Below are 72,089 nucleotides of genomic sequence, written 5' to 3'. Positions count from 1 at the left end.
TATTGCATTTATCATGACCTTGGAAATTTGACTAGATATAATATATATGGTTTCTATCTAGGAGTCTGAGAATTAGGTCAATAGACCGTTTTAAGATCTTGGGTCTCTAGAAATTCAAAATCGACAAGACTCATATTCTACATGGTATATAATGAAGGAATAGTTAGTGTTAAAGGTTCTATAGAGAGATTGATGGGTTCAAATTAGTAAAACTGGGACTAATTCTCAGACCCTTGTTTAGGTTGTGTCTCTGTGACTGGATATATTTATGAGCATGTGCATGATTACCATGAAAGTTACGAAAGTATTAAATCCTAGCATCATGATCATTGACGTGAATGTTTGTAATAAGTTATCGTCCGATTGTGGATGTACCTGTACTGGACACTGTACATGTATACATACTTGATCATGCGATAGGCACGTCGATAACAGTATTCCTCTGTAAGCATGCCTGGATACATGAACTCTAATGACATGCACGCATAGGCCTTATCGGTCACGTAAGTTTTCATACTGATAGATATTTGTCTCATCCCCTCGACATTGACGGTAGATAAAGTTTTGTTAATTTGAGCAAAGTTCAAGGCCATTCACCTCATCAGGACAACTGAATCTGTATGACAGTATTCTTGGAAATCGAAGACAATGTGAGCAGGATATTTTTTTTTCAAGCATATTTTTTACATAGTTAAACAAGAGGCCCAGAGGGCCTGTATCGCTCACCTGGTTTGTAATGTCAAGCCATACAGGTTCATTGTTTCTTTTCTGAAGGAATTTGAATTTCTACCTCTATTTCCCCTATTGGACCCCGCCCCTCCTGCCCCCGGGGGGTCAGAGCCAAAATTTATACAAGTTCTGTTCCCCTTCACCCAAGGATGTTTGTGGCCAAATTTGGTAACAATCCATGTAGAACTCTAGGACAAGTAGCGATTTATAGGATTTACCTCTATTTCCCCTATTGGGCACCGCCGCTCCTGCCCCTGGGGGGTCAGAGCCAAAATTTATACAAGCTCTGTTCCCCTTCACCCAAGGATGTTTATGGCCAAATTTGGTCACTGGCCAAATTTGGTCACAATCCATGCGGAACTCTATGACTAGTAGCGATCTAAGTTAAATGTTGACGGACGGACGGATGCCGCGCCATGACATAAGCTCACCGGCCCTTCGGGCCAGGTGAGCTAAAAACGTTTTGGAGTTGGAGTTAAGTGTAATAACATAAATGACGCAATGTTAAAATGTGAACTTTAAATGGGTCAAGGTCATTCATTTACCAAAATCAGTAACTCCAAAAACAGACTTTCATTTCCTTATATTATAATTATCATCCACGGATGTTCCAACATATTTAAACTTCAGTCATACACAAAGATCATATCGAAGTCTTTTGGTTATCCAAAATTTGCCATCATGTATTCCTTGTAGATTTCATCTTCTGTGACCTTGAAAGGTCAAGGTCACTTTCCATTTAAAAATGTTTTCACTCTAGTGTGCATGCTACCAATGAAATTACGCTTCACTGTTATTGATAAAATTATATTAAATAATAATTCTGGACCAACAAATTACATATATATACATCAATAAAAATACTCCAAACAAGTACCAATCTGGTGCATGTTTTATTTTCATTTTGTTAAAAAATAGCATCATTGATTGAATACCAGTACACAAAATTCACAGGAATTTTGCTTAAAACAAATAGGGTAATAAATTAAAATCAAAATTACAGGTCATGAATGATAATATATAAAAGCATTCTCTCATTAGGCTATGTTCTATAATGGATGGAGAAAAAGACAAATTGCAAACCCGTGGTTATAAACTATATTAGTTTAGAATGACCATATATACATTGGTGTATAGAGACCACTGGCTTTGAGTTCAATATTACTGTGATTTGAGTTAAAATGCAAGACAACAAATTAAAACAGTGCAATAGATAAAGAGACAGACCCTGGGCTACTATAAAATATATAGTAATCAAAGCTTTTCATTATTGTTTTGACTACCTGAAGTTTAAAGATGCTCCACCGCCGACAAATGGTATTTTTTCACTTTTAAAAACTGGAGCAGACGATTTAGTATTATTGTTCAGTTACAAAAGTTACTTACTTTACACCATTACCACCATTGGAAAGTTTGAGCTTCCAATTTTACCTTAAGTTAAAAATATGAAAAATAATTAAATGCATCCCGAAAAAATTCTGTACCACTATATCCTATATGGAATGAATTACTGAATGCACATGTACCAAAGGCAAAATAAATTATTTTATGTTATTTTTTGTGTTAATTAGACTATTATATACACGATTAAATACCAATTATTGTTCAAATGATGAATATCATTTTTGCTCTGTCGGCGGTGGAGCATCTTTAATGAAAATTTGAAACCTAACAAATAAAGATTGGGGCATTACTTTTGTCCAAAAGTCATAAATGAAGAATTTAAAAACATACAAATCCCTCATCAATAACATAGGTTACAGGTATAATTAATAAACACCAAATGAATTAACGAGACCCACAGTAGCTAGCTAGACTACTATATAGCTATTTTTTATGGTTCTAATTATTAATGGAAGTTTCAAAATCATTAATCTAACAATTACATTAATTACATAATTGTGACAATTTAGTACCAAAATATATGTTCAAAGCTGATCCCCAAAACTAATTGCCTGAAATCTTATATATGTAATTATGTATATAGCAAAATGGCAATGCTAAACAACACATTGATGAGAATTAATTAACTCATAGGATGATAAATCTTGACTCTGAAAATAATTTTCACAGTTTTAATACCCTCGAATGAGTGATTTGAACATCGTTTGATAGAATAAATATAATCAACGTATATTTTTGCATTATCCTGATTTTAGATCTTGCATATATTATTCATGCATATCACAAATATATGATGATTCAGTACTGAAAATTTGAAAGTAAATCATCAAAGAGTAGCTCAGCATGATAATTCCAATATGTTTCAGATTTTCTTTTCATTCTCGAGCAAAGACCAGTCTGAACATTCAGCTCTCATGATCAAATTAATAGTAATTCACTATACAGCACACTGGGACTATCAGTTCCAACCATGAGCAAAACAGTCATGGTATATAAATAACAGGTTATTCCAGTAAAATATCTATCCAACAAGAATATAGGTAAACTTAATGGGACACGCCCCAGAAGTACATGTATGTATATAACTTGGTGAACACACATTACACCTCCAAGTTTCTGTAATTTTCCTAAAGAATACATATTTTACTAGAATACTACAAACTAAAAACAAGCTACATATTCCAGAGAAATCATGTACTGGTACTAACCATTCAAAATAAACAGGCTATCATAGTTATCATCACAGCTTTATCCTTCTTTACTCTTCGTTTTAAAATATTTATCAAAAACTCTGTCTCTTGTCTCAATGGATAGCACAGGCTTTAATACTTCTTCCACATCAGCAATTCGTCTTTGAAATCTTTCCCGGTCTCGGACAAACTCTTCCCAATGGCCTTTACGATCCTCATCCTCAACTTCATATACCGTACACAACTTGTCTTCATCTGCAAAGGTTACCTGAAAGTAAAGATCAATATTATAAATTAAAATCATTGATATACAAAATGTACCTATTATATAATACAATTATATTACGGTAAGTTAAACTAATAAAGTAACAAGTCTTAATTTCTAAAATGGCTCAATCTCCTATATTGCAAAAATGAATAGATTGAATATTAATGCTATTTCCACTTTACAAAAATCAATTCAAGAGCAACCAATTGCAATATCTACATATATATATATATGTACTCACTGTTGTATATATAATTATCCAGTGTAAATATATACACATATACAGGTATACTGTTTGGCTATTCAATGATCCACAGATTACCAAGTTACAAGTTAAAACTTTTAAGGCCTTAATATTTAAATGAGGCAGATATAGGCAAATACAGAGAGGAAGTAAATTGGAAACAGAATTTCCAAGAGTGAACTGTGGAATTTGGCTAATATTTGAAATCACTTCTATTGAGATCAATATACTACACTATAGTATTGAATTTCCCCTTAAGATCTTGAGACAACTCTTGAATAATGTTTACCTTGGATGTGGATTTCTCCTGTGGAATTATAGAAAAGTTCATGCTCCATTTCAAATTAATATCCTTTAACTCGTTTTGGCTCTCTTCACTTTCACAACTCTTGGATGGACTAGGTTTCTGGGGGGAGCTTGTAGCATCAGACAGGCTAACAGGACAAATCACATTTAGTTGTAAGGGACAAGAGAAAAAGTCCAGTTCATCTACACCATCACTATCAGAAAACTCATCACCGCTGTCTTCTGAGGAGATATCCGAGTCGCTATCAAATGACACAAGGAAGGAATGCTGTTTTAGTGAATTGTCAGTGGAAGTGTTCGAGTCAATGCCGAGTACAAAGGCTACAGTATTGGTAGAACCCAACTTTTGAGGTACACTGGTCTTCCGAGAATTTGTAGCATTGCACTTTCTCTCCTGAAATTTAGAACTTTGAGCATTGTTTTTTTGGTGATCGTTGGGGATTTGAGTTGGATCTTCTTTTCTAGCCTTCGAACGTCGTCTCTTCTTTGCTGATGGACGGCATCCCTTTTTATTGTTGTTCCGAACTAAAAGCACTATTCTTCTAGCACAATCTTTATCAGAGTCTGGTTCAATTTTCTTTTCTGCATCACATTTTGTATTCTGTTGCGAGTCTGTATTTGTCCTTTCAGCAACATCCTCAGAACAATTTTCCTTTGGGGATGATGGACATTCATTCTGATGATTCTCTATTGAGTTTTCACTTCGCTTTTCATTAATCACTGAATCATTTTCCTTAAACATGCACGTCAAATGATACACTGTATCATCTGGCTGAAAAATGTCACTCAAAACTGATGCTTCTCTTTGCAAAGTTTTATTGTTGACAATAGATGGATCGCTAGATGAGTCAGAGTCTAAAGATAGAGTTCTGACTCTGAATCCGATTCTCTGAGGAATTTCTGAACCTACACCATTCCTCTCAGACTGACCACATTCAAACCAATCCACAATTTGTACAGATTTAGATTTCTCACCATTGCTGACTTTGTCATTTTCACTATCGGTTGTAGAAACACTAGGCTCCTCAGCTTGCTCTTCCATTTTGGCGCTGGAAACTTCTTGTAACTGTTCCTGAATTTGCATTGCACAACTCACATTTATCACAGGTTTTGGAATTTCTTTCATACAATCTGCATTTTCAACACTTTTGGAATGCGACATAGTTTGACTAGTATCATCACTTCTTAACACAGGTTTTTGTACTCTTTCTGGAGCATTGTGCTGATGGACTGGACAATCATGACAACTGTTCTCTTTAGCTGACTTTCGCCAGTTGGTACAATCACTAGGGCTTTCAGAGGGAAATGAACGTCTTGGTCTTCTATTAGACCTATATCCATTAGAAGATTGACATCGATGAGGAGGGGTTTTATTTGGATACTGTCCAATATGATGACCTGTCATTGCTGGATGGAATCCAGTTTTCTGATTTCGGAAATTAAAGTTCTTGACCTCCGGCTTACATGAATTGGGGGAGCTTCTAAAGTTTGAAAAGGCACAATAACCAGGTTGGGCTGCAATTCTTTTATTACAGCCCCAATGTGGGGCTGCATAGGGTGAAGTTTTACTGTGATCCATAGTCATGAATTGTTGTTGTTTTATTTGATTCAATAGGAAATCCCTATCCATACTAAGAGGCATGACATTTGATGTGCTGCTACAATCCATGAAAGTTCTTTTTGTCCTTGGATTCATTCTCTTATGCATTTCCTTAAACGCAGAGTCAATAATTGCCCCCATGTCTGGCAGGTATCGGCCAGTTGAAGAACTTTCTGATGTAATTTCACCAATACTGTCTAACCGTAATAGCGGCGTTGTTACGTGACCATTTTCAGGTGTGGGTAGGTTTTTGCCCTTACACCGCCATTTTGTCCCATATGGATTCATAACACAAATTATTAGTTAGTCATCCCATCTTCCTTCAACAACAAGACAAGGTTCAATAATATCAAACATACTGGCTTTAAGATAAGTAAGATTATCACGCATCACAACGCTAATACTCATAGGAGGTAAAAAGTTATGAAAATACCACTTATGTGTTTCAGAGAAGGCGGGATTCCACACGGCGTGTTGATTATCACACTCTGTCAAATTTAGAAAATCACACTCACAACTGTCTGACTTTGTTGAATATGTACTTGGTATTCTTCTGTTAAGTTCCGTATTCATCTTCACTGAGTTTAACTTCGTAATTCTTTGGTTACAACGGTGGACATGTCTTTCTCGTACTCATATTGTGATTAAGATTCATGTTTATCCTAAAAATAGAATTTTCCCGGAAGTTCGAGAAATGGAGTAAACAAATATCTACATACGCATGAAAAAGTAGATCATCTAAAAGAAACTTCTAATTTCTAAAAAGCTGAAACGCTGGACGTGATAACATATTTTAATTTTAAAGTAGTGCTAATAAAATAATAAACTAACAATGACTGTTACCGTAATTTATATCAAAATAAAGCGTATTAATTTCTTAACAACAGTACTTCTAATTTTAGATCTTATGATTGAAGGTCAAGGGCACCTGCTGAACATTGCATCAGATACAAGGGGGATAAATCGTAGCTACTTATATAATATTAACAGCAGGGTGCTACTCTTGGTACATGTCGCTTTCATATTGGCATCCTTTTCTGATGATTACTTATAGTAAATTGAAAATAAAAGTACATATTGTAGATAAGCATAGCAGAGTGTAAATGCAGTTATACACCGAAAATGAAAACAGGGAAGTCTATGAGCACTACAGTTGATTCCAAAGACAGAAATCATAATTTAGTAACATTCCTTTTGTTGACAACTAGCTAACGACTTTTGATACCTTTATATGGCATGTAAATGATCCAGACTATTACATATCAAAATATGTTACCATAGAACGGATCTATCTCGTGTAGTCACAACTTACAATCTATATGTAAACGGTCAGCTCTTGGGTGACAATTTAGAACGAACTTTCTGATGAAAAAATCTGATGAAATCTTTGGTTTCATAATTTCATAGGATAATGTTACTAAAGTAACTGCGCAATTTCCAGTAAAGTAATTCATGCGTGGATAATTTTGTATAATCAATCTGGGTCCGAATTAAATAGGTCTACGTGTTTATTTTGGACGGAAAAGACACGTACGTGTATAAGAATCATTTTCCATTGTGGAGTCATTATATAACTGATTTTATTATATAGTTAAAAATTACCGATAACTTAAAAATATACAGACATATATCAAAAATGTTTAAATCTACATATTAAAAACAATATATTTCCCCTTAATATTCATAATTAAAGATGCTCCACCACCGACCGAGCATTAAACGATACAATCATTTGAAAAATTATAATTGGTGTTTAATCATGTAGTCTATATAAAATAATTTAGTTGACTTTTGGTGCATGCACAATCAGTATTTCATTCCATATAGGACACAGTGTCACGATTTTTTTTTCGGGACGCAATATAATCACTTTTAATTTTTTTATGAAATTCTTTCTGGATATGTTTCTGATATTCGCCTGAAACACTATTTGTCAGCAATGATGAGTTCGAAAATGTTGCGTCTCTAGGTTCTTTTGAAAAAAAATACGGCCTGATGTTTTAGCACGTATAATTAATGCCCATGCTTAAAGTTATATATGCTGTAACTAGCTGGGCGAAAATTTTGACATACGTGTATTATTAACTGTAATCTTTAAAAAAACAAAAAACCCAGAACACTATGTACGTGCAAAAGCTAACACTTATGGCAAGCCAAGTTACTTTTTTCCGAATTTCGCATATCGGAAATTCTAATTTCGATATGGGAAATTCTATTTCCCGATATCGGAAATTCTATTGTCGATATCGGAAATAGAACACTATGTACGTGCAAAAGCTAACACTATGGCAAGCCAAGTTACTTTTTTCCGAATTTCGCATATCGGAAATTCTAATTTCGATATGGGAAATTCTATTTCCCGATATCGGAAATTCTATTGTCGATATCGGAAATTGAATTTCCCATATTCCCATATATTTTCCCATCGAAAATTTTAATTCCGATATCGGAAATAGAATTCCCGATATCGGAAAACAGAAATTTAATTCGATAATTCCGATATTGGAAGTGAAAATTTTAATTGCAGCAAGTTAGGTGAATGTTTATCGCCGATTCACAATCATATAAAGACTCGATTACCTATGCATGATGTGAGTGCCAAGAATATTATATAATATCATCACTGGATAAAACAATGTTGGTTACGGTAATTGTATAAAAGACAAATATGTAGTTATATAATTGATTAATTTCAGGAGAGGTGGTTATCATAACCGAGCCCTGTGAAGCCATTTCTTAACAACTCGAATTACATTTCATTCTGATTTTGAAAGGCGTGAATCAAAATTTTTGAAAATACATATACAAGCGATCGAATACATAAAGAAATTTAAAAAAAAATTGTTGATTTAAAGACATTCGGAAAATATGTTTTTCATGATCATATTCTTGTAAAAACAAGTATTAGTGCAATATTGATGATCATTTACAGATTACCAGAAAAAAAACCAACAACTTTTTAATAAGTGATTATGTACTGTGTCCATAGCAATCCACGTCTTATTCTACATATCTGGGCATATAATTTACGAGAGAAAAAAAACCCATCAACTATGTATTCTGACCATAACTTCAATTGTACAATATAAAAATGACCAAACTCTTAGATTTAGATACGAGTCTTAGTCAATATAAAATCTGCTTCTGAACAATTATATTAAAATAGGTTAAGTGTTTATTTTCATTACGCGGGTCGTATTATGTTCCCGCCATCGTCCTACATTTACCACGTGTTAGTTGACTATCCTTGCGCCAGACGGCAAAACAGCGAAACGAATCTTCGCTGTAAGCATACATTACGGAGGGGATTTTGCATTTTTTAGCTCACCTGGCCCGAAGGGCCGGTGAGCTTATGTCATGGCGAGGCGTCCGTCGTCCGTCCGTCCGTCAACATTTCCTTTAAATCGCTACTAGTCATAGAGTTCTGCATGGATTGTAACCAAATTTGGCCACAAACATCCTTGAGGGAAGGGGAACAGAACTTGTATAAATTTAAGCTCTGACCCCCCGGGGGCAGGAGGGGCGGGGCCCAATAGGGAAAATAAAGGTAAATCCTATAAAACGCTACTTGTCCTAGAGTTCTGCATAGATTGTAACCAAATTCGGCCACAAACATCCTTGAGGGAAGGGAAACAGAACTTGTATAAATTTAAGCTCTGACCCCCCCCCCCCCCCCCCCCCCGGGGCAGGAGGGGCGGGGCCCAATAGGGGAATTAGAGGTAAATCCTATAAATCGCTACTTGTCCTAGAGTTCTGCATGGATTGTAACCAAATTTGGCCACAAACATCCTTGGGGGAAGGGGGAGAACTTGTATAAATTTTGGCTCTGACCCCATGGGGGGCAGGAGGGGCGGGGCCCAATAGGGGAAATAGAGGTAAATCCTATAAAACGCTACTTGTCCTAGAGTTCTTCATGGATTGTAACCAAATATGGCCACAAACATCCTTGGTGGAAGGGGGAAAGAACTTGTATAAATTTTGGCTCTGACCCCATGGGGGGCAGGAGGGGCGGGGCCCAATAGGGGAAATAGAGGTAAATCATATAAATCGCTACTTGTCCTAGAGTTCTGCATGGATTGTAACAAATTTGGCCACAAATATCCTTGGGGAAGGGGAACAGAATTTGTATAAATTTTGGCTCTGACCCCCCGGGGGCAGGAGGGGCGGGGCCCAATAGAGAAATACGAGGTAAAATTCAAATTCCTTCAGAAAAGAAACAATGAACCTGTATTCAGAACATGACTTGACATTACAAACCAGGTGAGCGATACAGGCCCTCTGGGCCTCTTGTTTGTTTAATTTTGTAACCTCATTTTAATTCCTCAGGATTTACCTCTATTTCCCATATTGGGCATCGCCCTTCCTGCCCCTATGTGTGTGTGTGTGTGTGGGGGGGGGGGGAGTCTATTTTAAAATCTGTTCCGGGTGGGGGGGTTAGATCTTTTTACAATTGTTCTTCCCGGATGTTTCTGGGGGGGGGGGGGGCAGAGTCTAAATTTATACAAATCTGTTCCCTTCCCCGAAGGATGTTTCTGACCAAATTTGGTTACAATCCGCTATGATCAATAGCGATTTTAAGAGAAAATGTTGACGGTTGGGTGGACGACGGACGCCGCGCCATGACATTAAGCTCATCGGCCTTTGGGCAGGGTGAGCTAAAAAAAATTGTTTGCTTCGAAAAGGTAGTGGGCCTTGTAACTTTCCTAAGATCAAAATCAAAGAAGTTACTAGATTTTCAAATCCAATTTATCAATATCTGTATCTAGTTGCCAGTTGCAATTTTTTTCAAAATAAATACGATTCTATTTTTAGTAGATTTTTTATATGGGGATTTTAAGAAATGGCACATTTGGCGACCATTTTGAAAGTGTGTCTTTTTTCGCTTCACAGTTTTACCATTTTCATCACTGCGCCAGCATTTTTAGCTGTATCGAGCTATTTTTTTACTGTAAATCTTTACTAGGTTCGTGGCAATTAAAACATTAAGCATTAATGTGTGAAATGATACACTTTTGTCTTTTTATTTTTACATTTAATGGGAATTTGAGCAATTTTATTTTTCATTTTAAATACTGAAAAATAACAAATATTCAAATAGGACAAAAAAGAAAGCACACGGACCCACATTTTTCTGTCTGATTAAGAAAGAACAACCCTTTGCCGATTGATATACAAAATATTAACAAAAGTTTAATACCAGAACTTTTTCTATAAAGGGTTAAAAGACTATGATATGGTAATGGCTCTTTTTGGCCCCTAAATCTACCAAATTTAGTATTTAGAAATTAAGTTGCCGCGGTTGAAATATTGAATACGCCCCTGATAAAAACTTAAAAAAAAAAAAAATTAGTTGACAGGAAGTATGTTTTTGCTATATAGCCATGGAAACTTTGCATAAATTATGCAAATGTGTTGAAAATTTGGTCAATTTTAGCATATTTGTTGACAGAACAAACTTTTATTTTAGGGAATTAGCAGACACGAAGCACATACATCTTTGTTTGTTCTAGATTACGCTCTATGTTAACTAAATGAAAAACTGCATAAAAAAGGCCAACTTTGATGAAGTTTCACATTTAGCCTAATTTATGTATAATAAAAATGGTTGCTGCTATATTACCTAATAGCATTATCAAATATGTTAGGTACGTAATTACAGACTTTGAAGACCTTAACCATATCTAATCCTTTGGCAAAAAAAAGGCTAAAAATGGTGTATTTTGTAACTCATTTAGAAGATTAGTTAGAAGACAAGATCTACGACGGTTATGCAAGACAAATAACCGTGTATTCTGTGAACAGACAGTACGATTTTCTCGTGTTTTTGCACCGTCGCCATGTTGGATATGCGTAACTGCAGTTACCCTAATCTGGTTCCCTCTGTGATACATTTTCTTATGTCATGATTGCATTTTTAGAAAATTTATTTTCTTGTTTAGGAAAGGTAGTAGATCTTTAATCAAATTAAGTGGATAAAGGGTACTATCAAATTGGCTTTTTTTCTGCAAATGACTCCACTACACTTACATAGTTGTGCAGATTTGGAACGATCAGACAAGATGATTGACAGGTGGCCATCTTGGATTTTGACAATTGAAGTTTGATACCACTGTTCATCAGAAAGTAATCTTTCCCTCAAAGCCCCTCTATCCACTTTCTTTGGGTGTCCGTAGTACATTCTAAGGACCAATCTGACGAGGATGTCGACAGGTGACCTACGTCTTCCTTTGGGTGTCCGTAGTACATTCCAAGGACCTATCTGACGAGGATGTCGACAGGTGACTACGTCTCCTTGGTGTCAGTCTCTAGGACAATCGACAAGGATGTCGACAGTACCTACGTCTTCCTTGGGTGTCCGTAGTACATTCTAAGGACCAATCGACAAGGATGTCGACAGGTGACTACGTCTTCCTTGGGTGTCCGTAGTACATTCTAAGGACCAATCTGACGAGGATGTCGACAGGTGACCTACGTCTTCCTTTGGGTGTCCGTACCTACGTCTTCCTTTGGGTGTCCGTAGTACATTCTAAGGACCAATCCGACAAGGATGTCGACAGGTGACCTACGTCTTCCTTTGGGTGTCCGTAGTACATTCTAAGGACCAATCTGACAAGGATGTCGACAGGTGACCTACGTCTTCCTTTGGGTGTCCGTAGTACATTCTAAGGACCAATCTGACAAGGATGTCGACAGGTGACCTACGTCTTCCTTTGGGTGTCCGTAGTACATTCTAAGGACCAATCCGACAAGGATGTCGACAGGTGACCTACGTCTTCCTTTGGGTGTCCGTAGTACATTCTAAGGACCAATCCGACAAGGATGTCGACAGGTGACCTACGTCTTCCTTTGGGTGTCCGTAGTACATTCTAAGGACCAATCCGACAAGGATGTCGACAGGTGACCTACGTCTTCCTTTGGGTGTCCGTAGTACATTCTAAGGACCAATCCGACAAGGATGTCGACAGGTGACCTACGTCTTCCTTTGGGTGTCCGTAGTACATTCTAAGGACCAATCTGACGAGGATGTCGACAGGTGACCTACGTCTTCCTTTGGGTGTCCGTAGTACATTCTAAGGACCAATCTGACGAGGATGTCGACAGGTGACCTACGTCTTCCTTTGGGTGTCCGTAGTACATTCTAAGGACCAATCCGACAAGGATGTCGACAGGTGACCTACGTCTTCCTTTGGGTGTCCGTAGTACATTCTAAGGACCAATCTGACAAGGATGTCGACAGGTGACAAACGTCTTCCTTTGGGTGTCCGTAGTACATTCTAAGGACCAATCTGACAAGGATGTCGACAGGTGACCTACGTCTTCCTTTGGGTGTCCGTAGTACATTCAAAGGACCAATCCGACAAGGATGTCGACAGGTGACCTACGTCTTCCTTTGGGTGTCCGTAGTACATTCTAAGGACCAATCTGACAAGGATGTCGACAGGTGACCTACGTCTTCCTTTGGGTGTCCGTAGTACATTCTAAGGACCAATCTGACAAGGATGTCGACAGGTGACCTACGTCTTCCTTTGGGTGTCCGTAGTACATTCTAAGGACCAATCCGACGAGGATGTCGACAGGTGACCTACGTCTTCCTTTGGGTGTTCCGTAGTACATTCTAAGGACCAATCTGACGAGGATGTCGACAGGTGACCTACGTCTTCCTTTGGGTGTCCGTAGTACATTCTAAGGACCAATCTGACGAGGATGTCGACAGGTGACCTACGTCTTCCTTTGGGTGTCCGTAGTACATTCTAAGGACCAATCTGACAAGGATGTCGACAGGTGACCTACGTCTTCCTTTGGGTGTCCGTAGTACATTCTAAGGACCAATCCGACAAGGATGTCGACAGGTGACCTACGTCTTCCTTTGGGTGTCCGTAGTACATTCTAAGGACCAATCTGACAAGGATGTCGACAGGTGACCTACATCTTCAAGTATGACAATTTAGTAAGTTAGCTATACTGCTTTTTCTCAGACAATTCTTAAAGGACTTTTCTTGAAGGGATTGACGCATATCGACAAGGTTACTGCTATATAATTTAGCTATCTTTCAAAACTCAATATTGGTAACGTATCAAAATGATGGGTTTAAGGTTTTATATACATTTGTATTGAAAACTGAACAAAAGACTTCACATGTAGTTTTATCATAATGGTTTATAGGCAGAGGGTTAGAAGGAACAAGTGGCCCATGGGCCTTAAAGGTCATCTGACTAATAGCACAATACATACCGGTAGTTGTTTAATTTTTTTAGCCTATTTGACCCCTGTGACCTTGATTGAAGATCAAGGTTATTCATTTGAACAAACTTGGTAGCCCTTCCTCCCAGCATGTCACAGGCCCAATTACAGGTCTCTAGTCTTCTTAGTTATTCACAAGAATTCATTTTGTGATTTTAACCTATTTGACCCCTGTGACCTTGAATGAAGGTTAAGGTCATTCATTTGTAGAAATTTGGTAGCCCTTCATCTCAGCATGCTGCAGATCCAATATGAGTATCCGTGGCCTTAAGGTTCTTGAGGAGAGGTCGTTTGAATGAAAAGTTTACGTAGGCGCATGACGACGGACGGTGCATGATGACAATAGGTCATCCTAACCCTTTGGGACAGATGACTAGTTTGATAGATAATCATCCATTACTAGTTTGAATTAATATTTGCAACCAAGTTACCTCTGGCATCTCTGATTTTCAAAACTTCATTATGATATACAATAAGAAAACCGATTTACTTCATTAATACTTTTATTATCCTCATGTTAAGTTCATACCAATGTAGGCTGTAACTTGTCAATGGTACCATGCATAAAATGGTTAGCCTGTTCATTTTTGGCAAATAAAATCACCACTTTTCTTCAGTTTTGTATAATTCTTTAGAATGCTACATAACGTGGAGATGGCAGGCCAAAATTCTAACAATTTGCACAATGTTTAGGTTAAGCTATGGGTTTCCTTGTAATAATCATTATAACATACTTGTAAAGCTTAAAATCATGTGTGATATGGGAAATAACGCAGAGGGCTCAAATGCACAGCCTTTCATCTGAATTCCTCGTCCCTAGTCTCATCAAGTCACTTAAATTCAGGTGACAGAACTGTTCAATAATTTCAATAGTTGCACAACATATCTATTTCTGACAAACTGTCTGCATATATAATTTGTCTAATATAATTCAAGAAGGTAGCGTGCAAGCTACCGTTGTGTGTAGGATTTTAAGACATACCTTGGAATATTGGAAATAATAAATACAATGTTGTGGGGTCAAAAAGTCTTTAACTTGGTGAAAATTGACCAAGTTTAATGAAGAAATGAGATGAAGTCAAAAGTTCTATTCCTAAGAAAAACATGACACGATAGAAATTTGGCACATCAGACAGGACTTTGTACATAAAATTAATTAATTCTAACACTTAACATTTTTTTCCAATTTCAATTTTCCAAATTTCTTGTGTAAACCAATATATATTTTATGCAAGTAATTTCAATAATGAAGAAGATTGACATTTCAATGGATTACAACTTCTGATTTTTATATTGTGTAATTTTAAGATTATGCAAGTTGAATCTGATAAAAAACCCAACACACCCATAGTTAAGAAAAGATACATACTTAAAGTTTGGTTTTTAAGACATGGTCCTAAACTGGTGCCTTTGAACATGGTATCTGTTGAATCATAGTCAGTAAGTGACAGCTTGATTTTGATGGACAGCAGGAGCACACAACCATTGGTAATGTATAAAGACTGATATTGTATTATCAGGATAGCAATTCATCTGTAGATTTCCTTTTGTTGTATCGAGAAAATAATCACAAATCAATCAGAATTATGACATTGTTCACATACATGGCCACAGAACACACAAACTTGTTTTGCCGATGTTTATACAACTTAAAAACATTACATAAATACACATCTTTAAAGGATATCTGAAGTTGAGGCTGGTAAAAATGTAACGACTGTCATTCTTACTAAATAATCACTCTCATGTACATTAAATAAAGCACTAAATAAGGATGATATTTAAAATCCAGTAATAACTGTTTTGAATGCCCTAATGTACATTTTACAAGCCGTATAAAAATCTCTTATAATACCGACATTACTCCAAGTACTTAGCTATATATATAGCTTTTCTTTTGATACAATTCAATTTATTTTAGCCGAGGATGTGATTGATCCTATCAGCAAAAAGAGGAAATCTCTCGACTAATAAACCTTCAGATCACATCTGACATTGTTTGTCATAAATATTGTTCAATAAGAGAAAGACCTCTGCAAAGAGGAAAAATCACATTCTTTGTACACACAATTATTTTTTTGCATTTCCGCACTTTTATAAACACTTTATATGCTCCTATGACTGTGACTTCCTTGGAACCAATTATCTAAACCATTTGTATATAGTAAGAAAACATCACATTAAGTAATCAAAAGTGCACAAAACTAAGTTTCGAAGCTTCACAGTAATTTTCTTTTTGAATGACAAAAGATATCTACCATATAATTTGATTATGAAATATCGGGTAAAATGTTAATAGGAGCAAACCTCTTCAATTGTTATATGTAACTTCAACAACATTCAATAATGCTATATTCCATTGTTGATTTGCATCTTTTGTTGCTTCAAGGATCCAAAATATTTCCAATGTTCAATATCGAACCTTTGCCTATACACAAATAATTCAAACGTCACAAAAATAAATAAACACATAAAAGTAACCAGTGCTCTGGCTGAAGTTATGCCTAAAATTCCTGCGTGTCCATCAATAAATCAAGTTGCCACAGAGCTGAAGATAGCAATGAACGTTGATTTTGTAGAAATAAAAAAAAGAAACGTCTTTGTCTTCTGTCTGTCACTGGAGATTAAAGCTACTGTAAACCTGCAAATATAAACAAACAACACAAACTTAACATAAAACCTTCTGATGACTAGTTCAATAAAGATTATCAACAATGAAGTAAACCTTCCAAAATTCCCATTTCCATAATCTACTTTCAAAACAAAACACCTTTATCCCTTGGCCAGTAAAATCTTTACATTTATCTTTTCACATCATTTGGTATAACTTGAGAATCTGTAAAATGAATAAGAAATGCAATGGGACTTATTCACGTACCATGTGATTCATGATAATGTTGGTGCTGGACTAATATCTCCAGTGGTGATGGAACGTAACTCTTTGTAATGTTCCCGCTAAAAAGATGTTACAGCGGGTTATCATCTTTGACGTCATTCCATCACCAATTGAAACAATAGTCCCGTACAAACGTTAACAGGTTTATGAATTAGTCCCATTGACTCAAGAAAATTTGAATGAGTTACCTTCAGAAATTTTGTGTGGTTCTGTGGGGTGTGTGGGAGGTCTGATAGATGACTGAAAGCCCGGGGGAGGAGTCTGTGTCTGTGTGGGCCAGCCTGTGTCTGTAAAAGAAAACAGTATACATTCACAAACTCTATTTACATACATGGTTTTTGAACAAGTTAACATTGCTTACAATGGCACAAGCCCAACACTTTACAGAAAATTAAGATTTATTTTTGTTTCAAGAAAATTGATAAGCAATTCAACAATGTTTTTAGAAAGACACAAATAGCTATCAGTGACATATGCAACATCTAATTGATCCAAAGGCCAACTCGATCTTTGCTCATCAAAGAAACAGTTTTCTAAGATAATCTTCCACTTCATAGATGGAAGAGCTTGCAGAAACTAAAGAGCTACAAATCTAGTGATTGGAGATTGTATTCTAGAAGTAGAAGAATGGTCTCTGAGGTTTCAGAATTTTTGTAGTAAGGAACAAATAACTATTACATTATACCCTATTATTACAAGAACCACCGATTCTTTTCAATATATTAGGACAAAGTTAGGACATGTTAAGAAGTTGATATTTTTACCAAAACCTACTTCTGATTGGGAACTGTTGCACGAAAGGTAGTCTGTGGTTTTGGCTGTTTGTGTGACTTCCTTCTATATCTGTAAGCTGGTGGATAGACTTCAGCCAATGTGGCGGACTGTCTGACGATAACACTGAGCCTGTCAAATTCAAAATAACAATCAATGTGTTTACACAAACTCATTCAACTATTCAATCAATCAATAACGACACAACTTATGGTATAGAATAACATTTACCAAAATATGTAGCTAATGGCACGGATGATATCAAAGAAGGACTCTATGTAGATATTACAACAGCTAACACTAACAGGCTAAAAAACCGATTGTTTCCAGTTAGAAAAGTTAGCCCTCTTAAATCTAGTCATTCAGTCCATATGGTGTTAATCCACTCTGGTATAATAAATAATTGTCTCCTCCATTCAGGTTTTACTTAACTTGACCAGGGTGGTATAAAACCATTTGGATCTCAGCAAAGGTCCATGATCTATAGAAATATCACTCACCAATTATATGAAATAGTTTATTGTTCTCCATTTCAGAAGACATTCACAGATCACAATTTGATCATTTAACAAATCAATATTTTACTTACTTAAATACTTACTTTTTTGTTGCTGTTGACTATGTAAGGAAGTGTGTGTAGACATTGGGTTATTTGCTTGCTGTGCTGCACCAAAACTAATATTTATATTTGGCAATAATGCTCGCAGACCATCTTGCCAATCTTTTGTGTTGAACACATCTCGCTGAAAAGATGAAATCTATTGGTATTAAAACGCCCATTTTTAACAATTCTACACTTTACTAGCATATTGACATTACAGAATAGTTACTGATCAAAGGACTAAAGTTCATTGTTAAATAATCTACCTAATTTGCCACCTAATTTTCATGCCTAATGAATTTTAAAAGACAAGTTATTTCTGCAATATTAACTAACTTTATATATGTTTCTGCTGTGCCGTGTTGAAACATTTTCATGGCAATTTATAATTCTTTTTTCTTATTTTCCAAGTTGGTTTATAGAAACTAACAAGCGTAATGAAGTCAGATATATCCAAACCATCATTTGTTTGTAAAATTCTATAATTTTCATCAAAAGTACTTTGTATATGTCTAAATATCCTTAATACTACAATCTTGACAATGTCATAGCAATATTGAAGGCATTTCAGGAGACAACAACTGACCAATCACAGGCCTACACCTTTGGAGATTACAGTGTACACTTATTTGATTCTTTTGATGTGCCACGGTGGCCGAGTGGTTAAGATGTACCGACATATTACCACATGCCCTCCACCTCTGGGTCGCGAGTTCGAATCCCATGTGGGGCAGTTGCCAGGTACTGACCGCTGGTTGGTGGTTTTTCTCCAGGTACTCCGGCTTTCCTCCACCAACAAACCTGGCACGTCCTTAAATGACCCTGGCTGTTAATAGGACGTTAAGCTAATCAAAGCATTAAAGGACAAAATTATCTGTCTCGTCTGTTATATCAGAGCCTTCAGTTTTGCTGTGACATAGTCCACAGGTGGATATCAAAGTAGTGATAATAACCCCTTAAACATTAAGGATGATGTAACAGGACAGTTTGAACATACCATACCTGAGCATTAACATGATTTTGTTCTTTCCCTTCATCAAACATACTGTGGTAGGAGTTAGGCGGAGGCATATTTGGCTGTATAAAACCTAGCATTCCATTGTTTCCTATATCTAAACAAATAAACAACAGCATGTATTAACAAGCTAATTCGTGGAATTTCCTTCCCCCGCTTTCAGGATATATTGTAGGTAAACATTAGTGAGGTTAGGTTTAACCTTGGTTGAAACATGAAAAAATAAACTGAAGTCTTATTCGGAAGTAAAATGTGTAAAATAATGTCCGCTGAAAGTGACTATTAAACTTGGCTGAGCTCTTAAGGCGTTTAGCTTTGATACTAACTTTTAAGAAAATTGGTTTACATTTATTACAATTATTGCATAGGGAATGGCAGAAAATGACGTATTTAGTACATTATGTCGGCCAAAAGTGGCAATCGACATTGGCCTAGCCCTTAAGGCATTTGACCTTGTTACCAAGTTTGAAGAAAATCGGTTAATATTTATTAAAGTTTTTGTATGGAAGCGGCAGAAACTGACTTTTTTTTTTATTAATTTAAGCAAAGGGCCATAACTCCGCTAAATAAGGTCCATTGAAAGTCGTGATTGGACTTGGCTGAGTCCTTAAGGCATTTAACTTTGTTACTAAGTTTGAAGAAAATCGGTTTACATTTGTTGCAGTTATTGCACAGAAATGAAGTGTTACAGACAGACAGACAAACCCAAATTAATATCCCCCGTTTCCGAGAAAGCAGGGGATAATTAAAGCAATTAAAACACACAGAACCAACATTGATAAAATTAGTTGCAACAAGTTACAAACAGTCACCAAGAGTTTGAAAATTGAGGGACAGGACCAGTTACATTTAAAATTTTGACAAAGTGAAGTATAGTAAAACATGCTTTTAATGTCCACACTTACAACAAATGCGTGGCTGTAACATACTACTTTTCATTCCTGTTAAGGTTCCTAACAGATTATATACTTTGTGTATAACAAACTATGTTTATAGTATAGTGACTTTTATGGTCCCCATTGGTTGGTCATAAACATGTTTTACTGTACTCCTATTCTCAGCTACATTTGATAAAGATTATTTAAGGTTTCGTGGATGAGGGTGCTCAATGAGACAAATATGGTATGATTTAAATTCAACCTACCAGGTCTTAGAAATGCGGGATGGTGCATCTGTTGCTGTTGTTGTTGCTGTAGCTGACTTAATGAAAAGCCTGGTGGCAAACTTTGGGGTTGGTGGTTAGAGCGGTTATTTTGATCTGAATAGTTTGGTCTGTGAGTTTGGCTGATACCATTTTCCTTCTCTAATAAGTCTGCCAAACCTTTAGATGACTCATCCCAAGGATCAAAACCTGCACAAAAATAAAATTCACTGCTGTCATCTTCATGGTTTTTGAAATTATAGAAAACTTGATTATCCAATACACAGTGACACAATAAATAATTTTCTACCTATCAAAATGCATTTTGACAAACTTAGATTAACTCCTATGACTTTGTATATAGCATGTTGACATAGCATGTAGGCTGGGAACAGGATCGTGGAACTGCCACTGTTTAAAGTCAGAATTTTTACGGATTGGATACAACCAAAAAGATTGACCTGGTGCTTTTAGAAACTTTCACTGCACAGATAGGTTGTTTTGTGAATCAAATAACTGTTTACAGATAAAACATGTGAGGGTTCACAAAACATTTGAGAGAACCAGGGCAGCACACACTATAACTGCATCTCTGGACTCCTTGCAGACAAATAATTCCCTTTACATTAATTCTATGAATAGGTAGTTGAGTTTCTGCGTACAGATTTTATTCAAACAGCTAAAATTGTTGTCTACTAAACTACAATGCAAGGGAGATAATCCTACCTAAATCATCATCTGGCAAGTCTCTGGTTTTTGGCCCAAACCCAAACGCAGCTTGCCAATCGGTACAGCTTGTGACTTGGATTGACTCTGCAATTTCTGGGGTTGAAACTGGCTCTGGAACTTCTGTAAAATACATAGCATTTAAATCAATAAATTTTGCTATAACTATCTAGTAAATAACTAGTATATTTGTGCATATGCAAGAGATCTCTTGATTAATCACAATTTTCACAAGGTTTCTTTTATCAATCTCAATATCAAAATGACTTTCACTAATCTGCTATTTAATGCTTTATTATCAAAAAACTGCATACAATTTTGCTATCTTTTTTTTTATACCAACAGTATGTTATTGCCAAAGTACTAGCTAATCCCTATCACTTTCATGTTTTCAAATCAAACTCCTCAATTTTTGAAACGTAAATTGTTACTATGCTATTGTTTTGACATATTTTCAAATTGAAAAATCCCCATGTAGTTTTGACAGAGATAATAGGCAATTATAATAATATTTCAAATATATATCCTATTCCATCAGCCTTACAGATACTTCTAAACTGATGCCATCAGTCTCACAAATATTTCTGTACAGGTGACACTTATTTGAAACCAACCTGCTGGTGCTGTAGGCACAGGTAATTTTTGGAATCGTTTGCCATGAAAGCCATTGCCATTACTGAATAATGAAAGACTTTGGGCTGGGTTGTCAAATAGTATAGGCTTGAGGCCCGGGTTAGCCATCAGTCTGGCGGACAGTTGTGCCCCTAATGGAGCTTTACTGTGGGTTGATGTTGATAGCCCTGGGGGTAGAGACACGGGGGACCCTGTTCCCACGGACGGTGTACTCTGTGGGGAAGATACTGTTGGCATATCTGACTTCACTGAGGTGTCTGTTGGTTTGTCTATTGCATTGTGTAGGGCACTGCAAAAGAAGATACAAATTTATAGTAGAAGTGAATTTTAATTTTAAGCATCAAAATTAATAACCTTTGAAGAACCAATATATTCGTCAGGGTAATCAAATCCTTTCGGATATCAACAAACCAGCAAGAAATACAAGAGGTCCCAGAGGGATCTTGGCATCCACCAAAGAATGATCTATATCTAACAATGGAAAGAGGGATCTTTTCCCTGCTTTTCAAACTTTTTGAAACATGTCCTACATATAAAATTTGAGAAGGATCATTTCAGTACTTTCTAAGAAATAGCAGTAAAAAACTTCAATGATAAAATCCAAGATTGCGACTGGAAGGCCATCTTGTTGACCAATCAGTCCCAAAAGACATTATGCACAATTATGACCCAAGGGGAACCTACTAATTGAATTTGAGAGAGATCCCTTCTGTAATTTCTGAGAAATAGTGGTAACTATCAAAATCCAAGATGGCGGCTGGTTGGCCATTTTGTTGACTGAGCAGTCCCAAAATGCAATATGCACAACTAGGGCCCTAGGGGAAACTACATGTGAAATTTGAGAATGATCCCTTCAGTACTTTCTGAGAAATAGTGATAACAAGAATTATTAATGGACGAACGGAAGGAAGACGGACAAAAAGCGATTTGAATAGCCTACCATCTGATGATGGTGGGCTAAAAATATACCAGATTTATCAACAAACTTATAACATTTTGTCTTACGTCTACAACAAGTTGTCAGCAATTCGTTATTTATACATCGCAATACGGAAAATTTCTACCCGTCGGTCGCTGGGTGATGGCCGACACAATAGGGACCTATTTTTATCAGGGAGGGCTGTTTCGCTTGTTACTAAAATTGAGGTCATTCCAAATAAATGTTGAGCAGCAGGCGCTTGTAAAATTGTGTTTAAGCTGAAAATTTCTTGTTATTACATAAATTTTAAATCTTTACACCTATTGGTCATGGAAAGTGGAGAACACCTGTTTTACATTGATTAACATTATGTTTTCAACAGTACTGCACCAAAAATTTCGGGTAAGTTGAATCGCCAAAATATTTCGTAATAAACCAAAATCTGGGCTATAAATCATAAGATCAGACACTTGACTTCTGGTGCTTTGAAGACATACTGCTGATCAGTGCATATGGACAGTCAAATCCTGACGATAGGGTTTTAAAGTTTCATTCAAAATAGACTTACGAAAATACCTTCGTTTTGGCGTATATTGCTACATTGTTTTTATAAAATAACTTGGTTTTAGCACACACTACCTTTTAAGCAAGACAAATCTTACTTGATCAAATCTGCTTTGGCAGACGACAATCTTTATGAAATCTTGCCATAGTTCATGAGATATAAGCAAAATTGTAAACATGACAAAAACAGGTCCCTGATGAAATTAGGGCACTTAACCATACATACTTCTTTTTATGGCATTTTCAGGGGTAGACAAAGCAACATTGATACACCTAGAATATGGAGGATGACGTTTACCTAGCTCTAAGACAATAAAACAACTTTGAACTTGTAACTTAACACCAAAAAGAGTGTTTTAACAAGTTAGAAATGGAGGAAGAAACTTACTTGTTTTCTATGTCGGACTCTGTCTTTGTGCGAGCTTTGTGATGGCCTGGGGCTCTGTTATGGTTGGATACTGTCTGTGTGTCAGGTTTCTGTGGGTTAGGTCTGTTACCATTTGTTAGACGTTGTTCTGACCGCCCCGTCTGTAGTGACGGCCATGCGTCTTTGTTGGCTGTGTTTGGGATAGGTTGTGAGTTCTGTGGCGGTGTGTTGTTAGGAGGTGTCTGTTGCTGTTGGATCTGTTCTGACGTCGAAACTGGTTGTTGTGGAGGCGTCCCTGATGGTGGCGTCTGACTAACCGGGATAGGCGACGTCGCCTTTTTTCTTTTTGAAAATAAACAAAATATTGTAAAGTATAATTTTAGGAAGTAAAGGAGAAAATAAATTTATGTCATTTCATCATCCTTTCAATGCTAGTTAAACAATTTTCATAATTTTCGATAAGAATGATTCAAAGATAAGCTATTAATGGCACTATCCTTCTCAAGAGTACCATGTCTCATGGAACAATTTACTTCTGTTATAGAGTTGTCACTAATATATTCTTCTCAAGAGTACCATGTCTCATGGAACAATTTACTTCTGTTATAGAGTTGTCACTAATATATTCTTCTCAAGAGTACCATGTCTCATGGAACAATTTACTTCTGTTATAGAGTTGTCACTGATATATTCTTCTCAAGAGTACCATGTCTCATGGAACAATTTACTTCTGTTATAGAGTTGTCACTGATATATTCTTCTCAAGAGTACCATGTCTCATGGAACAATTTACTTCTGTTATAGAGTTGTCACTGATATATTCTTCTCAAGAGTACCATGTCTCATGGAACAATTTACTTCTGTTATAGAGTTGTCACTAATATATTCTTCTCAAGAGTACCATGTCTCATGGAACAATTTACTTCTGTTATAGAGTTGTCACGATATATTCTTCTCAAGAGTACCATGTCTCATGGAACAATTTACTTCTGTTATAGAGTTGTCACTGATATATTCTTCTCAAGAGTACCATGTCTCATGGAACAATTTACTTCTGTTATAGAGTTGTCACTAATATATTCTTCTCAAGAGTACCATGTCTCATGGAACAATTTACTTCTGTTATAGAGTTGTCACTGATATATTCTTCTCAAGAGTACCATGTCTCATGGAACAATTTACTTCTGTTATAGAGTTGTCACTAATATATTCTTCTCAAGAGTACCATGTCTCATGGAACAATTTACTTCTGTTATAGAGTTGTCACTAATATATTCTTCTCAAGAGTACCATGTCTCATGGAACAATTTACTTCTGTTATAGAGTTGTCACTAATATATTCTTCTCAAGAGTACCATGTCTCATGGAACAATTTACTTCTGTTATAGAGTTGTCACTTCAGGTAGTCATGGATATATTCTTCTCAAGAGTACCATGTCTCATGGAACAATTTACTTCTGTTATAGAGTTGTCACTGATATATTCTTCTCAAGAGTACCATGTCTCATGGAACAATTTACTTCTGTTATAGAGTTGTCACTAATATATTCTTCTCAAGAGTACCATGTCTCATGGAACAATTTACTTCTGTTATAGAGTTGTCACTGATATATTCTTCTCAAGAGTACCATGTCTCATGGAACAATTTACTTCTGTTATAGAGTTGTCACTATATATTCTTCTCAAGAGTACCATGTCTCATGGAACAATTTACTTCTGTTATAGAGTTGTCACTGATATATTCTTCTCAAGAGTACCATGTCTCATGGAACAATTTACTTCTGTTATAGAGTTGTCACTAATATATTCTTCTCAAGAGTACCATGTCTCATGGAACAATTTACTTCTGTTATAGAGTTGTCACTGATATATTCTTCTCAAGAGTACCATGTCTCATGGAACAATTTACTTCTGTTATAGAGTTGTCACTGATATATTCTTCTCAAGAGTACCATGTCTCATGGAACAATTTACTTCTGTTATAGAGTTGTCACTAATATATTCTTCTCAAGAGTACCATGTCTCATGGAACAATTTACTTCTGTTATAGAGTTGTCACTAATATATTCTTCTCAAGAGTACCATGTCTCATGGAACAATTTACTTCTGTTATAGAGTTGTCACTGATATATTCTTCTCAAGAGTACCATGTCTCATGGAACAATTTACTTCTGTTATAGAGTTGTCTCATCACTGATATATTCTTCTCAAGAGTACCATGTCTCATGGAACAATTTACTTCTGTTATAGAGTTGTCACTAATATATTCTTCTCAAGAGTACCATGTCTCATGGAACAATTTACTTCTGTTATAGAGTTGTCACTGATATATTCTTCTCAAGAGTACCATGTCTCATGGAACAATTTACTTCTGTTATAGAGTTGTCACTAATATATTCTTCTCAAGAGTACCATGTCTCATGGAACAATTTACTTCTGTTATAGAGTTGTCACTAATATATTCTTCTCAAGAGTACCATGTCTCATGGAACAATTTACTTCTGTTATAGAGTTGTCACTGATATATTCTTCTCAAGAGTACCATGTCTCATGGAACAATTTACTTCTGTTATAGAGTTGTCACTAATATATTCTTCTCAAGAGTACCATGTCTCATGGAACAATTTACTTCTGTTATAGAGTTGTCACTAATATATTCTTCTCAAGAGTACCATGTCTCATGGAACAATTTACTTCTGTTATAGAGTTGTCACTGATATATTCTTCTCAAGAGTACCATGTCTCATGGAACAATTTACTTCTGTTATAGAGTTGTCACTAATATATTCTTCTCAAGAGTACCATGTCTCATGGAACAATTACTTCTGTTATAGAGTTGTCACTAATATATTCTTCTCAAGAGTACCATGTCTCATGGAACAATTTACTTCTGTTATAGAGTTGTCACTGATATATTCTTCTCAAGAGTACCATGTCTCATGGAACAATTTACTTCTGTTATAGAGTTGTCACTAATATATTCTTCTCAAGAGTACCATGTCTCATGGAACAAATTTACTTCTGTTATAGAGTTGTCACTAATATATTCTTCTCAAGAGTACCATGTCTCATGGAACAATTTACTTCTGTTATAGAGTTGTCACTACTTCTCAAGAGTACCATGTCTACTGGAACAATTTACTTCTGTTATAGAGTTGTCACTAATATATTCTTCTCAAGAGTACCATGTCTCATGGAACAATTTACTTCTGTTATAGAGTTGTCACTGATATATTCTTCTCAAGAGTACCATGTCTCATGGAACAATTTACTTCTGTTATAGAGTTGTCACTGATATATTCTTCTCAAGAGTACCATGTCTCATGGAACAATTTACTTCTGTTATAGAGTTGTCACTGATATATTCTTTAGTAGAACATTGCAAAATTATCTGTTCTGTGCTGGAAGACCTTTATAGTGATGTCTATGAGCATTTCAGAGGAAATGATGTAATTTTTAAAAACAAATGACAAACTTCAGGAGTTGAAATCATTTACCTTGTTGGTATAGTTTTACTGTTTGTTCCTGTGACGTGATTGTTTGCAGTATTTTGGGAGTTCATGAACGATTCAAGCAGTTTTTGTTCATACTCTTGATGTTTGCTGAAAACAAAAAAAATGTCAATAAGATTGGGCTATGACAGGGTCACTTTGAAGATTTATTAAAGTGGAAAATATTAAGACTTTATTTATAAACATTAGATATCCCATGACCTTTGAAAACTTTATACAAAAAATTCCTTAATGTGCTGGTAAGACTGACACTAGTAAGTGTTGTTAATGTAAAATCTTACTTTGTATATGTTTGCACTGACCCCTTTGTTCATAAAGGTTTTAGTAAAGTTTACTCATTAAATCACAAGACCACAGTAAATTTCTTATGACAGATATTCTACATAATGTCCTACTAGATATGTAACCTACCCAACTTGCATTTCTTCTTTAGTAAAGCTTGCTGCTTCTTCACCAAGTTCATGTAAATACATGCAATCCTAAAAATACAAATCAAATACATCTTACTGATAAAACAGAATAGAGGCATTATAAAAATTTAACATTGCATGCAATAGGACTAACTGAATTATTTAAAGCCCATTTCTTAGCAAACAGTGAATTAACTTATATTGTACAGATGATAATTATAATCAACAGTTGCACTTACTATTGACAATTTCTCAAAGCTAGTTAAGATATGTAACTAATCTTGTTCACTAAACCTACCTGCTTAGGGCATTGTGCACCCCTAAGAAAATGACTACAGTATTTAGTTGTACCCAATGAAGCCTTCAATGTTCTTCCATCGACATGTACATTGTTAACAGCCAATATAGCACGAAGAGCATCATCAGAACGATGGTATGTTACATAAGCACTAGCACTTGGACCCTGCAAAATTATATCAAACAAAATTAAGCTGATTTTGAGGAAGTGTTTTGGCTACCTAAGTCATGCTAAATCGTTTCTTTTATATTTTTTTTCTACTGGATTTTGTTTCATTAAGATTTACGCTTAGTTGTAGAAATCTAATATTAAATGCTGTTATTGGTTAAAAGATCTTTAAAATATTTCATTTTTTGTTAAATTTTAATTAAATCATAAATGTAAAAGTCAAATACAATTTTTCCTTTATTGATAGGAAAAATCATTATAATTATTAGCTTTAAATATTCATGAAAATATCTTTTTTCAAAATTTCACCACTTAACTTGTCACAGATCATTTTGCATGAAAATGAAAACCTTTAATTTCATATTTTTTATTCTGAACTTATCTACTATTAAATTGAATTTCGATTCTTATTCTAAGTCAACTATGTAACTCTAGAGAGTTTATTATCATGACATCAGCATTACCTGTGCCCCTGCATAGGAAGTACTTTGATTGATGACGACCTTATGAATTTTCCCAAATTTTCCAAAATATTCATGCTTTTTTAACACTTCTGGCTCTGCTAATTTTTTGGAAAGACCAACAACAAATACCAGATTTCTCTGAACAACTCTGAAATAAACATATATAAATATTTGATATTTATCTTCAATATAAAAGAATACTTGTGTAGGTTCACAACTATTGAGTAAAACGTTTCCATGAAACTTCATCTCCTTCTATTTACATTATAATTCTTATCACAAGGAAAAACTGCAGTATTACAAGGGAAATGTTTTTTTTCCATGGTGCCATCCACCACATTTTAGAAATAATTCACATATTTACAACTAAATAATATCAAATGAATACAGTATTAAAATATCATTGAAGTATAATTTAATGTATACAACAGAACATATAACAAATAGCTACCATTTAATTTATTTAATGAATCCAATTACTCACCTGACATTTGCTAAATGTTTTCTGTTTTCTGCTGCTTTCTGTTTCCTCTGTAAGTCTTTCTGTTTTCTTTCCTTTTTGATTCTTTGTAGTCTATATTGAGAACATTCTATGAGAGCATGCCTAAACGAATAGTTAATTCAATAACAACAGGAAATTAATGTCTTAATCATACCAATATACTGTACTACACATGCTAATATTACAGTGACCTGTTTCATAAATATTCTTTAGCTTTAGAGAATTCAGCTGAAAAGTCTCTATAGCAAATAATAGCAGAAACTTTAAGACTAATAAATTTGTGCTGCAATACAGGGGCTCTATATAGGGAGATTACAAGTGTATTGAGCTGTAAACATTACAGTGTCACATCAGTAGGGAGAGATACTCACTCATCATCCGTGAGGGGTCTGAACACTGCTGGATCCTCTGGATATTGCTGAATATAAAAGAAACCAACCCATGTATGGTAATCATAACCTTGTCTTCTTAGAAGTTTTTAACTAGGGTTAAGAAATTGCAAAATATTTGTTGTGATTGTAACAAGAAGTGCTTTTAATCTCAAATTCCATATTGAGGCAGAAAATTCATTGTGTAAGGCCTTTTTCAGGATTTCCAATCACTTTCATATCTGCTAATAGGAAGGTGCTAACTTTATATTATACTATCAAAATAGATTGCAAGACTATGTTTATCAAACTACAAACCCAGTTATGTACGATACAACTATACCATGTATCACCATTGACAGTTTTTGTTATCTTCACAATTTACCTTTCTACAAGCCGGACACAGCCCATTTTCATCTGTTCTGATTCTATGCCAACAGAATCTGCAAATCTGGAATGTCAAGCAAGAGGTAAATGTTACTTAACTAAATCACAATGATGTCAATTGATTTTCAGGTGACTGAAAATTCCACCATGAAATCAAACAGAAGTAAATTGTTTTAAGATTTAAATATAGTATCTGCTTTAAGATTCCTTATAATCACAATAGTAAATCATATATCTCTATTATATTACAATCATATATGTATAAAAATTGATAAATTTACATTAAAACAGAAACACAATTCTGTATTTTTAAAGTTCATCATTCAATGACTGTAGTAATATGTACAAGTTAATCTAAGCAGGTAAAGCATGCTTCTTAATTAAACGCACAACTCATACTTATTAGTTTCTGATAGTTAAAGATTTCAAGTGAGCGTTTACTGATAAAGGTAGTATTTCTTTTGTGGAGATGATAATGTTGCAACTGCATTGGTGTGGTCATGTAAATATAATATGTGAACGTTATGCAATGAGTGAATAACACTCTCATACAGTCACAAAATTTAATTCATTTAATATCCTGTCCTACTCGAATGTTTTGTCTGTAAAAATAAAAGCCCATGCAATATACCAGGTAAATATTGATATCAGTTTGTTACTTACCTGGTACCCACATGTGCAAGGAAAGAAATTGATATCGTCAATTTCTAACGGTTCCATACATAGTGGACACTGAAATAAGACAAAATGATGATCACATAATTATTATCTACATAACAATACAAAGGATGATGTAGTGTCAAATCAAGTGCATCAATCACAATAAGGTCAAAAGATAATCGCGATCGTCAACTACAATTGTGAAGAAAAACAAACACAGTCAAACTGATAACTTAGATAACTAGATACCAGGTATGTGAATGTTGCTACTTAAGAATATCATTTTTTTTTCAAATATAAAATTCATATTTGTTTACATGATAAAAGAGCACAACTCTAAGGATAATGATTAACATTTAGTTTATTTACCTCTATTTGTTCTTCACCAGCCATAATAAACTGTTTCCAACTAACACAATGCAACTTCCAAATTCAGCTCCTGAAAGACCAATAGATAATCTTGTTATAATATTCACTTCCAAATTCAGCTCCTGAAAGACCAACAGATAATCTTGTTATAATATTCAATCAACTTACAAATAAGCCAGAGTTACAATTACAGTGATAATTCAAAGACCAAACTGTAATTCAATTGGATGTCATTAACTTTGTCAAACCAATGCAAACACTGTCGTCGTAAAACTACAGGTCAGCATTTGTCTCGCCTTCTTCACGAGACAAAAACTAAAGATGACAACATCAATACTACTTATCAAGATAAACATTCTTAGTGTGATGGAAAGGAAAGTATCATACTTCAGTAATTATCTAATGCACACAAACTCAGGATAATCAATAAATGGATGATAAAGGAACATGAAACTCACATAAGTATAATGCACCAAGCACAAAGTAGATTTGTATGTCTGTGCCTGAATTTTACATTTTTGTGTTTGAATTTTACATTAATATTGTATGAAGTTAAAATCCAGCAGTCAATGATATCGATCTAGTGTTGTGACATGTAGATAAGATGTCTTTCACTGTCCTGTGACAGCCCATCATATCTCTTGGCATTGGGACTCGGCAAAATTTGAAAATTATTGCTTTGGCCTAGACAAAAGTTGTTGAGTAATTGATATAACATGAACCTTGACTATTCTGATTCCCTATAAGAGAAATGAAAATATTTTAATGATGGTACAATATTAAAATACTCAACATACGTGTATAGCTTGTTGACCTTGTTGTACAAAACTGAAATTATCTTAATACATAATCTATTACAATGAATTGTACCACTGTTATTTATAAAGTTATATTGATGACCAATCAACATATCCATTATAAATATATTTTAATGAAGGTATGAATTCAATGAATTTGGGAAAAGAAGAAAATTCCTTTCATTAATATTGTATTTTGCAACCTGCAGTAAGTAAAATATGCTGCATAGAAATTATTACCTTATTCAACAATAAATGACATGAAGACTGTAAGGATAACAATACAATAGTGAAATAAGAAAGCCTTTTTTCATTGACTAATGGTTTTGTCATAACCCCTTCTGATTAGGCTTAGGATGTACTCCTGGCATGATTTTTAGCCATTTTGGCATGGTCCCTGACTGGACACCTGACATGACCAACCAGTAGCCGAGGCTCTCAGGCAGCATCCGGGAGCGAGTGATATCGGAACCCCTGGAGTGCTGAAGATGGATTACTCACTATCACCAGATAGCGACCGATCATTGTGACCATAGCATAAAACTCAGAAATGAAGGTCAAAAAACAATATTCAAGCAACAGGCACATAATTAATTATCCAGTTAAAAACTATAAATAAAATATGTGTGCATTATCATTATAAAATGAAATTAAATTATGTTTCTTTCTTAATAACAATATCTTCTTTCTAACATCTCTCGCAACAACATCTGACTTGACAGGACTAAGTTAGATTAATATTTGTTTCTGTGAAGAAGACAAAGGATCCTTGACATCTCTTTAACTGGTGCATTAATAGTCTCACTTTTAAATTGACTTCAACCTTGCTTTGGGTTCGTTATCGGAACACTAACCACAGTTTAATAGCCAAAATTTCTGCTCAAATTTAGAACTCAATATTCAGTCAGTGAGATTACTGGTTTGTTTCACTAATTGTCATCAGTGAAATGTGACCAGGTGGAGTGGTCTGCTCAGTATTTTTTTGCAGCTGCTTCAATGAAGAAACACTGACTAGAAAGTATGATAGGTGTGAGTCCCATGTTATAAGACCTATACATGATCTTCCCCTCAATATAATTATTGTAAATGTTTATAAATATATTATTACAACACCAACACCTAACTTGTACATATCCTGTAATAAACAATGTCGCACTTAATGATGTGTCACAACTTTCGATGCACCCAAAATCAATCTGGAAATGAAAACAAGACAGGTATGATCAGATGCACCAGAATTTCCTGACAATCTTACCAGTAGATATTACAGAATAACATTATTGTAAATCCTTTGAGGTAAAAAAAATGATTTGAGGTGAAACACAAGAAATAATTAAAATATTAATAATCTGATACATTCTGTTATCTTCACAAATTGATAAGGCTATTGTGATTTAACCTTCAGGGGCAGAAATTACAATTATGGAATTAGATTTTTGCATGAAATATCTAGACGAAATGACATTCTACTAACAAGAGGAAGGAGAGTAACTGACGTCAAATCGCTTCATCAGCAGGTGTTCGATCAAACATCGCCATTACAACCTTGACACGGGACAGTATTTCAAGTTTACAGTTACCAAAATGACTTATTTACACGTAGTGTCCCTTAATTGGGAGCATTTTCTTTTAAATATCATGAGACTGGCATTTATCCAATCTAATTACAGAAAAGGGCAAAACCAGACTGTCCCGACGATTCTTGTTTGGGCTGTACTACGTCCGAGGTTACGGGCGTTTTCTTTGGGCGATATATCATATGAGGACTTCTGAGAACTAATTGTCGTATTCCGTTTGACAGAACATTTATGAAGATATTGTATGGCGAATCTATGGCATTTTCTTTAGCTTGAGTTACTTACAACACCGAAATTTGCTCACGGGATGCTTCTCCGAAATAAGACGATGACACAAATTACTTCTCTGCGCAGCTTTGTTCGCGCAGGTAAGACCCGGATGTTTCGTAATAAATTTCTCGCGATATTTCCAATCTGGATCTATTGAACGTTTGACATCAAGGTGTGGGTAAGTAGAATTGTATTTTATTTTATTTCTCAACCCGATTTTAAAACAATATTGGTGAAGATGTTACTGTAATGTTTTAAAATCAGTTAATGAAGTTCCACTAGGTCTAGGCTAGATCTACAACTATAAGCTGCTGGGTTTTTCACAAATTCCATCCTATTTTCGTTTTACTATATGAAAACTCAAGCGTCATGCATTATTTAGGTATCGGTGATGTAACTTAGATAGACCGGTTAGACATTTTGACATTATTGACACGTTTGTATCCGGTTTGTAAATTTGTGAAAATTTTCAATTTTCTACAGTAGGTTAAACGAAATTAGTCGATAATTTCCAAAATCGAATTAAACACAGATTCTACTGTCACAAATCACTTGCTTGTAAATGCTACAGTAGGATTGGACATCCATAGTTTCAGAAACGTATATAGTAGAATACAGCAATAACGTACGAAAGTCGATTGGTCTCATTTTGGTAGAAGGAAAAAACACATTGGCGTAATTGTGCGAAAATTTTATTATGTGAAACTTTCGCGTTATTATACTAAACTTTTTGCATTATTACACGAAACTTTGGCATTATTATGCAAAATTTTCGCATTATTACAAATTATTATTATGTGAAAAAAACTTTATATAATGAAATTGTTTGAGCCCTCAGAAGTCACATTTTGATTCCGGAAGCCAGGTCTAATGTGGACGATCAAAAACTTTGTCATCTATACCAGAAACATATATACATAGAGATTGGCAACTTCGCCATTTTTACGATAGGCAGATGTACCTCTGTATGTCCCTAGGGGCTTTTAGATAAACTCTTAAATAGTTAAATACAGCAGAATAACTTTGATATGTTATAAAAGTTAAGTAATTTTCAGATGGTTTGAGTACGATTTTGGAAAGAAAAAATAATATTTTTTACTTATATATTAATAAAACAAAATGCACTTCCGGTTTTGAATGCCTGATTTTGGAAAAACCAGGTAAAATTGCTCATTTTCATACTTTCAAAAATCATATTAAATAACATCAATTGGGAAAACTGATCACATCAAACCATGATATAATGTTTAAACTTTGTGTTGATGCAAAAATATCACGTTTAAAGGAATACACTAAAAAGAAGTTAGCCAAGGGAAAAAAACCTATAAACTGGAGGTCCCTCTGCCTGTCAACATAGACAAAGAAGGAGTTTCCAATCTCTATGTATATATGTTTCTGTCTATACACATGAAGTTGTCCGGAATGCTTAAGTTCACTCAAAATATAAAAAAGCTGTAAAGCATTATCTAAATCAATTGGAATTAACAAGATGGAAACAGTTTTCAGATTTAAACAATGTTTCAACATTTATTTTAAGTGTACTTCAGCATTCCTCAACTTTATGTGTATAGATGACAAAGTTCTTGCTTTTTCATATTAGATGTGGCATCTGGAATCAAAATGTGGCTTCCGAGGACTCAAACTATGTAATTATAAATGGTGTTTTTCGCATAATAATGCAAAAATTTCGCAGAATAACGCCAAAGTTATGCATAATAACGCCAAAAGTTTCGCATAATAACACCAAAAGTTTCGTGTAATAATGCCAAGTTTTGCATAATATCGCCAAATGCCGAAGTTTCGCGTAAAAATGCCAAAAGTTTTGCCTAATTACACCAAAGTTTCATGTAATAATGCAAATTTTTTTTCTTCTACCAAAATGACCCCAATTTGCTTTCATAATAAAGAACCTCATTATTGATAATACAGGCATTACTATCACTGTCGTAATTTCCACCCATACTCTATCTCATAGTTAAACTGGAGACAGTCCAGGAGAAAAACACCCTGACCAAACACAGGCCTGCAGAGACTTTAATTCCTTTGAAGATTACAGTGAGAGTGACACCCAATTTCAAAGCAACACAGTCATTCACAGAGTACCGTTATACAATTCATTTGATGAATATCAAATGATTAAATTACCTGAGCCTTCTGTTGCCTTCAGCTTTACTATGATATAGTCTAGGGGTGGATATTACATCAGTGATAGTAACCCCTGGAGTATCAAGAATGAATGAAATATGGACAGAAAAAAATCATTTCATTATAAGTATAGTTGTTATACACATTGCAGACATCCTATAGGCACTATTGGGATTGGAAATTTCTGTGTTAATGGGTAAATCCCACAAATTCATTGTAAGCATGTTCATTATCATCCTCGATATTCCAGGGGTTCCGATCACTTACGATCTCTACACCCCTGGACTATCTCATAGTGAAATTGAAGGCAGCTCAGCAGAAAACATTTGACCAACCACAGGTTAGCAAAGATTTCCTTTGAAGACTTCAGAGAGAGCGACGCCTAACATCAAAGCCTCACAGTCAACCACAGTGTAATGTTATACGGCTCTTTTGATGTACATCAAATGACTAAATTACCTGTTCTACTCTGTTGCCTCAAGTTTTACTATAAGATAGTCCAGGGGTGTAGAGATCATAAATGATCGCAACCCCTGGAATATCGAGGATGGTTCGTTATAAAACATGTTTTATTGTATCTATACTTAAAAGAAGCAGAAAAAAATGCATGTAAACCACTGGTGCCTTTGTCGTAAGCAAAGTTTCCAATCTCTATGTATGTATTGTATTGTATTGCACACAGGTAAAAATTACTTTAAAATGTCAATTACTGTTACCACTTAAAGTGGTATAGATTTAACATGTTCTACCAGTAATTACCCCTACAATATTGTTTTATGCTTACATCTAACTATAAAATTCACAATTGCTAGCTTATACTGCCATTGATTATATGTAAAGACGGGTGGACAAGACAAATATTTACATGTATTAAAAAAATGAAAATTCTTGTTTGTTACAGCATTGATATTTGATGTTCACAAAATCCGAGTTGCCATGTCTTTTAAAAGAGAAGGGGATGATAAGAACCAGTTAGGGATTCTGAGAGTAAGTATATAAAAATCTGGACCAGTTAAAATGTGGTAACATTTATTTATGTATATGCTAAAGATCTTAACCATCAAAAGCTTAGTCAATAATGCAATATTGGAAATTAGATTTGAGTCACCAGACTCGTTTTATTTTAACTTTGTTTTCGAAAATTTTAAAAAAATCGGTTAATATATCACAATATCACATGGCCGTTTCAAAAGCAAACCACTGTCAAGATTGCAATGTTGTTATACGATTAGCCTAATATATCATCGTATATGCTGGTAGAATGTAGATATTGTTACATTGAATTTTAATGTACTGTACCCCTTGTCTAAATAAGAATCTCTTTACCCTTTCAAGCGTTCTCTTTTCTTGAATTTAATCAAATGTAGTAAATGATTTTTGGTTGTCAATGCTGCATGTACATATATATCTTACTAGACAATATACATGTAATTCTATAGTAACTACCACAAGCCTATTGGTTTTCACAGAAAAGAAGAGTTCGTGAGTTATTAGGTATAGCAGTACCAGAAGATGAAGCCTATTTGATGAGCAATGGAAGGTACATTATACATTTTCATTACCTGGTATACATTTTGTTGTTCACCTTTCAAAGAGTGATGGATTAAATTATGTGCGATATTAATCTGGATTGTGGAAAGCACTTAAGGAATCACTCTAGCCTCAGTACTTTTTATATTTACTTCTGTTTTTGTTGCAAGTTTCTAGTATACTGTTAATTATCAACATATATTTAGCTGGATACAGTGAGTTATCACTTGTGAAAATGAGGAAATTTTAAAAGTCAAAGCTGAAAGTAACAAACTTTTTTGTTTGTAATTTGCCAAGTATTTTTTAGGGAATAAAGACATATCTGGCAAAAACCTATTTACACAGTTATGAAATGAAAGGTTTGAATTTGACAGGTTTGCCTGTTTGGTGTGTGGACACAGACCAGTGTTTGATACAGTGGATATGTTAATAGTACACAGACAGGGGAAGAAACACTTAGCAAGTAAGAGAAATTTGATATGTAAAGAATATAGAATAATTATTGGAAGAAATACTTAAAAAGGAAGAGAAATTTAATGTAGAATACTGATATTATACTGATGGGAAGAAAACACTTGGCTAGTAAGAGTAAGTTATCATAGAATACTGATAGTATACTGATGAGGAAAAAGCACTTAGCAAGTAAGAGAAAGTTAGCATAGAATGCTGATAGTATACTGATGAGGAAGAAACACATGGCAAGTAAGAAAAAGTTATTATAGAATGCTGATAGTATACTGATAGTATACTGATGGGAATAAATACTCGGCAAGTAAGAGAAAGTTATTATAGAATACTGATAGTATACTAAAAGTATGCTGATAGTATACTGAAAAGGAAAAAGCAAAAAGCACTTGGCAAGTAAGATAAAGTTAGTATAGAATGCTGATAATATACTAATGAGGAAGAAGCACTTGGCAAGTAAGAGAAGTTAGTATAGAATGCTGATAGTATACTGATGGAAAGAAACACATGAAAAGTAAGAGAAAATTAATTTAGAATACTGATAATGTACGGATGGAAAGAAACACATGGCAAGTAAGAAAAAGTTATTATAGAATACCGATAGTATACTGATGGGAAGAAAACATGTGGCTAGTAAGAGAAAGTTAGTATAGAATGCTGATTATATACTGATGAGAAAGAAGCACTTGGCAAGTAAGAGAAAGTTAGCATAGAATGCTGATAGTATACTGATGAGGAAGAAACACATGGCAAGTAAGAAAAAGTTATTATAGAATGCTGATAGTATACTGATGGGAAGAAATACTCGGCAAGTAAGAGAAAGTTATTATAGAATACTGATAGTATGCTGATGGGAAGAAATAATCGGCAAGTAAGAGAAAGTTATTATAGAATACTGATAGTATGTTGATGGGAAGAAATACTCGGCAAGTAAGAGAAAGTTAATACAGAATAGTATGCTGATAGTATACTGATTGGAAGGAAACACTGATTGGAAGGAAACTTGGAAAGTAAGAAAAAGTTATGAAAGAATGCAGATAGTATACTTATGGAAGAAACTGTTTGCAATTAAGTGATATCTTATCAATATTCATTGTACCAATGCTTTATTGTGTCAGCATTGTTGCCATCTGAAGTCAAATCAAGTTATGATCTCAATTATTACTGTGAATTGTTTTTACTTAGATAATGAACTTTAATCCTTTCACTTCACTGTTATCATTGATTAGAAAATATTTAAATGTTCAGATGCAGAATTTGAAGCAGAGAAGAAAGATGACCTTCAGAAATTGATAGAAAAACGTAAACATGACCAGTATTTGAAGGATGGCTCTACAATCATTGATCAGGTATGTAAAGCAGCTAATCAACACCTGTAAACTGAAAGATGTAGCTTAGAGTTCTTGTACTTTAAGATATGTAGTTGTCTGATTATCTTTCATTCAGTCCTATGGCTTACTAGTTAGATAATAAGCACTTGTCAACCTGTTGGGTTCAAAACACTGAAGTTCGAAGTTCGAAAAATATCCAACAAAAGTGTCATGTACTTTGTACAGGGTCACCATATAAAAAGGCATGATCAAGCCTTGATACAGCTAATGATACTTTACTCCTTGTAGAGACGTCGTACATTGTATTGTCAATTAAGGATGCACATAGTAAAGGGAAGCTCCACCAACCTACGGACAGTTTCTGGCACTAGTGCATTGCTTAATGCTCTTATTGAACTTACATTTTAAAAAATGGGGGAATAAGCTACAGAATGTTCAAGACCATAATCATTTCAACACTGTGACCCCTCTTTCTGTAGGGTTATAATATAAAGCTTATTAACAGTGGCATGGGAAAGTTTATGACAAAATTCCTGGAACATTTTATTAGTTCTTTGATAATTTGAATATCCAAATGAAGAGAATCTACCACATCAGTGAAAATGAAATCTCATACCAAGTACAGGTAAAGGTAGTGATTTAAGTGGTAATATTGATACATGTACTTCATATCTGTATAACTAAATGATTGTTCTAGCTTTTAGGATGTTTAATTGCGATAATTAAGTTAATCCTGAAGGTGATCATAAGCAATTCCTGTGAAGGACATAACATTAAAAGAAATATTTTAGATGGTTATTGAAAACTTTTTGCTTTTTTTTGAAATCCCAATGATTTCATAATGAACTCTTTGGGCCAAAAAATCACAGAAATATTCAAATGTGTCCAGGTGCAAAATATTAAACATTCACTCACATATTCTGTTGTTTTTTTTTCATATAAGAGTTATCTGCCCTTGCATATAGATAATAGCCATGTCTTGTATTACCGGACATAACATCTTGTTGCGAGTTTTGCTCTCAAAATAATGACGTTACAATTGATACCTGCACAGAGGGGAAGAAAACTCTTTGCTACATACACACAAGGACAGATAACTCTGTATAATGCAAACACAGAATTATACATGTTTAAACATTCTATTTTACAGGCTCAAACAAGCTCTAGAGGATTAGGTATTGGTGCACCTTACGACCCCAGAGCTAAGAAACCACGGCCTCATGAAAGGAAACAAAAACTGGACTTCACCACCTCAGTATCACAGGAACCTGTTACCACAAGTATCTCTACACTGCCTGGAAACAGAAGTTGTCTCTCTAGTCAAACAAAAAACAATTCCAAGGATGACATTGATCCAGCGAAAAGAGCATATCATCCAAAAGACAAAGATTATGATAAGAAGTCTTTGTCTAATGAGTCATTCAGGGAACTTCTGTTACAACAGACAAAAGATGGACCAGTTAAACATTCCAAGCAGCTTAAAAAGATATTTTCAAGTGAAAAATCAACAAGGGAAAAAGATATCGAAAAGTGCAAACCTTATGTCAGTAATAGGCTTCAGAGTAAAAGAAAATTTAGTGATCAGTCTGAATTTCCTTATAATTCAAAACCAAATACATCCTCATATAGAACTTTTACAGATAGAAAGTTTGGTTCTGATGGACAGTTTTCAACAATAAATAGCCCAGCTGCCATTTCTGAACAGTCAGGTGCGAGGGGAGGTAATTCAGCAAAGACATCACTAAACCAGTCAGAAATTCTTGCCTTGGCAGGAAATCCCCCTCCCCCTCCACCAAAGCAACAGAGCAAGAAGCAGTGCATTCAACCAGCAACATCCCTGTCAGATGAAAGGAAGAAAAAAGCTGAACTGTATTTGCAATGTAGGGTAGGGTAAGAGAGGTTAACCATTAGGCCCTCACAGCCTTTTGTAGTGTACCTTTAACAATATGAAGAGGGTAGGGGATTTGTTAGGTTAACCATTCAGGCCCTCACAGCCTCTTGTAGTGTACCTTTAATCAATGTAGAGGGTAGGGGATTTGTTAGGTTAACCATTCAGGCCCTCACAGCCTTTTGTAGTGTACCTTTAATCAATGTAAGAGGGTAGGGGATTTGTTAGGTTAACCATTCAGGCCCTCACAGCCTCTTGTAGTGTACCTTTAATCAATGTAGAGGGTAGGGGATTTGTTAGGTTAACCATTCAGGCCCTCACAGCCTCTTGTAGTGTACCTTTAATCAATGTAGAGGGTAGATTTGTTAGGTTAACCATTCAGGCCCTCACAGCCTCTTGTAGTGTACCTTTAATCAATGAAGAGGGTAAGAGATTTGTTAGGTTAACCATTCAGGCCCTCACAGCCTCTTGTAGTGTACCTTTAATCAATGAAGAGGGTAAGAGATTTGTTAGGTTAACCATTCAGGCCCTCACAGCCTCTTGTAGTGTACCTTTAATCAATGTAGAGGGTGGGAGATTTGTTAGGTTAACCATTCAGGCCCTGACAGCCTCTTGTAGTGTACCTTTAATCAATGAAGAGGGTAAGAGATTTGTTAGGTTAACAATTCGGGCCCTCACAGCCTCTTGTAGTGTACCTTTAATCAATGTAGAGGGTGGGAGATTTGTTAGGTTAACCATTCAGGCCCTCACAGCCTCTTGTAGTGTACCTTTAATCAATGTAGAGGGTGGGAGATTTGTTAGGTTAACCATTCAGGCCCTCACAGCCTCTTGTAGTGTAGCCAGTTGGGTTGATAGGTTTTACATCCTGTTTACAGGGTCAGTTAAGGATGTGTTAGATTAGGTGCTGGAGGAGGAAGGCACCGACCAACATATAAAGTTCTGTTATCAAAAGCACTTACTAGTAAATAAGAGTATTGCTTTGTAAACAGTTCTCTAACACATCCAATATGTGCAATTGTCTGTGACCATGACAATGACCTTCTATTGTAAATGCTTAGCAAAAAACTTTTATATATCACAGTGGCAAGTGTGTACAAGATGATAGAAAGACAAGATGATAATTGCTGTAAGCTTGCTAGAATATATTGTGAAATATCAAGCAGACCATGATACTTCAAAGTAAGCCCTAAAGCCAGGTGTTTGAGCTAATAAGGTTTCCTGTACCAAAGTTTTGGGGCATTTGACTTATCTAACACCAACTTCTTTCCAATGTTTCAGTGCTGGCAAAGTTATCTAACACCAACTTCTTTCCAATGTTTCAGTGCTGGCTAAGTTATCTAACACCAACTTCTTTCCAATGTTTCAGTGCTGGCTAAGTTATCTAACACCAACTTCTTTCCAATGTTTCAGTGCTGGCTAAGTTATCTAACACCAACTTCTTTCCAATGTTTCAGTGCTGGGTGGAAGAAAGACCTAACAGGTAAATGGGTACGAGATGAAGATGCGGAGTTTGATTCTGATGAGGAACCACCAGACTTACCATGAATGGACTGCACTGGAATATGACCTTTTGACCTTTAATGGACAAATATAATTTTAATACATGTATGTATTTCACGACAGTTTATTACTGAACTGTCAAATAAAGATAATTATTTTTGAAGATTGGTGCTGTTTATGGATTTTGAGTGTAATGTATATGTAGATCTGGAATTCCTAGCGATAGGATGAAGGATAAAAAGTTTGACATGTTGGATGCGATCTAACCAAACATTTACCATAACATATGTTTGACATAACACATTTGATTTTCAACGTTTGGATAATTAATAAATCTTTCACCATTAGTTAATTGTTCGCATCAAAATTAATAAGAAAAAAAAGCTTGGAATAAAGGAAATACAAGGTAAAGTTTGGTAGATTGTAATAGTTCTTTAATTACTTACTTTATCAATTAAAACACCTTTTACACAATGTATTAAATATTCAGAATTTATTTACATAGTAAAATTTCATGAAAATATTTGACTTCATTCAGCCAACTGAATGAATAAAAATGAGGAAAATCAAAAGGAATAGATTATATGACATACAGTTACTACTAAACATACTTGTAACAGAAACGCATCAACAAAACAAAATAGAAATGTTATAATCATAAAATTTCTGATTGTATGTAAAGCTTCACAATGAAAGGAAAAGACTATTATTCTTTAATAAAGCAGTAACAATATGCACTTTTGCACAAATTACGCCGGAATGGTTGAGGACATCAAAGTTCCATAACAACATCAGTCAGAAGGAACATCCTCTTTGTTATTAATGGCAAACTTTCTTCAATTTAGTTTGAGTATTTTATGTCAATTTTTTTTTTATAACTCAAAAATTACCCGCTAAACATATGGTATGCACAAAGTTTCACAAACAGTTCAGGGAATTTCATTTAAAATGTTTAAGATCACACTTATTTACTGTGGTATGTTGAATTCAGTAAATTATATTCATTAGCGCTCTACATTAACCCTATCGCTGTTAGGGAGATTAATTTCAGGGTAATTCCCTAGATAATGTATCCTATTAGAACTTTTGAACAGAACTATGACTGTAAGGGCAGCTTTCCTTCAATACAAAAGACGAGGATAAAGTTTATCTGGAGGACTAGGAGTGTCAAATGTAGGCTTCTTAGGGAATGGAGGGGGCACAGGTAGCCACAAGGGAGACCCATCAGAATCTGGAGTGGCTGACTTTAGCATATTGACCGCTGCAACAGGAGACTTCGCTTTGGGCTGAGGGTCATCTAGCATATCAAGGAAGTCCATGGGTTCTTTCATCTGGAAATACAATAAAATACTGGTATGAAAAATTGTGATACCATGTATATCTGTAGTTATGGCTGATATAGTCAGTGATTACCATGGATCATTTATTTTTCTTTCTGATTTTGATTTAATTTTTAAAAAGAGAACACAACAAATCAAACTTTTGCAATGTAGTCTAAAAGAGTATCACTTATTATTTCACATTTTCAATATTAGCAACAATAACCTGTGAAAAAATAACCGGTAAATTGCTTCAAAACTCCTTATTTAAGCTCATTTTTATGTAATATGTTGTAACAATCTATCATTTTATAGTATTGCCCCTAATTCTGTTTTCTGTACCTGATGTGTTGATTGTGTATAATCCAGACTGTTACTATAGTATGCGTTCTGTATTCTCAGAATCTGTTCTGGATGGTGTCGCAACTCTGTCACAACTGCCTGTGGATAACATATATGGAAACACATAAGGTTTTAATCTTAAAAGGTTTTCTATCAGTTGGTAAATGTATGAACATGGAAGACATTATTATTGGATTTTAGATTATTTGATAGTGGAAATTTAAGGTTCAGCTATTTCCACCATGATCAAAAAAACAAGCAATACTGTAAGTTACTATTAGAAGTACATTTGGAGAAAAAAAGTTAGTTTGGAGAAAGGGAAACACAGAAAATCTGTAGCAGATTCAGTTATATCTTATCTACCCTGTCCAAGTATTCTATAAGGCAATAGGGTCTTCACAGCTTTTTTTACTCAATTGTGTGTTTATTTTGGCTATCAGTATTCTCCTTAACATGTTTTTTCTCATTCACCCCAAAGACATTTTATAATGGACTGGTCAAGTCATTGATTAAGAATAGCCTACATGTGCTTTCAGGGGTGAACATGTGAATAACTCTGAAAACAAACCCATATCATTGACTGTTTACCTTGTTTTTTGGGGCACCTTGATGATAGTCTAGGGACCTGCCATCAAGGTGACTGTATGAGGATGTCTGGGACCTTCCATCAAGGTGACTGTATGAGGACGTCTTAGAACTATAAAGGCTGTTTATAGAGGACTGAGAATCATGCTGACTCGTCTCTTGGTTTAGATATTCCTCTGTATCCATGGAAACGGTACGATAGACATCTGGGGGAATACGGAGATGATCACTTGAACGATTACCAAGATGGATATCTGAGTGAAAAGCTTGTGGGATATCCTTTTGGAGCTGTAACTGTGCCCTTTGTTTCATTGAGTCCATTGTATGTGATGTAGTATGGAAAAACTCATCCATGTCACAATGTCGAGACTGTGATATAATTTTTTTGGCTCTCTCTGAGTCATTGTGACGTAGAATGTTTCTGGCATCTGGATTGAAGTTCTGAATTTTTTCTTTGCTGGGTAAAGGAGAGAAACGATGTTCCGACTCAGAAATAGCTAAGTCATTACACTTAAGTAATACTTGAGCATCAGTGACAATGTTAGAAGTAGTGGATGTGTATTTTCTCTCTGGCTTAGTAATATCACTTATCCTAGGTTCAGTCTCCATGCATGTAGTCTTCTCTGGTGTTCCAGTCAGGTTTGGGCAGCCTACAAGTAAACATATCTGTAATTTATGATTTTGAAATTGAATCATAGATGAATATCAGATACCATTTATTTGAAGTATGCTTTTTGATGAAATGATGCGGTTATGATTCCTAAAGTGCTTGAAAAGTCAACAACAAAATTTTTGATCAAACTTATGATGCTAAAAGGTAAAAAAAAAGGAGAAGAAACTCCTCTATTTTTTTATGACATCTTTGATTTACAAGCAATTATACAAGCAATTATGTCACTTTAATGTAACATTAATGTAATTTAGTGGTGCTCCACTAAGAATTTACCTTTTATATTTGGTTGGCTATTCTCAGCTGGTGGAAATCTTTCCAGGAGGGATCTTTTTACTGATCCTGTACACTTGCTGCCAAGTTTCAATAAGTTTGGAGTCGGAGTGGCTGATCTTGGAGCACTGAAATAACGTGTACTGGTACATTGTAGGAAATTCAGCAAACATAAAATCCCTTAGTATCTTGGCGCCCACCAAAGAATGATCTACGTCTGACAATAGAAAGATGGATCTTTTCTCTGCTTTTCAAACTTTTACAACAAACTACATATAAAATTTGAGACAGATCGCTTCAGTATTTTCTGAGAAATAGCAGTAACAAACTTTAATTAGCAAAATCGAAGATGACAGCCTGTTGGCCATGTTTTACACAGATCAGCCTGAAAATGTGATATGCACAACTAAGGACCTAGGGAAACCTACACATGAAATTTGAGACAGATCCTTTTAGTGCTTTCTAAGAAATAGCACTAGCAAATTTCAACTATCAAAATCCAAGATGGCGGCCTGTCGGCCATCTTGTTGACCGATCAGTCCGAAAATGCATTTTACCCAACAAGACCCCTAGGGAAACCTGCAGATGAATTTTGAGATAAATCTCTTCTCCACTTTCTGAGAAATATAGTGGATACAACCTTCAACTATCAAAATCCAAGATGGTGGCCTGTCAGCCATCTTGTTAACCGATTGGTCCAAACATGTACTATGCACAACTAGGGACCTAGTAGCTGCAATATTGTAGCTCAAAAGATTTTTTGACAGAAAATGGTGTCGTCTTTAGAGCTACAATTGGTGCCTATTACTGCTAATGGAGCAAAATAATGATTATGCAAATCATTATAAAACATTTGTTTGTATTTTTATCGTACTTGTTTGATATCACTTACCTACTAGGCAATAAAACTGAACCACATAAAATATCAAATTCTCATCGAGGCATTATTTTTTTACATAATACATTTGAAGATCTTTCTGAAGAGAATTTATACGGCAAGTCCGTGAATTGTGAATTTGACGTCTTGTGAGCGGTACGGTAGATATTAAGAATGGTAGTTATGTTTGCTTTGGACAAAAATAATATGTAAATGCATGTATACGCATAAAATAATTGGAAACCTACAAAAAAGTATAGCAAACTATGCCCGAGCGATTTTCGGAGGCAGTGCTCCACTGCGACACATAGGGACCAATTTGTACCCGGCCGAAAGGTATAGTAGGCCGGGTACGTATATTCGTTCTAGGGACCTAGGGGAACCTACATATACATTTGAAGACTGATTGCTTCAGAACTTTCTGAGAAATAGCGGTAACAAACTTCAAAAATCCAACATGGCTGCCTGTTAGCCATCTTGTTCACCAATCAGTACGAAAATGCAATATGCACAACAAGACCCCTAGGGGAACCTGCATCTGAAATTTTAGACATAACCCTTCACTACTTTATGAGAAATTGCTGTAACAAACTTCAATTGTCAATATTCAAGATGGCTGCCTGGCGGCCATCTTGTTCACCGATCGGTCTGAAAATGCAATATGCACAACAAGACCCCTAGGGGAACCTGCACATGAAATTTGAGACAGATCCTTTCAGTACTTTATGAAAAATAGCGGTAACAAACTTCAATTGTCAAAATCCAAGATGGCTGCATGGCAGCCCTCTTCTTCACGGATCGGTCCCAAAATGCAATTTGCACAATTAGGGCCCTAGGGGAACCTACATATCAAATTTGATACTATTGTCCTCTTAACAAGAGATCCTCGAGGGATCTTGGCGCCCAACATAGAATGATCTACGTCTGACAATAGAAAGATGGATCTTTTCTCTGCTTTTCAAACTTTTACTACATACTACATATGAAATTTTAGAAAGATCCTTTCCTTACATTCTGAGATATATCGCAGCAACAAACTTCAGCTATCAAAATCCAAGATGGCTACCTGTCGGCCATTTTGTTAACCCATTAGGCCAAAAAAGCATTATGCACAACGAAGATCCTACGGGAACCTACATATAAAATTTAGTACTTTCTGAGAAATAGTGGTAACAAACTTAACTATCAAAATCCAAGATGGCTGCCTGTCTTGTTGACCGAACAGTCCAAAAATGCAATTTGCACAACTAGAGTCCCAGGGGAACCTACATATGAAATTTGAAAAAGATCCCTTCATTACTTTCTGAGAAATAGCGGTAACAACTATTGTTAACCGAGGGATGGACAGAAGGAAGGACGGACAGACAGAAGAACGGCCAGACCACAGACGAAAGGCGATTTGAATACCTGACCATCTGATGATGTTGGGCTAAAAAAGTGATCTATATTATATATTTATATGAACCAATAAGCGGCCAGGGCATTTAAAAAAAATAAACAAGAGGCCCATGGGCCTTAACGGTCACCCGAGTTCAGATACAGAATGAAACAAAGACATTCATATAAACACTATATATTTGCCCATCAGGTCCTTGAAGTCAGTCAGTGATTTTGTAAATTTGACTTTTTAATCTATGAAGATTATTTGGTTCCATCAAATCTGTGATTTCAGAAGAAAGATTTTTGAAATGTTATCCATTTTGACCCCTTTTGGCCCCACCCCTCTGGCCCCTGTGGGTCGGCCAGGACCAATATGGATATGATATTAAAATGCTATCTCAGGCTAATAATTCTAACCCAGATTGACTAATTTCCTCTGAAAACTAAGCAAATAATGTTCCTAAATGTGTTTTTCCTTTATAAACTATAGTTCCCCAGGGGAAAATCTGAGATCCCAGGGCCATGAAATTCACAAATTTTTGTAAAGGGCCTTAAGACTTTCCAATCTATCAAGAGTATCTGGTTCAATCAAATCTGTGAATTCAAAAAGAAGATTTTTAGCTCACCTGGCCCGAAGGGATTGTAACCAAATTTAGCCACAAACATCCTTGGGGGAAGGGGAACAGAACTTGTATAAATTTTGGCTCTGACCCCCCGGGGGCAGGAGGGACGGGGCCCAATAGGGGAAATAAAGGTAAATCCTATAAATCGCTACTTGTCCTAGAGTTCTGCATGGATTGTAACCAAATTTGGCCACAAACATCCTTGGGGGAAGGGGAACAGAACTTGTATAAATTTTGGCTCTGACCCCCTGGGGGCAGGAGGGGCGGGGCCCAATAGGGGAAATAGAGGTAAATCCTATAAATCGCTACTTGTCCTAGAGTTCTGCATGGATTGTAACCAAATTTGGCCACAAACATCCTTGGGGGAAGGGGAACAGAACTTGTATAAATTTTGGCTCTGACCCCCTGGGGGCAGGAGGGGCGGGGCCCAATAGGGGAAATAGAGGTAAATCCTATAAATCGCTACTTGTCCTAGAGTTCTGCATGGATTGTAACCAAATTTGGCCACAAACATCCTTGGGGGATGGGGAACAGAACTTGTATAAATTTTGGCTCTGACCCCCCGGGGGCAGGAGGGGCGGGGCCCAATAGGGGAAATAGAGGTAAATCCTATAAATCGCTACTTGTCCTAGAGTTCTGCATGGACTGTAACCAAATTTGGCCACAAACATCCTTGGGGGAAGGGGGAAAGAAGTTGTATAAATTTTGGCTCTGACCCCCTTGGGGCAGGAGGGGCAGGGCCAATAGGGGAAATAGAGGTAAATCCTATAAATCGCTACTTGTCCTAGAGTTCTTCATGGACTGTAACCAAATTTGGCCACAAACATCCTTGGGGGAAGGGGGAAAGAACTTGTATAAATTTTGGCTCTGACCCCCCGGGGGCAGGAGGGGTGGGGCCCAATAAGGGAAATAGAGGTAAATCCTATAAATCGCTACTTGTCCTAGAGTTCTGCATGGATTGTAACCAAATTTGGCCACAAACATCTTTGGGGGAAGGGGAACAGAACTTGTATAAATTTTGGCTTTGACCCCCCGGGGGCATGAGGGGCGGGGCCCAATAGGGAAATAAGAGGTAAATATTCAATTTCCTTCAGAAAAGAAACAATGAACCTGTATTCAGAACATGAATGACATTACAAACCAGGTGAGCGATACAGGCCCTCTGGGCCTCTTGTTTAAATTACCATTTTGACCCCTTTTGGCTCTGCCCCTCTGGCCCCTGGGGGTCGACCATGACCAATATGAATATGACGTTAAAATGCTATTCAGACTAATAATTCTAACCAAGTTTGACTAATTTCCTATGAAAAATAGGCAAATAATTTTTCATAAATGTGTTTTTCCTATATAAACTAAAGTAAACTTGACCCCCTTCCCAGAGGGAAACATGAGACCTCAGGGTCATATTGTTCACAATTTTTGTAAAGGACTTTAAGACCTTTCCATCAATGCAGAGTATTTAATTCTACCAGTTCCAGAATTTCAGATGGCCCCTGTGGATCAGTCATGGAAAATTTGGTAATAAGATTCAATGGCCATCACATAGGGATAATTCTGACTACAATTGACTAATTTCATATTGTAATGACTAAATAATGCTCAAAAATGTGTTTTCCCTATATAAACTACAGTAAACTTAACCCCCTCTCCAGGGGGCAACCTGAGACCCAAGGGTCATATAATTCACAATTTTCATAAAACACCTTAAGACCTGTTCATCTATGATGAGTATTTGATTCTACCATTTCCAGTATTTAAGAAGAAGATTTTTAAAGTTTTTGCCTATTTGCTCCTTTTGGCCCCGCCCCTCTGCCCCGAGGGGGTTGACCAGGACCAATATAGATATAATATTAAAATGTTATCTCAGGCTAATAATTCTAAACAAGTTTGTCTCATTTCCTATGAAAATTGAGCAAAAAATGCTCATTAATGTGTTTTCCCTATATAAACTATAGTAAACTTGACCCCCTCCCCAGGGGGAAACCTGAGACCCCAGGGTCATATAATTCACAATTTTTGTAAAGGACCTCAAGACCTTTCCATCTATGAAGAGTATGTGATTCTACTATTTCCAGAATTTCAGAAGAAGATTTTTGAAGTTATAGCCTATTTGACCCCTTTTGACCCCGCCTCTAATAAGGCCCCTGGGGGTCAGTCATGGAAAACTGGTTAATAGGATTCAATGGCCATCTCATACTGATAATTCTGACAATATTTGACTCATTTCTTATTACAAATGATCAAATAATACTCAAAAATGTGTTTTCCCTATATAAACTATAGTAAACTTAATCCCCTCCCCAGGGGCAAACCTGAGACTCAAGGGTCATATAATTCACAATTTTTGTAAAGGACCTTAGGACCTTTCTATCTATGAAGAGTATTTAATTCCATCACATCTGTGAGTGGAGAAGAAGATATTTGAAATTTTAGTCAATTTTACCCCTTTTGACCCCTCCCATAGCTCCCTGGGGGGTGGGGACCATATAATTCACAATTTTGATTGGCCTTATGCCTTAGAAGGTTTGTGCAAAGTTTCATTGAAATTGCTTCAGCAGTTTTGGAGAAGAAGTCGAAAATGTAAATTGTTTACGGACATACGACGCACGACGACGGACAAAAGGCGATTAGAATAGGTCACTTGAGACTTCGTCTCAGGTGACCTAAAAAATGAAAGGGTGCTTAATAAGAGGAAATATTCAAACCCATACAGTTTTGATAGTTTTGGTCTATGTTTGGACTTTGAAATAAGGCCTCAAAAAGGGGAGGGGCAATTATAGGGACATGGACACCTATCAGGTCCGATACGGTATACACTGTGTCACATTAACATGGCAATGATAACCTAGTACTTACTTTTGTCTGAATAGTTTCTGCAATTCCTCTCTGGTCTCTTCCAAAATCCCTTGAAAACAAAATAAACTTGTTTTAAAGTGAATACTAAGTAGACAAGGTGATTTTATATTTAACCTAAAATTTCTTAATGAAGAAAGATTTAAACAGCCTTTGTTCACCATAGTATACAACTTTGATCTAAACCAAAAGTTTATCAAACACTAATTAATACAAACAAAATATTTGTACCAAGACTAAAAATTCTAACAACTTAAAAAGTACAGGGAGTATAACCAGAAGCTCCAAAAGAGTAAGTATTGGCACCAGCAGTACACATTAAAGTCAAATCTGGATGAAGTCCAAGTTACAAAAAACTTTGTTAAGTTGACAAATTAATGGTAACATTTGTAAAAAAAAGTTAGAATAAAGATGATTCAATCTTACTTCGTCCTGGGAACACCAGACTTGGTTTCACAGTGTGCATAAGTTGTTCTGCTATTTCCTCATATGGTGGACTCTGTACAGAAAACATTTCAAAATTTAAGTAGAGAAAAAGGAAGTGACAATATGGACCATTCTGTACTTTCCTTTTTTCACTTCAACAGTATGTCAGAGTGAAATGAAGGGCAAACTCATAAACCATCAAGTTCTAAATAAATGAAAGTTCACAGAAAGAACTTCCTTCCAAGTCTGTTTAACTGAATAACCTAGACCTAATATCAAGGTCATTGGTCAAATATATCAGAAAGTGAAACTAACTTCTATTGGAGTTCATGTATACAATGTCTTAATTGTTAGTTGAAAAAAAGGTCTAGTCCATTTGGTTTGTTATATTTATTTAAAGATTTATTCCCACCACTGTATACTTTGACTGTGTACAGTTGTAGTGTACCAATAACCAGCTGACCATTAAGGCCCTCAAATCTCTGTCTAATTACATGTACAGTTTATACCATGGTATTTTATGTCAATGCATCAATACAATGCATGGCTACAGATGAATGTACAATTGTCTTTACCTCTGGCATTTTATCTTCTGAGCCACAACTGCCTGGGCTCTTACAGGACCTGAGAGGATAAATACCAGTCAATGAAGAGGATAATCAACATCTTAAAAGTATGTACAATATCAAAGTTTTGATTTTTGGATTTGTTATTGAAATAACATTTAGATATAATTTGTCTTTCAACCAGTTGATATAGAAAACTGAAATGCAATAAATAACCGATACTATTTACCATGGTGTGTAGCAGGTAAATTGTGATTTAAAATTATCTTTCTATCATAATGGTTTATGCCAATTAAATATAAAGTAACAGTATAACCGCCTTACCCAGCTGACATTGGAGTGATTGACATTTTAGAACTGAGCCTGCTATGGTCTCCTGAACTCAGAACACCTGACCTGATGTGAGTCCGCTCAGCACTGTGTCGGATCAGATTAGCCAGTTTAGCACTGGCACTTGATAGAATATTCTCATGTGATGCGTGACTAAAATTGTCCAAGTTAGCGGATCTGAAAATTGATATAATGCCTACTTGAATTTTGTATCTGTCTTTTAAGAGTTTATGATACTTCATTTGGATGAAAGTTGATCAATAAAATTTAATTATCAAATATGTTTTCTACATTGACAAAATTCTCTACCTAAAAGTAACTTAATCTGTATCTTGAATTTTTGTTGACATAAAAAGTTATCCTTTAAATCACACAATTCATACAAATAAAATGTACTATACTTTATTTGACAAATTTATTTTCACATTTGATGAATTGTGATTAAATCCAGTAACTATAAAACAGATGAAGAGTATATTACCTTGGCGGTACAATGTCTATAGCAACAGGTGGAGCATTTTCATCACTGTTGTTTAATATGTTTTTCAGATCATCTTCTGTCTTCTTCTTCACAGTGTCAGACACATGAATATCTGAAGTTTAATTTGAATCCAGAAAAACAACAACATAAAAAAATTAATTGTAAATCAAAGACATCAAATTAAAGCCACAATGCTGAAACAACAAAGTAGCTTATTACAAGATACTGAAGCTGAATTCTTTTATCAATGACTCTTAATGAAACTAACAATTCAACATATTTTTCAAGTTGCTCCATAAGTCCAAAGTTTACAAAAATCCTTTTACTCATTTGTCTTCACCAAAAACAGTCCAAACAACTTACCAAGTTATTGTAATCTGCAGATACCATATTTTCAAACTAAATGGTGTTTTTGAAAGAAAATAAAATGCATTCTACTCTATAACTTACCTCTAGATATTGTCTCTGATTTTTTGCCCTTGTTAAATAATCCCACTTTGTTCTGTGTAATAAAAAGAAGTATTCTCAAAAAGACCAAAAGCATTGTTCAAGTTGATACATGGTATCAAAGATTATATGAGTTTAAAGATATTGTAGCTTAAATTTTCAAATTGACTTCACTTTGTACACTTACCGTTAATCTGTTCAAAGTTATAAGACTAATTTTTTCCTGTCCTTTTTCAGCAGATTCATTCATGAGCAAAGCCTGTGGAAAATATAAAGTTAATTACTGGTATAATTATTAAAGACAATTGTTGAATAAACCGTAAGCAAAACTAAATATATATATACATTTTTTTTTTTAAATATTTGCTAATACATGATTATATCATGCAAAAGAATATTGTCTTTAGACATTTATAAAAATTAATTAAACTAAATTGGGTATATTTTGACATCTGCTAAGGTACAGATTTAGTATAATTCAAACAAAAGCCAAAGAATATTTAATCACTATCACATCATTTCAAAATTGTACTGTTGCTATATATGTACTTAGAGCATATACATGTTACTGATAATTTGGTAAAGTAAAGGTCTTACATCTCGAATATCATGAGCAGCCTTTAGATGTTGTGCTGCAGCTGCTTTCTCATTCTGTGTCTAGAGAATACAAAATAAAAAAAATCAGCATTGTGATAATGAATTTCAGTGATTAATCACACATATACATATAGAATTCTTAGATCTATGCATTTTATTTGCTAAAGCGTTTAATTACAATATTCAATATGACTGATGCATATTGTATTTTAATTCTTAAAATGTGATAAATTCATTGTATTAAAGATTTTCCAGATTATGTTTTCCCTTACGATTAAATTAGTAATTATGAGTATTCCAGATTTAAAGACCAGGGCCCAGTTGTTCAAAAGTTTATACGATTAATCACACTTAAACGACAATTTTCAAATCAAAATAAATAATTTCTGGTAATACAAATTTTACAAAATTTTTATAAGAATCTGTCAAACTCCATTTTTCACTCATTTGCTGAGCTAAGTGAAAATATAATCGCAAACAGTGAATGAGAAATGAAAATTTCACTAATCATGTGATTAAGCCTATCATGCTTTGAACAACCGGACCCAGTATTTAAATTTCTTACTTTAGAAGTGACCTTTGACCTCTTGCATCCTCTTTTGCACCTCCTCTTCCTCTTGGGTCGAGTATGTCCCTGACTTGCCTTTCTGGGACTGTCATCACTGTCACTCATACTTGTGGAGGAGCTGTCATCATGGGTGTGTCTAGCGACTGGTGGGATATGACTTCCGTGTTTAGGTGGGGACTCTTTCAGTTTGGTGTCCTTGCCTACCAGTAAGGCTCCTCCACCATTAGGGTTAGAAAGCCTTGCTTGAAAAACTGTAATCAAATATACCATATCTTAATTAGAAAAAAAATATACTATACAGTCTTTTTTATCTCAAACATTTTACATACATGTATCAGGTATATGGAATATACAGCTTAATATAATTAACTGAATTGATTTGGGTGAGACAGTGTATGAGTAAAAGTTTTAATTCAATCACATTAAATCTTTAGGTAAATGTAAGAGTTTCGAGATCCTAAAACAATGTGGGTAAAGTACAATTTACCGTCGATTAGTCTCACCTTTCAGTGATTATGACATCACAAAACTCATGTAAAATGATGACTTCATAATCACCAGATGAGGTGGGACTAATCGATGATAAATTGTACTTTACTCACGTCATTTGGTGATCTCGAAACCCACGTATTGACAATGCTTATGTACACCCCTTTTGAAATTATTTGAAAATTAATAATTTAGCACATAAAGCTGGCAACATTAAATTTCTCAGGCCAGGAATGTTTTTATTAGCACTTTCTATCAGGGCAATGAAAGCATTTCACATTACTTTTACATGTATCAAGATCTGTACACTACTTTTAGCCGTTATAATAGAAAAGTCCAAAAATAGGACTAGGAAAACTTAGAAAACCTTACTAAAGGAAATATTGCAATTGAAATTGATTTGTTATATGAGCTTGACAGTAGTTAAATGAAAGAAGCAGGAGAACAAATTAAAAACCCTTTTTGGAAAGATCTGATAGCAGCTTTATCAGAAATACAAAGTGAGCCTGATACACTTGTAGAATGCTTAGGTAAAAGCTTGGTCAATTTTGTTCCGATAAAAATGATAAAAGTTTTGTAACATATGGAAAGGGCAACACAGTCTTGGTACAGTTGGTGATCTATTTCAAAATGGGACAGTAAGAGAATTTCATGATATGGATACTATCCCTTATTTAGATTTTATTCAGGATTATTCTATAGTAAATAAAATAGACAGACATTGGAAACAAGTTTATCATGATTCTGTTGAACGTAATGAAACTGGGGGGGGGGGGGGGAGGTCAGAGCCAAAATTTATACAAGTTCTGTTTCCTTCCCCCCCCCCCCCCCCCCCCCGTTTGTGGCCAAATTTGGTTACAATACCTGCCTAGATAGTGATTCCTCTAGGACAAGTAGCTTACTTTATGGGGCAGGATTTACCTCTATTATACAGGATTTTTGGAATTCCTCCTGCCCCCACAGGGGGTCAGAGCCAAAATGATTGATACAAGTTCTGGTTACCCATTCATCCAAGGATGAATTTGTGGCCAAATTTGGTTATCAATCCATGTAGAACTCTAGGTCATAATCCCTAGGAATATTGTTCCCTATTGGGCCACGCCCACTCCTAGCCCAAGGGTTAGGTCAGAGCGCAAAATTTATCACATAGTTTGTTCCCATTGTCCCCCCAGGATGTTTGTGGCCAAATTTGGTTACAATCCATGCAGAACTCTAGGACAATTGGCATATTTATAGGATTTACCTCTATTTCCCCTATTGGGCACGGTCCCCCACTCCTGCCCCTGGGGGGTCAGAGCCGAAAATTTATACAGTTCTGTTCTCCCCCCCCCAAGATATTTGTGGCCAAATTTGATTACAATCCATGTAGAACTCTAGGACAAGTAACGATTTATAGGATTTACCTCTATTACCCCTATTGGGCCACGCCCCTCCTGCCCCTGGGGGGTCAGAGCCAAAATTTATACAAGTTCTGTTTCCCTCCCCCCCCCCCCCCCCCAGGATATTTGTGGCCAAATTTGGTTACAATCCCTGTAGAACTCTAGGACAAGTAGCGATTTATAGGATTTACCTCTATTACCCCTATTGGGCCATGCCCCTCCTGCCTCCGTGGGGTCAGAGCCGAAATCTATACAGTTCTGTTTCCCTTCCCCAAGGGTGTTTGTGGCCAAATTTGGTTACAATCCATGTAGAACTCTAGGACAAGTAACGATTTATAGGATTTACCTCTATTACCCCTATTGGGCCACGCCCCTCCTGCCCCTGGGGGGTCAGAGCCAAAATTTATACAAGTTCTGTTCCCCTTCCCCAAAAGATGTTTGTGGCCAAATTTGGTTACAATCCATATAGAACTCTAGGACAAGTAGCGATTTATAGGATTTACCTCTATTACCCCTATTGGGCTCTGCCCCTCCTGCCCCCGGGAGGTCAGAGCCAAAATTGATATAGTTCTGTTACCCTTCTCCCAAGGATGTTTGTGGCCAAATTTGGTTACAATCCATGTAGAACTCTAGGACAAGTAGCGATTTATAGGATTTACCTCTATTACCCCTATTGGGCCCCGCCCCTCCTGCCCCCAGGGGGTCAGAGCCAAAATTTATACAAGTTCTGTTCCCATTCCCCCAAGGATGTTTGTGGCCAAATTTGGTTACAATCCATGCAGAACTCTAGGACAAGTAGCAATTTATAGGATTTACCTCTATTTCCCCTATTGGGCCACGCCCCTCCTGCCCCTGGGGGGTCAGAGCCGAAATCTATACAGTTCTGTTTCCCTTCCCCAAGGGTGTTTGTGGCCAAATTTGGTTACAATCCATGTAGAACTCTAGGACAAGTAACAATTTATAGGATTTACCTCTATTACCCCTATTGGGCCACGCCCCTCCTGCCCCTGGGGGGGTCAGAGCCAAAATTTATACAAGTTCTGTTCCCCTTCCCCAAAAGATGTTTGTGGCCGAATTTGGTTACAATCCATATAGAACTCTAGGACAAGTAGCGATTTATAGGATTTACCTCTATTTCCCCTATTGGACCCCGCCCCTCCTGCCCCCGGGGGGGTCAGAGCCAAAATTTATACAAGTTCTTTTCCCTTCCCCCAAGGATGTTTGTGGCCAAATTTGGTTACAATCCATGTAGAACTCTAGGACAAGTAACGATTTATAGGATTTACCTCTATTACCCCTATTGGGCCACGCCCCTCCTGCCCCTGGGGGGTCAGAGCCAAAATTTATACAAGTTCTGTTCCCCTTCCCCAAAAGATGTTTGTGGCCAAATTTGGTTACAATCCATATAGAACTCTAGGACAAGTAGCGATTTATAGGATTTACCTCTATTACCCCTATTGGGCCCTGCCCCTCCTGCCCCCGGGAGGTCAGAGCCAAAATTGATATAGTTCTGTTACCCTTCTCCCAAGGATGTTTGTGGCCAAATTTGGTTACAATCCATGTAGAACTCTAGGACAAGTAGCGATTTATAGGATTTACCTCTATTACCCCTATTGGGCCCCGCCCCTCCTGCCCCCGGGGGGTCAGAGCCAAAATTTATACAAGTTCTGTTCCCATTCCCCCAAGGATGTTTGTGGCCAAATTTGGTTACAATCCATGCAGAACTCTAGGACAAGTAGCAATTTATAGGATTTACCTCTATTTCCCCTATTGGGCCACGCCCCTCCTGCCCCTGGGGGGTCAGAGCCGAAATCTATACAGTTCTGTTTCCCTTCCCCCAAGGGTGTTTGTGGCCAAATTTGGTTACAATCCATGTAGAACTCTAGGACAAGTAACAATTTATAGGATTTACCTCTATTACCCCTATTGGGCCACGCCCCTCCTGCCCCTGGGGGGGGGTCAGAGCCAAAATTTATACAAGTTCTGTTCCCCTTCCCCAAAAGATGTTTGTGGCCAAATTTGGTTACAATCCATATAGAACTCTAGGACAAGTAGCGATTTATAGGATTTACCTCTATTTCCCCTATTGGGCCCCGCCCCTCCTGCCCCCGGGGGGTCAGAGCCAAAATTTATACAAGTTCTTTTCCCTTCCCCCAAGGATGTTTGTGGCCAAATTTGGTTACAATCCATGTAGAACTCTAGGACAAGTAGCGATTTATAGGATTTACCTCTATTACCCCTATTGGGCCCTGCCCCTCCTGCCCCTGGGGGGTCAGAGCCAAAATTTATACAAGTTCTGTTCCCCTTCCCCCAAGGATGTTTGTGGCCAAATTTGGTCACAATCCATGTGGAACTCTATGACTAGTAGCGATTTAAATTAAATGTTGACGGACGGACGGATGGATGACGGACGGATGGACAAGGGACGCTGCGCCATGACATAAGCTCACCGGCCCTTCGGGCCAGGTGAGCTAAAAACTGACTGGAAGTTTATCTACTTGAAATTTGTTGAACATTATGTAAGAAAACCAATAAGTCAAGACAAATGGAAATCTGATTTTAGTGATGATTTTAATTGGTGTGATGTGTATGCAAATTCATTTAACTGTTCAATGGAAACATAACTACAAACATTTCAATATAAAATTAATCAGATAATTCTTACAACAAATGATGTGCTAGTAAAAATGAAACTATCTAATATTCAGACATTGTATATTTTGTAACAGGGAACCAGAAACTTTAAAGCATTTGTTTTTACAATGTTATTATGTACAAAGATTATTTGAACAGTTTATTGCTTGGTACAACAAACAAAACAACACACAGCCTTTCTATATTTTTAACGATCAAGAAATCATTCTGGGAAATCCAATGTTTGGAAAATCAATAAATCCTTTTCTTATTTTGTTAAAACAGCATATATACTATTGTCGTATGAAAGATACCATTCCAAATTCCGGGGCATGTTTGATTTTCTTTGCAAACACTATGACAATAAAAAAAATTGGGGAAAAAACCAGATCTTTACAACATTTCAAAAACAAATGGGGAGCGTTTGAGCAATCTCTTCACATAAGGTTTTGAATTTCACAATAGTGGAAAGTTATACATTAACTCTACTCATTATTAAGTTCGTCCCCTTTTCATAGGCATAATTATTATCATCTTTTGGTGTCGGGGAGGGGGTGTAAACGCTCTATTGCCCACATGGGAGGATCCCTCATACTCTAGATTAACAATATAAATTCATTTTGATTAATGACAAGAGGCCCAGAGGGCCTGTATCGCTCACCTGGTTTGTAATGTCAAGTCATGTTCTGAATACAGGTTCATTGTTTCTTTTCTGAAGGAATTTATCTCTTATTTCCCTATTGGGCCTCGCCCCTCCTGCCCCCGGGGGGTTAGAGCCAAAATTTATACAAATTCTGTTCCCCTTCCTCAAGGATATTTGTGGCCAAATTTGGTTACAATCCATGCAGAACTCTAGGACAAGTAGCGATTTATAGGATTTACCTCTATTTCCCCTATTGGGCCCCGCCCCTCCTGCCCCCAGGGGGTCAGAGCCAAAATTTATACAAGTTCTTTCCCCCTTCCCCCAAGGATGTTTGTGGCCAAATTTGGTTACAATCCATGCAGAACTATAGGACAAGAGGCGATTTATAGGATTTACCTCTATTTCCCCTATTGGGCCCCACCCCTCCTGCCCCCAGGCGGTCAGAGCCAAAATTTATACAAGTTCTGTTCCCCTTCCCCCAAGGATGTTTGTGGCCAAATTTGGTAACAATCCATGCAGAACTCTAGGACAAGTAGCGTTTTATAGGATTTACCTTTATTTTCCCTATTGGGCCCCGCCCCTCCTGTCCCCGGGGGGTCAGAGCCAAAATTTATACAAGTTCTATTCCCCTTCCCCCAAGGATGTTTGTGGCCAAATTTGGTTACAATCCATGCAGAACTCTATGACTAGTAGCAATTTAAAGGAAATGTTGACGGACGGATGGACGGACGGACGACGACGGACGGCGACGGACGGACGGACGGACGGGCCAGGTGAGCTAAAAAGTTTACCACATTAATCAAATATGAAAAAAAAATATATGAATGAATGAATGAATGAATGAATGAATGAATGAATGAATGAATGAATGAATGAATGAATCAATCAATCAATCAATCAATCAATCAATCAATCAATCAATGGATGAAAGAATGAATGTATACATAAGTAGATTTCAAAAGCATACATATAGGTCTGAGAGTAGTTAGAAAGGAAGAATAGAATGAAACTAATGTAGTAAATTTAAGCCTAAGGATGTTTTGATTGGGATGAAAGATATGTGTAATGTGTGAGAGCCCCCCCTGTGAGGGGACATTATTTATATATGAAGGCTGACCCCAAGGCCCCAACCTTGGCAGCCTTTAACTAATAGAGATATGTCTGGGGAATAAAGAATGTGGTGGGGTTTTTTTTGAGGAAAAAAAAAAAGTCCAAAAATAGTTAAAAATCTGTATACAATTAAATAATTGATAAAATGAACCTTTCAAAATGGAGTTTCGTATTTTCTCACACTGCTTCTCTGCTTCAAGTTTTGACTTAGATGAATTTGATGTTTTGTCCTTTCTTCCCATGAAATGTCTCTGATGTACTGCAAAAGGGCAATTTTTCATTGATAAATAAATGTAATGTCTATCAAGTTCATAGTCTGCTGCACATACCTATCAAAATATCATTGAATGTATACATGCATCAAGCCAACTGATTCACCTAGATCAAACCAGACTCCTATTTTAAAAGCCAATCTAAAACTTCTGTTACAATAGCAAAGGGATGGATAGAGCAACTTAAGGTATTATTGACCCCTATCAATCATCGACCCCCTACGGTTAATATCATAAATGACTTATCTTATGCCAATATATGTGCCAATAAATCTCCAAATTAACAATCTCCATAGTCGCAAGCAATGATGAAACCTCCTGAAAACTGACCTAGACGTAAGTTACTTTAACGGCAGACTTCAGAATTGATGTTGTTACACAACAAGTTAGTAGAATGCGCGAAGTCCGTGTGGTCAGTATAGACACTGTCTTGTCTTTTTTCCTTGTTTTAGGACGTAAACAAAGAGATGTGAACATCATTAACCAGATTAAAGAAAGATAGATATACAAATATCTTAATTTCACTTTGTGGGTAGGGGGTCGATAATAGTTTGATAAATCTGATAACCTAATGTATTATCGACCCCCCCCTACAACCCGAAAGCAATGATGTTTTTACGTCTGTAATGATTGCTATTGATTTTGAGAAAATGAGGCTGTAGACTTATTCTACATGTTAACGACTTGATCAAATAATTTATGATAAAAAAGAAGATGAAGAGAGCAGAGTTAAGATAGGAAACAAACAAAAGGATGAGGGAGATCTGAGACATTGCTATAAAATTAGGAATTGGCAGAAAGAAAAAAGAAAGAGATTAAAAAGAGGATTAGAAACAAACTGAAACTGAGAGAACGAGTAAAAATTTAAGCAAAGTATGAAAGAGAATTAAGCAGTGGCACCAAAATGTCTGAAACAAGATGAAAGGATCTCAAATTTGATATATAGGATGCATTGTTTTGTCAGGGATGTCAGTTGAGAGATAGATCATTTCCATAATATATGATATGTATGTATGCAGTCTTTGGTAGTATATTGTATGCATGGCTTTGCATGCAGACAAGAAAATATCATAAGTGACCTAACTCTTAAGTCAAGCATATTTAAACGTAGAAGTGTAATTGTGTATTTTACACGTAAATATTCGCTAGTAATATCAATTTCTAAATAAACTGTATGAATATGTACATCGTATAAACTAATCAAGTACATGTTTTGAACAATTATATAACCATTTTCTTTAATATTAATCAAGTTTTAGTAAGTGTTTGGTTGGTTGAGGTGTCATCTGTTTATCAAGGTTTGTATTCCATGTGTCTCCCAATAACGATTGTACATATATATAGTCCCTGGATGCCAAGTTTTGTAATTGTAGATCTAGACTGGAACTAATCATGCATAATTATGTTTCTGATCTGGATGATACAGGATTCAGTTACTGTAATAATCTGTGCAAAATACAATTATAAAGCGGTTGGATCATTTTCAATTGTGATTTGCTTGACAATCAATGTTCTCTTCACATTTGATTAAACATGTTTCTTTTGAATAAATGGGGTCGATAATACAGTGTGATAGAAGGTCTATATAAAAACCTGTTTCTTCAAAATAAGACCTTATTGCATAGCCAAACAACGCTAAAACACTAGTACGAAGTCTAATTTAAAGCTTTTGTATGACGCTCTAGGAATTTACGATTGCATTCTTCCCCTATAAATTAAACATTGTTAAGGGGTCGATAATAAGGGTGCAGCCCGAAGGGCACGAAGTGCGAAGCACTTCTAAGGTAACGCATACATGAAAATATAAGAAAATGCAATCTTCAAAAAATTCAATCCTATACACTGACACAGCTTAAGCTTGGGGCCACCATTTTTTTACCCACTGTAAAAAATCCCATCAGCATGAATGCGATGCTTTGAAGTCAGCTCAATATATAATCAAGCGGTTCAAACGCTTTCATGACCCGACGAATGTAAATTTCATCTGGCAGAAGCTTAGCGCTATTGCTCTTTATTTGCAAGAGTTCAAGTGATAGACCACCTTCCAATATAATCATTCGACCAAAAACGGAATATCTGTTACGGAAAATTATTAAAAATTTCTTCTTTCTCTTATGTGAGCCTAACTCGATTTGCCCTCTTCTACTTCCTGAATATAACTTCCGTTCACTCGATTGTAGCTCTTCTACTTCTGGAAGCTCTTCCGTCTATAGGCTGGAAATCTTCTGAGAGTTGAGCTGTTGATTTCCTTTTCAAATGGAGGTTTTGGGACAAGGACAGAGTGTGAATATATGAATAAAAAATAAACAGAAAATTTGGCTCTGTTATTTCCATAAATTGAACTTTTTTACATTGTATAGTTAATGGTTACTGAAACATCTGGCTGTGTCCTTTAAGGCCTTGCCTTCAGTCGTATTACCTCAATATGCTCTAGTTAGAAAATACTTTTAATTTATTTAAAGATGCTCCACCGCCGACAAATGGTATTTTTTCACTATCAAAAACAGGAGCAGACGATTTATTATTTTTCTCCAGTTACAAAAATTACTTACTTTACACAATTACCACCATTGAAAAGTTTGAGCTTCTAATTCTACGTCAAGTTAAAAATATGAAAAATAATTAATTGCATCCCGAAAAAATTCCGAAGCACTATATCCTATATAGAATGAAGTACTGATTGCGCATGCACAAAAGGCAAAGTGAAAATATATATATTATTTTTTGTGTTCAACAACTTACTGTCACCAGAACAACATGGATTTACGCCAGGCAAGTCTTGCACGACACAGCTCCTGGAGGTATTAGAACACTGGACACAGGCCCTTGACAACAACAACAACGTCGATGTTATTTATTTGGATTTTAGTAAAGCCTTTGACAAAGTGTCCCATAGACTCCTCATATACAAATTAAAATCCTATGGAATTGGAGGCAAAATCCTGTCATGGATTCAACAATTTCTGTCAGGACTACAACAAAAGGTTATTATAAATGGAACAAGCTCCAAAACCAAAAAAGTAAAAAGCGGTGTACCTCAAGGAAGTGTACTCGGGCCCATACTATTTCTAATTTATGTCAATGACATCCCAGAGATAGTGAATTGTGTTACCAAACTATTCGCGGATGATACCAAACTGTATTCAAAAATCAACACATTACAGGACTGTGAAGAGCTACAGACAAATATTGACAGGATCTCCGATTGGACTGACCTCTGGTTAATGAAACTAAATAAAGAAAAATGCAAGCATATGGAAATTGGGAATATCCCCATTAACAGACAATACACCATAAAGGACGGCGACAGCAGAATACGACTTGGGAAAACCAACAGTGAAAAAGATCTGGGAGTCACAATAGATAATACCCTGAAGTTTACAAATCAAGTGAATAAAGCTTCAACAAAGGGAAACCAAATCATGGGTATCATTTTTAGAACTTTCACTTATCTAGACAACCAAACTTTTAAAACACTGTATAAGACTCTGGTTAGACCTCATTTGGAATACTGTTCTGTCGTTTGGTCTCCCTGGATTAAAAAAGATATAAAAACCATCGAAAACGTCCAACGAAGAGGCACAAAAAGACTAGTAAACCTCAAAGATCTCTCCTATCCGGACCGACTGAAGACCCTGGGTATCCCAACACTGGAATATAGAAGACTGAGGGCCGATATGGTGGAGACCTTCAAAATTATCAACAAAATCGATATTGTTACTAGTGAGAACATGTGTACTGCAATGAGACACACAGGTACAAGAGGTCATAATAAAAAACTCTACAAGAAACCCTTTCGTCTCAACTCGGCAAGAAATGTTTTCAGTAACAGTAACAGGAACCTTCGCACGCTATAATTCTCTCCCTGTTGATGTGGTCAATGCGGAAAACCTGAATATTTTCAAAAATAGGCTAAACAAGCACTGGAAAAACCACGTCACGAAGTTTTCACCATCAACCTAGGAAAGACATTATATTATACTTAAACCTAGGACATGCTATTAAGGATTTAAGCAATCTTTTTAATATTTTACCATTATTGTAAATATCACTATACATCTTTACAAGCCGCTTGTGGCTTTCCAATGATGTTGGACTGAGTGAAAATATATATATTATTTTTTGTGTTAATTAGACATACATACACACGATTGAACACCAATTATTGTTCAAATAATGAATATCATTTATGCTCTGTCGGCGGTGGAGCATCTTTAATTTCTGTACTTAGTAAGATAACAGTAAGTACCATTTGACAGCCACAGGTCCGATTTATTACTAGCCTTTTCACAACTAATTCACATGTACTGAGGAAAAACATTGCATTAAAATCTCTACTCCTTTTCGCATAAATAATTTTGAATTCATTGAAAATAGACACAAGTTGACAACATTTTAGGCTAGGCTAACTATCCTTTGTAACTTATGTTGACAACCATGAACCGATCATGCACATAAAATGTTGAATGTCTATAAGCAAAATATGTCTAATAAATAGATGTAAAATGTACCGGTTAACAAAAGGACCTTTCAATAATGTTCAGACGATTGTTTGTGACTCCGAGACTGCATTTCCACGTCTATCCACATCTGAAACTAATCGTATCTCCCCGCGTATGGCCATTTAAAGTGCGACAATGCGGCTATTTTATATTATTGACAGTGCTGTTTAGCAGACTGGTGCATTGTTTTGATGTTGAAATAATCAAATTAAATTATCATTATGTAAGATAGCTAAAACGATTAAATAAGAGTATAATCAAGAAGTTTATAAAGATATACGAAAATAAACGTAGAATGTTCTATACGATATGTACTTACTGCGCATGCGTGTCGCCGTGGAAACTAGACTCGGAAGTGGGGATATGGAAATGTGAATTACTGTGATAAACATTAATATAAACAGTATTGTACGTGTGAAAACGGTAAAACTGTGACCATGGCACACACAGTTATATCTCCACTATATCCTCCACAGATAGACCCAACACGAACTCCATATGCCTTTGGCGATAGAGCTTTACCGAGACTTGTAAGTTGTCAAAGTGAAAGTTGTTTACATGTAGATCAATGATATTGCACTTCATTGTATAGTACACTGCAGTACCCTGGTAAAATAGACTTATAGAAATACTTCTGCACTATGTAGAGGTGTGAAATGAACTGCATACCACGATCCTGAGCATATGATTGTAATAATTAAATTATTGACATTTATTATTGTTATTAATTTTGATCTTACAGATTGATGATTGAGGATATGTCCTTTTTGTTTGTTGTCATGTACAAAATGCTAATATTCATGTATAATGTACAGTGAACTTTTAGCATTCAAATGTCAATATTTGTCCAATTTTAGAACCGTGAGCTAAATGACACCAACTTACTCACAAGACAAAGGGCTGTTATGTCACTATGTGACTTTTTACACGACCCCGAACATATTGCTGAAGCGCTTCGTTGTGGTAAGTTCATAAATTTTAAAATCTCTTTGTAATTAAATTTTGAAAAAATCTGAAAATCTCATTCTACTGGATGTAAACTTAAAATACCCCAGGTTAATGCAATGATGATTTCGCGTCATCACCAATAATGACAACGTATACAGAAACACCAATTCTGCGCAATCATATACAGTACAAAATGTACTTCAAATAAGGTTAACCCACAAAGATAGTACATTTGCTATATTTTATAACAAAATAGCAAGTAAAGGTGTGCATGTGACCCTATATGTAAGGCTAGGTCGTTGTCACTTGTTGATTTCATGAAAAAAAATATTTTGTAAAATATATTAAAAAAAAACCAGATCTTATTCTTTCATATTTTGTCTGATTCCTAGAGTTTGTAGCTGAAAAGGATATCACAAATTTCTCACAGACTACAAGTTCTGAATTGTTATTCATTTCATTCAAAGGAATTGCAGAGAGTTTGAAAAAACTGCTGATAGATGAAGACATCACAGTGAGACAAAAATCTACAGAATGTTTATATGTGATTGGTGGTAAGTTGATGATTTTGAGAAAAAACAAAACAATCTATTTGTGTTTTTGAATCTTTTATAAGTAACTCCAATTTGAATCATTATATATTACAGTTGATCAGAAAATGTGCAAATTAAAGCTGACATTTTTACCTTTTCTTTTTCAAACAGGTCATGCCATCGGAAGAGATGCATTTCTTGATCATGAAATTATTATTCCTATATCAAAGTTGTTTGATGATAAAGAAGATGTTGCAAGAAAAAATGCCCACATGGCAATTCAAATAATATCAGAAACACCCCCAGGTATGTTCAGTTTTCACTATGACAAAGGAAATAAAAGCCTGTTAAATACTGAATTTTAGTGTATATCATGACAGCTGGATGGAGATGATTTATGTAGGCCTAGACTGTTATCATATCATTTTAGATATGTTTATGTACATGTACAATAAGAAATCATTGAAATACAATCACAATGATACATTGTATGACATCACAATACACAATTAACAATGGTATATGTATGATGTTATAAAACACAATCGAATACAATGGTATCTGTTTGACATCACAATGCAAAATGAAGCAGAATGGTATCTGTTTGACATCACAATGCAAAATGAAGCAGAATGGTATCTGTGTGACATCACAACACACAATCAAATACAATGGTATCTCTTTGACTTCTCAATGCAAAATGAAGCAGAATGGTATCTGTGTGACATCACAACACACAATCAAGTGCAATGGTATCTGTGTGACATCACAACACACAATAAAGTACAATGGTATCTGTGTGACATCACAACACACAATAAAGTACAATGGTATCTGTTTGACATCACAACACACAATCAAGTACAATGGTATCTGTTTGACGTCACAACACACAATCAAGTACAATGGTATCTGTTTGACGTCACAATACACAATCAAGTACAATGGTATCTGTATTACATCATAAAATTAAGTACAATGGTTTATGTATGACATCAGAATATACAGCCAAGTACAACTAGGAATATTGTCATTTCAACTATTGCATCATATACAGCAAAAGAGGAATACTGGTATATTTATATTTCTGAACGTGAGATACAAATCCACGATTATGGCACAGATAAAATTAAAATAGTATATGAATATCAAATGAGGGTCATTTTGGAAGCTGAATACCAGTAACTTTGATATCATACATGTTTGATAATTTGAATACCATAAGTTTGAATTAAACATTTTCTGTCTTTTTACAACAGGAGCAGAAGGAATAGTGACAGCCAAGTTAATCCCAGTTTTAGTGAAGAAATTATCTCTAGAATTAGAACAGATTAAGGTGAGTAGGATGGTATAAATATCAAACGGTCAAATCCCAAATACAAACTAAATTACTGTTCATATTGAAAGGTACAGATTATTGTATTAAGTGCTGTGATGTGCACAATTTAAACCTTATAATTTGATTTAATCATTACTCACTATCCTCCAATATCAATGTTATTTATTACATTTTGTGTATCCCTCTGTAGGTTTGTATATTAGACACCTTGCACTACTGTATGAGGGTGGACACAGAAGAGGCACTGAAGGCCAACGCTATGGAAACATTCACAAAACTGGCTGACCACCATTCACCGGTCATTCGATCCAGAGCGGCCAGAGACATAATGGACCTGAGGTAATTGAATACTATGTTTTCATTGCTGCATTTCTGTGAAAGAAAAATTCATAATCTTCTCTATAAGTAATGATGTAATTATCACAAGCAATCGATGCAAGTATCTAGACCTGCTCACAAAGGGAGGTAACTCCTCTTGTTGAACAACCTCGCTGTTGAAAAGTATGATGCAGTAGAATTGAACTTATTTTGTTGAAATTTATTTAAATACATCATAATTATGCATGTTGTTTTCTCTAGGAAGGTTATAAGGTGTTAACTTAACGGGTCATATATGTTTGTTTTCAGTGTGCCATTGGATGGGAAGAACAAGGCCGTGGAAGTGAATTCTGTTCAGGCTCTGGTGAAGCTTTTATCGGACCCTATTCCAGATGTTCGAGCTAATGCTGCAGGAGCACTGATGACGTGAGTTCACTGTGAATATAATCAGAAAGTGACTTATCACATAGTCATAGCATTGTTTTAGGATAAACTTATGGTATTCATGCCTTTATTTGCCGTTTCATTACATTACAATGGTATGATGTCAGGATATGAGAAAGGTTAAGAGATTTTGCAGCAAATCATTCAGAATATCAGTTCTTGTGGTTTTATAATTAAAAATATCTTAATTGTGTTTATTATGTGAAACTTGTCATAGAGGTGTAAATCCTGTTGTCCATTAAGGTCTACAAAAATAACTTCTAGGACTCATTTTATAAGGCTCTTATATTAGGCCAAAAAAATAATATGTCTGTTTAGGGTTACCCGACCTACTCTATTCTTTTACCCCCGACCCTAATTTTTTTCACACTTACCTACGAAAACAAAATTTCAAGTCGGGATTTCGATCTCAGACTCCATTTCCGGCCAATATTTTAGAGTGAAAAGACACAAACAAAAAAAAAAAATGATGGAAAAAAAAAAATCCTACTGACCTACCTACCCTATTTTTTTTCCAATGTAACCCTAAACAGACATATTATGTTTTTTTGGCCTTACATATGTCAGTATGTCAGTAAGGTATATGCTGGGATCTTGTTTCCAGAATAACTATTACCACCAAAGGGAAGTACACAGCAATCAATGATGCCAAGGCTATAGAACCACTAGTGAAATTGGTGGACGACGACACAAGCGAGGTCCGACTCAACGCCTTAAAGGTAGGGCTGGTCTTCTTCACTTAGAAGCAATTACCTCACTTTCTATTATCAATTCTAACGTTAAAAAAAGATAAACACTTGCAAAAAATCATATGGAAATTTATTTTTATGCAACACAGTTTATTTTCAGTAGATTGATAATTCTACATTAACAAAAAGTATGAATTCATCACATACATCTGTATTATTGTATATTTAGTTTAGTTTTGGTTTTGTTTTTAAAGATGTGTTTATAAAATCATCTTTTCCATCAAAATTATTTTATTTATTGTTGAAACAACAAGGCTAACAAAGCAATATTCATTCTTATTACATGTATATTGTATATACGTACTATAGAGGTACCTGGTATCTGCTCTGATTGTTTTGAAATCAGTTATGTGTAGAAATTCTGTCATTTTCTCTGAGAAATGTGACGGATCTCTTGATGATAACACAGATGTTTGATGTTTGATCAATAACTCTCCACAAGATGAGAATAATTCTGTTATAAGTATTTGTTTGTTACAGAGTTATCTACCCTTATGGGTAGGTATTGATTGTGATGTAATTTGTTAAACTATGGGACTATTGCTCACAAACACATTACGTCACACTCGCTAATATGGAAAGACAGAATATAATATCATTTTTCTTTTATTCACTTTTCAAGATTTGAGACATTTTTCATTACAGGCTCTTACCTGTTTATCTGAGGCACCAGAGGGGAGAAGAGTTCTACTTAGTCACGTTGAAAAGGTAAAAATCATGTCTGGTGAAACTGAAATACTATACCTTCATATTGTTTCTTTATTGAAATGAATAAACCTTATCATAAAATCTTAAAAAAATCTAGAAAATATTAAAACATAAATATTACGTACACACATTGTAAATGTATGTGATTTGCAAATAACACTTAGAATTAACTGATGTGTTATTCTATTTTTGATATCACATGGTATATAACTATTTTAACATTGACTTTTTTGTGTTTTACAGATCAAAGCTCGCATGTTGGACTCAATCCCAGCAGTAGTCAAAGCTGCCACTATTGCTGTTAAAGTGATAACCTGGAAACCGTGAAAACTGAACCAATGTACAACAGATCAGGGCCATAGAGATTTAACCAACAGTAAAATGGATAAAGAATGTATCCTCGAGATATGTGGATAATGAGAGAAAAAACAATGTATACCTCTCTTGAAAAAACCAGTTGTAACAAAGAATAACAACAAATCCAGTTTATTCTTGAAAGAGTTTATAAACATTGTGTCAAATTATCTGTGATAAAAATTGTTATTTAAGAATAATGTTTTTGAATTTGAAATTCAAAAAAATACATTCAGTGCTTTGAGCCAATACTTGAATTCATATTTCATGACTATATTTTTTATTAAATTAAAAATTTCTGAGAAGAAGGCTTTGTTGAAAATATATCATGACTTCCATCTATTAGAAGTGAAGCGTCTTTTACTGAAATTGAAACCCGCAGTATCTTAAGAAAATATTTTTGTGTACATAATTTGTATAATGTATACATGTATTTAAAATGTCATTAATAAATTAATTATAAATCTTTGTTTCCCGAATTTGTCTGTCTTGTCAATAGTGACACCTTCACTGATGATGTTAAAATGAAGATTACCTGATCATCTGACTGACCTTCAAAAAGTACCCCTTTTAATTGAAATGCAGACCATTTGGGCCTATGGCTATTTGATTTTCTCAAAAATAATAATCAACATTTTCAAAGTAATAAATGATCAATATAGAAATACTGAACCAGTGATTAGGCTTTATAATTTAAAGTAAAATGACATGGAGTTTGTAAAATCTTAAACCTTAAATCTTGAATCTTAAAAAGGTTGATTGAATTCCTCAAAAAAAAAGAAAAAGAAAAATTGTCAAAAATTATCTTTGAAAAGTGATGACCTTCAATCAGTTGGAACAATAAACCAACAATCTTTTTGGGTATGGGTATGATTTACTTTCACAGAATGTAAGCTTCCAAACTTTTGGACATTCTAGTACAATTAAGGACGCAACAGAATTTGTACAAGACTTAACCACATTGTCAGTGTTGCAAAGGTGAGAAAAAAATGCTTCAGGAGCGTAAGCGTATTTTAGCTCAATGTAAAAGGTTAAATGGCATGAATACAAAGATTTAACTTCAATCAAAACTA

The 72,089-nt window shown here is 35.5% G+C and overlaps 5 protein-coding genes across 11 annotated transcripts; 2 read left to right on the top strand and 3 right to left on the bottom strand.

The window, feature by feature from the left end:
• Nucleotides 1-1,609: 1,609 nt before the first annotated feature.
• On the bottom strand, nucleotides 1,610-6,435 carry LOC138329186 (uncharacterized). The gene is made up of 2 exons (XM_069275993.1): nucleotides 4,125-6,435; nucleotides 1,610-3,591 (listed from the first exon to the last, which is right to left on the bottom strand). Exons 1-2 carry the CDS (start codon nucleotides 6,027-6,029, stop codon nucleotides 3,382-3,384), a joined length of 2,115 nt encoding a protein of 704 aa, XP_069132094.1. The 5' UTR covers nucleotides 6,030-6,435; the 3' UTR covers nucleotides 1,610-3,381.
• Nucleotides 6,436-14,468: 8,033 nt separating this feature from the next.
• LOC138329182 (CCR4-NOT transcription complex subunit 4-like) lies at nucleotides 14,469-33,508 on the bottom strand. Of its 3 annotated transcripts, none has more exons than XM_069275983.1 (19): nucleotides 33,414-33,508; nucleotides 30,755-30,824; nucleotides 30,389-30,457; nucleotides 29,724-29,789; nucleotides 29,342-29,388; nucleotides 28,953-29,072; nucleotides 28,469-28,616; nucleotides 27,837-28,001; nucleotides 27,540-27,607; nucleotides 27,114-27,218; nucleotides 23,638-23,958; nucleotides 21,748-22,055; nucleotides 21,134-21,256; nucleotides 20,411-20,617; nucleotides 19,254-19,363; nucleotides 18,252-18,393; nucleotides 17,654-17,782; nucleotides 17,068-17,166; nucleotides 14,469-16,624 (listed from the first exon to the last, which is right to left on the bottom strand). In XM_069275983.1, exons 2-19 carry the CDS (start codon nucleotides 30,776-30,778, stop codon nucleotides 16,614-16,616), a joined length of 2,262 nt encoding a protein of 753 aa, XP_069132084.1. In that variant the 5' UTR covers nucleotides 30,779-30,824; nucleotides 33,414-33,508; the 3' UTR covers nucleotides 14,469-16,613. The 3 variants fall into 3 exon arrangements, with proteins under 3 accessions (XP_069132084.1, XP_069132086.1, XP_069132085.1); XM_069275985.1 differs by having other exon boundaries at nucleotides 28,953-29,042; XM_069275984.1 differs by having other exon boundaries at nucleotides 30,755-30,876; nucleotides 33,414-33,439.
• Nucleotides 33,509-33,598: 90 nt separating this feature from the next.
• LOC138328922 (uncharacterized) lies at nucleotides 33,599-42,604 on the top strand. Its single transcript, XM_069275635.1, has 7 exons — nucleotides 33,599-33,780; nucleotides 36,445-36,530; nucleotides 37,013-37,083; nucleotides 37,448-37,536; nucleotides 38,787-38,887; nucleotides 40,020-40,754; nucleotides 42,102-42,604. Exons 1-7 carry the CDS (start codon nucleotides 33,768-33,770, stop codon nucleotides 42,300-42,302), a joined length of 1,296 nt encoding a protein of 431 aa, XP_069131736.1. The 5' UTR covers nucleotides 33,599-33,767; the 3' UTR covers nucleotides 42,303-42,604.
• Nucleotides 42,605-42,696: 92 nt separating this feature from the next.
• LOC138329184 (uncharacterized) lies at nucleotides 42,697-65,772 on the bottom strand. Of its 5 annotated transcripts, none has more exons than XM_069275986.1 (15): nucleotides 65,633-65,771; nucleotides 61,001-61,108; nucleotides 54,592-54,845; nucleotides 54,027-54,086; nucleotides 53,617-53,688; nucleotides 53,433-53,484; nucleotides 52,983-53,094; nucleotides 52,496-52,678; nucleotides 52,181-52,229; nucleotides 51,606-51,678; nucleotides 51,183-51,231; nucleotides 45,450-45,574; nucleotides 44,507-45,153; nucleotides 43,919-44,017; nucleotides 42,697-43,588 (listed from the first exon to the last, which is right to left on the bottom strand). In XM_069275986.1, exons 2-15 carry the CDS (start codon nucleotides 61,089-61,091, stop codon nucleotides 43,379-43,381), a joined length of 2,076 nt encoding a protein of 691 aa, XP_069132087.1. In that variant the 5' UTR covers nucleotides 61,092-61,108; nucleotides 65,633-65,771; the 3' UTR covers nucleotides 42,697-43,378. The 5 variants fall into 5 exon arrangements, with proteins under 5 accessions (XP_069132087.1, XP_069132089.1, XP_069132088.1 ...); XM_069275988.1 differs by having other exon boundaries at nucleotides 61,031-61,108; XM_069275987.1 differs by having other exon boundaries at nucleotides 65,649-65,766.
• A 170-nt stretch (nucleotides 65,773-65,942) lies between these two features.
• On the top strand, nucleotides 65,943-71,484 carry LOC138329185 (radial spoke head 14 homolog). Its single transcript, XM_069275992.1, has 10 exons — nucleotides 65,943-66,153; nucleotides 66,481-66,586; nucleotides 67,039-67,125; nucleotides 67,276-67,410; nucleotides 68,364-68,440; nucleotides 68,634-68,782; nucleotides 69,071-69,187; nucleotides 69,810-69,924; nucleotides 70,600-70,662; nucleotides 70,906-71,484. The coding sequence occupies exons 1-10, from the start codon at nucleotides 66,061-66,063 to the stop codon at nucleotides 70,987-70,989; spliced, it is 1,026 nt and encodes a 341-aa protein (XP_069132093.1). The 5' UTR covers nucleotides 65,943-66,060; the 3' UTR covers nucleotides 70,990-71,484.
• The last annotated feature ends 605 nt before the right edge of the window (nucleotides 71,485-72,089 follow it).

This window comes from Argopecten irradians, chromosome 8, assembly GCF_041381155.1.
Source record: "Argopecten irradians isolate NY chromosome 8, Ai_NY, whole genome shotgun sequence".
Lineage (NCBI taxonomy): Eukaryota > Metazoa > Mollusca > Bivalvia > Pectinida > Pectinidae > Argopecten > Argopecten irradians.
This window is presented reverse-complemented; position numbering and strand designations above follow the sequence as displayed.

Coding starts and splice junctions, on each gene's coding strand:
- LOC138329186 (XM_069275993.1), bottom strand. CDS start 6,029: ATGAATCCATATGGGACAAAATGGCGGTGTAAGGGCAAAAACCTACCC. Junction 3,592..4,124: donor AGGAGAAATCCACATCCAAG/GTAAACATTATT, acceptor CTTTACTTTCAG/GTAACCTTTGCAGATGAAGA.
- LOC138329182 (XM_069275983.1), bottom strand. CDS start 30,778: ATGGCTGGTGAAGAACAAATAGAG. Junction 21,257..21,747: donor TGTGCCTACAGCACCAGCAG/GTTGGTTTCAAA, acceptor TGTATTTTACAG/AAGTTCCAGAGCCAGTTTCA. Junction 20,618..21,133: donor CTTGCCAGATGATGATTTAG/GTAGGATTATCT, acceptor ATTTTTGTGCAG/GTTTTGATCCTTGGGATGAG.
- LOC138328922 (XM_069275635.1), top strand. Junction 37,537..38,786: donor GGGGAAGAAACACTTAGCAA/GTAAGAGAAATT, acceptor TTAAATGTTCAG/ATGCAGAATTTGAAGCAGAG. Junction 40,755..42,101: donor AACTGTATTTGCAATGTAGG/GTAGGGTAAGAG, acceptor GTTATCTAACAC/CAACTTCTTTCCAATGTTTC.
- LOC138329184 (XM_069275986.1), bottom strand. CDS start 61,091: ATGGGAAGAAAGGACAAAACATCAAATTCATCTAAGTCAAAACTTGAA. Junction 53,689..54,026: donor CTGCTCATGATATTCGAGAT/GTAAGACCTTTA, acceptor TATTTTCCACAG/GCTTTGCTCATGAATGAATC. Junction 53,485..53,616: donor TAACTTTGAACAGATTAACG/GTAAGTGTACAA, acceptor TTTATTACACAG/AACAAAGTGGGATTATTTAA.
- LOC138329185 (XM_069275992.1), top strand. CDS start 66,061: ATGGCACACACAGTTATATCTCCACTATATCCTCCACAGATAGACCCA. Junction 66,154..66,480: donor ATAGAGCTTTACCGAGACTT/GTAAGTTGTCAA, acceptor GTCCAATTTTAG/AACCGTGAGCTAAATGACAC. Junction 69,925..70,599: donor TCCGACTCAACGCCTTAAAG/GTAGGGCTGGTC, acceptor TTTTCATTACAG/GCTCTTACCTGTTTATCTGA.